The sequence below is a fragment of the Capsicum annuum genome, chromosome 8 (assembly GCF_002878395.1).
Source record: "Capsicum annuum cultivar UCD-10X-F1 chromosome 8, UCD10Xv1.1, whole genome shotgun sequence".
NCBI lineage: Eukaryota > Viridiplantae > Streptophyta > Magnoliopsida > Solanales > Solanaceae > Capsicum > Capsicum annuum.
The window spans coordinates 151,777,331-151,849,419 of NC_061118.1; the positions used below are offsets into that span (position 1 = coordinate 151,777,331).

Sequence of the window (72,089 nt, forward strand, 5' to 3'; positions counted from 1 at the left end):
GACAAAACCTCGTAAGGAAAAAAGAATACAGCGCGTATTAACTCTCCCTCATGAGATTAAACCTTTGCATTCCGATCTTGTGCACCATCTTCTTGAAAGTTGCAATTGAAGGAGACTTGGTGAATAAATCAGCCACATTATCACTTGAACGAATCTGTTGCATGTTAATATCACCATTCTTTTTGTAGCTCATGTGTATAAAAAAGTTTTGATGAGTGTGCTTCGTTCGATCTCCTTTGATGAATCCTCCATTAAGATGTGTTATGCATGATGCATTTTCTCCATATAAAATTGTGGGTAACTTTTCATATTTCACACCATATTTTTCTCGAATGAGATGTATCATAGACCACAACCATACACATTCTCGGCTTGCTTTATGAATAGTTATTATCTCAGCATGATTTGATGAAGTGACTACGATAGACTGCTTTGTATATCTCCAAGATATTGCAGTAACACCACCTATGAACATATAGCCTATTTGAGACCGAGTTTTATATAGGTCAGATAAGTACCCAAAATCAGCATGACCAATAAGATCGGGACTGCAAACTTGCTAACAAATTAACTAAAAAAAAAAGCTATATCAGGCCTTGTAGTATTTACAAGATACGTTAGTGCATCAATTGCATTAAGATATGACATTTCATAACCAAGGAGTTCCTCATTCTTTTCTTAAGGTCGGAATAGATCCTTATTCAATTTTTGCATGTTTCTCATTTAAGGAAACACTCTATTGCTTTTAAAAACTCTCCAATAATTTCAATGATACTCAAATCATCAAATTATATCTTATGGGGATAATAAAAAGTTTCCTAGAAACTTTATATGCTTTAGGCATTTTGAATCCTTTAGGGATTTTCATATGGATGTTTGTTAAGTAACAATATCCAACATGTCAAGTGTGACATCTTCAAGTGTCTAGACTGCAAATCAAATAAGTTTTACGCTTACCAAAATGTATCCTTTCAGGTCACTTGATAAATGTTTCTACGTTAACATGCTTAAATAAACGTAGAATTCGAATCCTCGTAATCTTTTACAATATTACGCCAATAATTATATCAAAGATATTATTGATGATATATCATTTTGTATCGGTTCACAATATGACATAATGTTTTGAGACCTCATCACTTCATTATTTCAGATACCTGGACCTCTCATAGGTTTCATGAAGTGTTATATCGTAGGCTCTTCAAGAGCACATTGCCTTCTTATTATGATTATTTGCTCCTTATCCCTTTCAAGAATTATTTCATTTGAAACCGATTAGTCTACCACACTTCATGCATGCGTAGATTTTGTCCTTTAGGAACACAAAAAAAGAGCACTTGCGCTTAATATGAGATGCTTTCGGCATTTGACTTGAATTATCTTTTGAATGAGGATCTAGTGATAATTCCTAACATATTTCATAGCGCTTATAATCTCCCCCTTATGTTAGAAAAACTAACATACATCCTCTACTTCTTTGTGAAATCCATCTTTGTGTATTATGGTATATTCATTAATTATATACCGCACATCAAAATTATTAGATGGAATAATTGATTCCGACCTTGAACCAATTGAAAGGGAAGAAATAATCATAATTTATTAGTCTAATGCATGCAAGTGCTATTGCAATATATCATATTTCAGACCAATACATGAAGTTTTGTTCTCATTAACAATGGTTTGGATATTTATCAAAGGCATTCAATGCTAAACCATCATCATCAAGATAAATTATCTTAATTACACAATTTGAAAGTCATGCTTAACTCAATTTTATTGAGCAAGCAACTTTATGAATGTCAAACTGCAGGTTGACAATAAATGTAAATGTGATCATCTTATTAATGCATCATTTTAACATATCACATGATAGATGAACGGGCCCTTATTCACCTTTTATAATTTCTAGATTTTAAGGGATCCAATCCCAATATTAGTTGGTCCAACCAACTTATCATGAGAACAAACGACATAAACAATTCTTGAAGAATCTTTTAGTTCTTCAATACATGCACATCTTCGAGATGTCACAATCGTTTATATCAATTTATGAACTTTTATTCTAGTAAACTCCAAGTTTACCATGACATGTACTTTTTCTTTAGTAAATTTTAGATTTACTATTACATAAATAAATTTTAGATTTACTACTTCAGAAGTAGATTTTAAAATTATTCAACCTCTTTTGGAGGTGAGTTGTGATACAATCACAATCAAGTGCACGTTTGCATTAATAAATTTCTCATTCCTCAGGAATGGAATATAATTGTTCCTTAAGCCTATCAAATTATGATAGCTTATAACCTCTTTCAAGATTTTGCTAATTCTGAAGCAAATCGAGGCATACATATGATATACAGAAATTTTTTTTCTCTAGCATATCTTATAATCATATAAGCGTGTGAAAATTTCATCACTTTTGATGATCATTATCATATTGTCCCTCCACGCGTATATTCGTGCATTCAATCACTTGTCTTCTTTCAGACATATTATGCACTGTTACCACATACACCTCAAGAATGAAGTAAGTTGTCATATTTCAGACATATCATATATTGCTACCACATGCACTTCATAGAAAGGAGTATATTCAATGGGTTGCATTTCATGACTTTTCATCAAACACCCATTATTTTGCCTTAGCCATCACAATATCATCAATATGGTGTATTGAGATTCAAACTCAATATTTGATCCATATAAAGGCGTCTTAGGCATGAATCGATGGGACTTGAACCCAACATATTATCATCCTTTTTGATAATATTGTTCTTGAGAAATAAATTTATAATATAAATGGTTCCAAATCAATTATTTTTTCTCAAATCCAATAATAATTATATTAGTAGTAGCAAAAGAACGATAACATAAAGAATTACTAATCTTGAAATCGTTCAGATTTAAAATCTCACCTTGTTTGGAAGAGTCTCGTGCTGGTATGTTATAAAATAATAAAGAACAAGAAGAAGAGTAGAGAGAATAGAGAGAGTGATTCTTATTTCTTTTTTTGAGGGATGAATTACAATGAAGCAAAACCCTTTTATTTATAGGGAAAAATTAAGGGTCTGTAACTTTTTCATAAATAGATATACACAGTATATAATAAATTAGATATTCACTATATATGATAAAATATACATTCTCTTTATATGCTATATTTATAACAAAATTTTTGAATTAGTTGGATAAATAAATTCAGGAGATCAGAGTTGAGGCTAAATCATATTTCCTTCTAGAGTGTTTGACCATGACAATTTTTATTTTTTTTCCCTAAAAATATTTCACTTTCACTTTTCTCACATAAAGTAAGAATCAATTCCAACTTTTATATTCTCAAACACAACTTTAACTCCAATTCCAAAAAGTTTTTACTTTTATGACGAAACACCTAATTGATTGGATTAATTAGTGCTCTCTAATCCCTCCGTCCATATTTAGTCGTGTATATTTAACATATTCCTTAACAAATAATAAATAAATACTAATTTTATTATGTCATTTAATTATTCCAAGTCATGTAACTATTGAAAAATGAACTGAAAATGTGAACCAGGGATATCCTCATCTACCTTTTTGACCAATCAGATATGCTACATAATGAAAAGAGAATATTCGATCTCAACTTTTATATATTTCCCCATTTCAAATTGTTTATTATATATTTTTTTATCCTTCTAAAAAAGAATGTTTTTTTTTTCCTTTCTGACAATTCTTTAATGGCTAAGTTTTCACATAAAATTAAAAGATATTTTGGTATACTTAATATATTTTTAGTTTAATATCATAAGATTAAAAAATTTTCTTTAATTTACTCATCTTAAATTCCGTACAAAATCAAAATCGCACAAACAAATTAAAATGAATGGAATATAATTTTTACCAAAATCTCTAAATTAACCTTAGAAAATTCGGATCTAGTTAGAAAGATCGACCTGAAAATTGTCAGCTGGAGATAACACAAATTAAGTAGATATGCAGGAACAAGACATCATCATATCCATGTACGATTTGACCTATTTCTTGGATGACATGCAATACTTCTGTATATCACACCAAGGGATAAACAATGTGGGATATATATATATATATATATATATATATATATATATATATATATATATATATATATATATATATGCATATATATCTAGTCCAAAATAAGGGACCACTTTGCCAATTTGATCTCAATAGTTACTATATGGTAGCTAGCTAGGTGTTGTAGAGACTGCACATTTTTGGATGATCTAGCTAGGTATCCAAAGCATTCATTCAATAGTACATGCAATCAGAGCCTTTGCTCCGGGGCTCATCTTAACTCTTTTGATGAAAAATTATACTATTTTTATATTATTTTTATATGATTAAAAATATTTTTTATACACATATAGTAGATGTTGAACTCCATTCGACTAGTTTATATATATACTTTTGAATCCCTCAATGAAAGTTCTGGCTCCGCCACTGCATGCAGTCATTGTCATAGATTTTTGTAACATATATATAGGTTAGGTTAGGTAAACCACAATCACCAATATGGAGATCTTGATTACGAACTCACTCAAATAGCAACGTTGAGCAGCTCAAGATCAATTATGAGATAGTAGAGAGTGTATTATATGGAGTTCTCTTTATTGGATTCCGGATGTTCCCTTTTTGTATTTTATTTTATAAAGGACGTAGAAATAATCTAGTCATGAAGATGATTTTGCATTATTCATTGATTTATAAAGGACCAATGAAAGAAACTCCGAAAATTGCATTATTCGATGATTTTGAAGATGAGAGATCTTGAACTTTTGACTTTTTTTTTGCCCCATGAGTAAATTAAAACTTCGGAATCAAAAGTTAAAACTTGATGTAATTAGACAATACATACGGTATAAATGGAGTCGAAAGTTCAAGATTAGACAAGGTGGGGCTTTAATTTGGAGGATTGAAAAGTCTTGTTATATATAGTAGTAACCATAATGAAAATGTGTCCGGCTACTGTTCAATTGGCACGCGAGACCAGAAATATGGGATATATGTGGCTATGTCGGTCGTACTTCATAATATGTATATATATGATCAACCACCTTTGAGATTGGACCTGTGCCTCAGCATGCATGTTGCATAAAATCCATAGCATCCCCCCCTCCCCCCCCTCCCTCCCTCCCTCTTGAGTTGGCTACACCTCCCCTTCACGAATCTATTTTTATCCCTGACATAAGACCTTTGTTAGGTCTTGTGAAATGATAGAATTGGACTTTATGAGAGAGGTGTTACGTATACTGTGAAATGATACACATAAGCGGAGTAATATCGAGTTGTGTAGTGAGATGAATGATCCTTAAGAGGTCTCGAGTTTGAGTCTAGAAAGGGAGAAACTCCTAACAAAGAGTGCTTCCCTTTCTTTATGTGTAATTACTAATTACGCAAGCAAGATGAATTTTAACTGGTTGGAATAGCGATTTTGAATTAAATGAGTCATCGAAGTTAAGCTTTATTGCTTGGCAAATTATACAGTCTTATAAATAGCTCTATTTGATGTTGTGTTTTTTTCCCCAAGAGGCTAGCTATCGAAGCATTTGCGCTCCACTGACACCAAAGAGTATATGGACCTCCTTTTCATGCTCTAAAGTCCTAGCACTAAGATACTTACGGAATCTCAGATCTCTCTACACACGAACAACTTGTCTTTTTAATATGTAATTTCAAGCGAGAATTCAAGTTCTGCTTGTTCCCGGATATTGCATCTTCCCTGCCACATTGTTTCAACCAAAGTAGAGAGAATGTCTCTCAAGTCTCTTTAATTAATTAAAAGATTACAGGTGAATCTCGTAATATTATCAAGTTAGAAAGGTAAAGCCATTCAAACAAACAATTAGAGGCAGTTGTTCGACGACTGTATTAGTTGTCAACAACTATCAGAGTTGTTCAACAACTTCACACAGTGGTCGAACAACTTTGCACTGTTATCGAACAATTTTGATAGTTGTTGGACCTTTTTTTTTTAAGATATTGAGACAATTTTTATAGTTGTTGGAACGAAAATGTTAAAATTAAAAAGTGAATTTTTTTTTTGTCACTTTTACCTCATTTTTAAAACTTAAAGGACTCCACTTAATTGATAAATTTATTTGCTACTTTTAATTCAAAATCTTTGGTTCAACAACAGCTTCTTAGCGACCTAATATATTCCAAGACCAGCAACAGCAGCGGATAATCTCATTGTGATAGTTTTCAGTAAATTTCCTAGAAAATATCATATGATATATGATCCTATCTGAAAGAACAGTTGATTTTTGTAAAGAGCTACTATTGCTATGTATAAATTTAGGTAAAATTCTCATAAATATACTTATTAGTGATATTTAAAAATAACTACAAAACATAGCTGTATTTTATATTTTTTTAATTGCAAATATACATTTATATATGTATTTCTAATTAGAGGCACAATTCTTGTTTGCACGTGCACACTGTCGTTTGAGTCTATGCTATCAGTGTATATACAATGTATCAAAGTATATGGACTGATACAACCACATTTTGAAAAAAAGAAGAAGAAGATATTGCTATTTAACTCTCACGAACAAAGAAAAAGTTCAAATAGTAAGTCAATTGAGTAACTAAGATTTTCCGGCAAAAGGGGGCTCTAATCTTGCTACTTACAAAATTTTCCCATAAAGTTACGATTATAATAAGATAGAAAGGAAAACTTATCTAAATATATCATATTTAGGAAATATTTATCATTTATAGCTATATAATTTTAATACATGCATAATTCACTTTTAATACATAGTATAAATTTTTTATCAAAACAAGCGTTATAAATATAAAACACTTGTAATACATATATATGTATAATTTACTTTTAGTATTAGTGTATACAACTATATTGCATGCATAACTCGTTTTTAATATATAATGCATTTTTTTAACCAAAACAAGCACAATAAATTTTAATATACTTCTAATACATTTATATTGCATACTTAATTCACTTAAAATATATAGTACAATTGCTATAGGTGATAAATATTTTCTAAATATGATATATCTAGGTAATCAGTAAATATTGTATACTCAAATAGGTAATATTTCTATAGGAAAATGGGCCTGCGGACCAAACTAGTTGGGCCTAAGTCATAGGTTGGACGTGGTATACGTAGTTTAGGCCCGGAAATGTGTCAAACTGTACACTACTAGAAATACGCTGTCATATTTACTATATCTCGTAATATCTCATAAGTTATAAAAAAAACTTTCATCAATTTACATTTTCCACTTAAATGACATGTCTTCTCAACTTCATTCTACTTACTTTTTATGGATTAATCCATCTATGAAATTGTTGGATATTCATTTGCATTTTCTTCTTTTTTTTCTTTAATGGAGTAGTATTTTTTTCAATGTTTTTTTCCTTTACATCTTTTTTCATGCTATGATAATCATCATTTTGATGAAGATCATATAAATATCCTTTAGAATTTCTTCTAGTATAATAATTGTACAAGTTCATCAAGATGAAGAAGAAAGTTTGATGGCGGTGTAAAATTTATCAAAGAGAGAACTGATTTAATTTGATACAAGTTTATCAAGATAAAGAAAGAAGTTTAATTGTCTTGAAAGATTCGTCAAAGAGATTATCAAATTAATTAGTTTGATATAGTATAGAAGTTTGAATTATATATATATGTGTGTGTGTGTGTGTATTTTTATTGCTTATTTTAGATTCTTTAATTAACTATTTTGTTAAATGCAAGAAATGTATCATTCGAGAACAAGACTTTATTACAAAGTTTTATACTATGTCACGGGCAACGAAAAATATCTTCAACTTATTGCTCTGTGGATAACATAGAGCTTATTGACTCGTAGTTCTTTTGGCCAATGATTCATTATTTTTGGCTCTTTTCTTTACTTTTCTAATCTTCTTTTTGTTTGATTCTCTCTAATTCAAATGTTATATCATTCAATTTTCATATTTAAGCGTCTTAATTTAATATTTTTTTTTGAAGTATCAACAATTTAAAAAAAATATCTGACATCAACAATATATATATACTATTGTCAAAATGACCGGACAAGGACTTCACAAGATGGCAAATTTATTTTTTGATCTTTAAGAAAAAAAATCATATATTTTGTATATATAGATATTCACATCAAAAATTAATCTATTAAAATCAAACTCCACATTACTAATAAAAGTAAAGAGAATAGTTTCATCAATATAAAAAATATTTTTTTAAAAATAAATTCACTAGTATATTATAATTGAAACACTTGAAAGATTCCCAATTTACACTACAATTTTTTCTTTTTCCAGTTATTCAATTGTACGTTTTAGTAGCTGTATGGCCTGAACCAAAAATGAATTTAGTTAAATTCTAATGTATAATGAAACAGCTTTTATGAATTTGATTGCAAATATATCATTGTATTTAATGCTACCAGCAACCTCTGGTGATTTGACAAGTGGTATCTACTCATCTACTATAATCAATGGCGTCTCCTACAATTTCACATTATTGTTGACTTTCTAATATCATTAGTATTCCCTCCGTGTAAAATTAATAAGGAGCTCAAATTAATTAATATGATATTATTTAATCTTTGATTAGATAACTCTTCTTCGTTAATATTCTCTCCGTCTCATTTTATTCCTCCAAAATTTTCTAATTTGATTTTTTATTTTACTTGTCATTTTTCATTAATCAAGACAAGATAATTTTTTTTTCTTTTTTAGCCTTAATATTAATTATTTTTTTCTCCAAATTAAAATGTAAACATTATTTAATAGGGGTACTATGATAAAGTAGTCATGTTATTAATTGTCTTTTTTAATTAATGTGCAATGTCAAATTAGGACGAGTAAAATGAGACGGAGGGAGTATGTATAGTTGAAAAAAGTGATTAATTATTTCTTGAATTATTAAAGATGTCTATTATATTAAGATAAAATTATTTAGCAAATATATCAAATAATTTGAGACGGAGGAAGTATGAATCGACGGTGTTCTACCCTTGTCATTAGTGAGAATATTTCTTTTCTTATGCGCGAATTCAATTAATTAGTTGATTCATAACTTAATTGCATCAAAATAGTCAAAACATTATAACTCGAAAACTAAAACAAGTAAAGATAAAATTGTTTTAGCTCCCATCTGAACGAAGGAGAAGACTTTGATGGTTGTAATTTGTAGGAAGAATTTCAATAAGTTCAGCTTGTTAAAGTCAAATCTATATCAATGTAAAAATTTGAAAATAATCACTTACCTTTTTGATTTCTTAAATTGATAAGTATTTTGTTATAAAATTTATGGATCGACCCCAACACATTCATTTTGTACCTGTAGGAACTACAAGATCAGCCCACGAATGTCTTCAGTATTCAGGGATTGGTCCATACTTTAGTTTTCATCTTGTTCTTTGTCATAATGCAAGTTTTGAGGCGAGTTGGAAGAGACATTCCTAAGTCTAACACAAATGAGAAATATATAATTAATAATTTAATTATTTTTTCTAATGTATCCTGCCAAAAAATTTTAAATCACGTCCGCTTGCATTTAATTTAGCCTTCCCAACTTATTGCATTTAATTCAGTCTTTTCAAAAATAAATGTCATGTTCACATTTTGATTTATTTTGCATTTTTCTCATTGAATAGCCCCACTCCTCCCTTTAAATAATAGGATGTGTTTTTGTTTTTTTTCCCCAACATAATTAACATATTGATTTATTTAATTCATGAGTTACGAAAACTTAAAATACTCTTATTTCTTAATTACAGAATTTGAGAGGATTATGCACAATTAAACCTCGAACTTCTTGCCATTGACAAATTCTATATCTCATGATAATTGTTAACGAATCTTCAACATTGATGTTAATATTTGTAGGAAATTTGGAATGATACCCCCATACCTGAAAAATGATGTACATGTGTAAGAACATATTAAAACATATTTTTAGTTGGGGAACTTTTGTTTAATACTCCCTCCGTCCCATTTACTTGTCCCAAATTGGGATGGCACAACAATTAAAAATAATAATAAATAACATGGTTAGTTTACCAAAGTATCCCTATTAAATGATGTTTACATTTTAATTTAAAAAAAGTTAATTAATGCAAAGGGTAAAACATAGAAAGAAAAGTTTGTCTTATCTTGATAAGTAAAATGGAACATCAACTTAGCCAATTTGGGACGGGTAAAATGGGACGGAGGAGTATTCCGTTATAATTTGATTATTGTGAAAGGTTTTTTAAAATATAAAATGATTTTGACATTTTTCCGTAGGTGTTGGAGATGAAAACTTTTTTTTCTTATAAAAAAATTCTAAGTTTATGTTTTGATTTGACTTTTTGTTTTAGTAATTTTTGAAACATCTGAGATTCGAAGAATACCTTTGACAGATCTTTTCTCTTACTATATTGGAAATAAGGCGCTTTTTAATTTTTTTTATTTTTTTCACCTAGTTATCACTAAATCAACTCACCTAATTGGAATATTAAGAAACTTTCTAATTTATTTTCGTGTGAAATATTATTATTTTTTCTCTTTTTATTGATTCAATCATGATATCCATAAAAATAGCTCCCGAATATTATTGAGTGAAAAATTTCAAAGAAGAAATATTAGTTTTTTATTTGTGCCTCATCTTGGTAGTTACTAGGTAGGGTCGGTGAGCGACAATAAATCATTCTTAAAACCGACTCAAAGATCCGATAAACTTGTTTAATACTTAGACCATTTCTCAAAGAAAATTTAAAGATTTTTTTTTTTTTTTTTTTTTAATAAAAGACAATAGTTTGAATATATTTCAATTCGAGTATTAAAAGACGGCTAGTTTCGTTTTCATAAAATAAGTAAGGGAGATATTATTGGAGGCGGAGGACGTACAGTAATAGTAGTTTTAAGGAAAGATAAAGACATTGACAAATGATTGTAAGAGCTGTATTTCCTAATATTATTTTGCTTCCTCCAAAACAGAATTTCAAGTGTCAACGTATTAACATACACACTTGCATTGCTTTTTATTAATTTGTCCAATCATTGTAGCTAGACAATATTGAAGTACTTCAACTCCAATCAGTTGAAAAAACTACTGTAGTATTTTTTTCTTCATTTCATGTGTTCTTCAGCACAATGATATTCCTTAATTTGCAATCCAAAAAAGTAACACGATTAATTACCCTAGTCCTGATTTACTTGTTCTCAAATTGTACAACATGTTATTCAAGTTGCATGAATGGCTGTGATATAGCTTTAGCTTCCTTGTTCATCTGGCCTGAAGTGTACCTCCCCGTAATATCCCAACTATTTAACAACATATCGTACAGTGATATCCTTGAATGGAATAATAACATCACGAGCACGTTTATCCCGACAGCAACCAGAGTTAACGTAGCTTTTCCTTGTGATTGTCTTAATAATGGTGAATATTTGGGTCATGTATTTACATATAATGTTCGTGCCAATGATACTTATGATCTCATCGCGACCAGGCGGTATTCCAGTTTGACGAATAAGGAGTCGTTGATGAGGGATAATAGTTATCCGGATAACAGTTTCCAGGATAATAATGTGACCTTGAAAGTGACAGTGAATTGTTCCTGCGGGAATAAAGATGTGTCCAGGGATTATGGATTGTTTATTACGTATCCGATGAGGCCAGGAGAGAATTTGGAGTCTATCGCGTTGGCGACTAATACTAGCTCGAGGCTGATAGAAATGTACAATCCGAAGGTGAATTTCAGTGCTGGCAGTGGATTGCTGTACATTCCAGGCAAAGGTGAGGTCGAATTAAAGAAACTAAATAACACTCCTAGTATATTATTGTAGTGAATTTGATGTAAGAAAATGTAATATAATTGTTTCAAGACAAATTTGATATGTTATAGAGTAGAAATTAGTGTAATAGTAGCATATTTTCAATGTTCGTTCCACATGATTTTTTTCCAGTTTCTTTTAAATGATGATTGTCTCTTTGGTACAGTGTTGTTGTTGTGATGGATCTTCTATTTGTAAATCCTGTTTTTATCCATGTATATACTTGTTTTATGCAGATAAACTCGGGAATTATCCACCTGTACCAACCAGGTACCATTTTTCAGATTTATAGTCATATATTGAGCACCTTATCTTAACACATGCTTGCATACTGTCTTAACGTATTTGGTCATCCATGTTTCCGCTGGCTTGCAGAAAAGGTGAACAATCCTTTCCTTTTCTTTCTTTCATGTTGATGGAAAGTATGGTGCCACGTAAGCATATTGATTATTCCGCGTGCGTCTCCTCAGGTTCATCAGGTAAAATTATAGCTGCAATAGCAGTAGTTGCACTAGCCGGAGTTTTGTTATTGGTAGGCATCGTTTATGTGGGAATTTATAGAAAGAAGGAACAAAAGGTTGCAGCAAACATCCCGGAATGTTCTGGTCAATCTCATCCATCTAGTCCTGGTAATAATAAATCTCACTTCTTTTTCCTTCTACTTCTTTGATCTCTCCAAATTTCAAGTTTAAATCTCTTTCTGGACAAAGCCGCCAGTTATAAGTGGCCACCTAGATTTAAAGATTAAACATTTTCACAGCAAAAATTGTTTACAGTGCCTGTTAGGATATTTATTCTGATGCTTTAACTTCATGGATGGAGCCTTGCTTTGTCTCTTGAAGTGTCTAATGTTTTCTCACATGGATTAACATACTTGCAAGCATATTCGGAGTAGTGCAATCACTGTCAAAAGGGATTTTGTTGTGGTGGTCATCAAAACGTTACATGGGAGAGTGACTGCTTGTTCCACAAGTTCATTACCAATCTTTCTCCTGAATAAAGCCTAAGGCACTGACCTTGTTGATGGTGCTTCAGCAGGCTATTCGGGCATACATGTGGATAAATCAGTGGATTTTTCTTATAGAGAACTTGCTGAAGCGACGAATGACTTCTGCGCATCCAATAAGATTGGAGAAGGTGGTTTTGGAGCGGTCTATTATGCTGAACTGAGAGGCAAGGTCTGCAGTTCAAACTTTTGTATCCCCGTGACTGCAAATTTTGTCTATCTACCATTAGAACTTAGAAATATATTACGAAATCAGCAAGGAGAACACAAATATTGCATTTAGTGTCAGTCCTTGATTATAAAAATGAATTATAGGGTACGAAGGAAATCTAGCTATAATTGCTTGAAATGACTTTCAAGATCATTGGGAAGATTGATATTCAAAACTCATCGAAACAAATTTTGATGTATTGATAAGAATTGATCCAACATGACTCTCCGATAGAGGAGGTGAAGTAGAATTGCAAGGCCTAATGCTTAGATTCTTTTAACAAGTATACCATGAGGCAATTTGCAGGGTGATTAAGAGATGTCAGAGTGGTATCAACTGAAATAGACTGAAAATGTGGTTAAAATATTACTATGAAAGGTAGCAATGTCTATGCTAATTCTACATTTGAAAATTTTGATACAGAAAGCAGCAATAAAACGAATGAATAGGGAAGGAAGAACAGAATTTCTTGCTGAACTGAAAATTTTGACGCGTGTTCATCACCTGAACCTGGTATGATCAATATCTTCTCTGTCAGTCGATGAATTTTGAGCATTGAATGTTGTTTTACGGATTTCCTCTCCCATTTCCTTCCCTTTATATTTTAATCATTCTACTCCGAATACATTAATCTTGTAAAGCTGCAGGCATATCATTTAATTGTTCTGGTGATGAAACTGAAATGTGGTATCATTTAATTCTTTTCTCTGATGCTGAATGTACACAGGTGTCCTTAATTGGGTATTGTGTTGAGAGGTCCCTCTTCCTTGTATATGAATTTATTGAGAATGGCAATCTAAGTCAACATCTTCGTGGTATGAGAACTATACAAGCTATAGCAATATGATGGAATAGTTCGTTCTTTTTGGTTTTCTTCGTACTTATATTTGTGATGTTTATACGCTTATGGATCTGTTAGTTGTTTGGTATATCTATTCCCAGGGGAACATGTATTGCCCTGGTCAACACGGGTGCAAATTGCACTGGATTCAGCCAGAGGTCTTGAGTACATACACGAGCACACCGTTCCCTTTTACATCCATCGTGATATCAAATCAGCAAATATTCTTATAACCAACAACTTTCACGGGAAGGTATCTTTAAGGCCCCAGTAAGTTGTTTTTTTCAACAATTTCTATAATCTCCTAACTTGTAAATCACTCTCAGATTGGAGATTTTGGTTTATCGAAGCTTGTTGATAGCGGAAATCCAACTAAGCATTCACGTTTCCTGGGTACATTTGGATACATGCCACCAGAGTAAGTTTTTTTCACTGTATAAAGCGCGTCTAAAAATAGGTGTAGCTGCTGATGACTGATGTCCGAACCTTTTAACTTGAATAGAGCATCTGGCCATAAGTGATCTTTCATAGGGCCTTTAACATTAGTATGCGGTAGACAAAATCTCTTTCAGGAACTGGTTCGTCAAACTGTAAGCAAGCCAATTTCTTTGAGCATCGATTAACAAGTCTATTGTATCATTGACTTGTTATATTTCCAAGATATATGACATTTCGTCCTTAATGATTTTCTGTCTCCGTTCCTACGTATAACACAGAAAGAGGACTTCTTCAGGCTAAGAGAGCATAGCTAATGTGTCGTAAAAAGTGTAACAGCGAAGTACACAATAGTGACGAATGCTAAAATGTGCAGGTATGGTCATTCACCAGTTGTCTCTCGCAAAGTAGATGTATTTGCCTTTGGCGTTGTACTTTATGAATTGATTTCAGCCAAGCAAGCTATAGTCAAAGAAGATGGTTTTGATGCACCAAAAAGCCTTGTTGCCTTGGTAACTTTTTCTTCACATTTTATCACTTAAATATATTCATTGCTATTGAGATTGACAGAGACTTTGAATTTATGTTGCTGAATCCTAGATAGGAAACTTTTCTGTTGTAATTGTTTATACTCCTCCATTTAAAAATCTGACAGAAAGTAGCTAGTGTTATATTGACTACTCAGTGATAATGTTAAAAAAATTTGAACCAGTCGACGAGCTAATAATGATTGTTCTGTGACAATCCTAGTTTGATGAAGCTCATAGTCATTCAAATCAAATTGAAGCCATTTCCAGGTTGATAGATCCTAAGCTCGACGATAACTACCTCTTTGATTCAGTCTACAAGGTACAATTGTATCACTTTAATTACTGCACTAGCTACTGACCACTTTTGCTTTCTCTGCTACCAATTCACGAAGCATCAAATCGCTTGTCTAGTGCAGATGGCGCAGCTCGCTAAAGCTTGTACAGAGAAAAGTCCTCAAATGAGACCGACAATGAAATCAGTAGTGGTCGCTCTTATGGCACTCTCATTCCCCACAGAGAATTGACAATTTGATATAACGGCTTTCACTCTATGGAAATCAAGATTAAAACGGAAGCTGTAAAGGCAGAAACAACTTGATCATGTTGCATAATGTAAAGTATTAAAAGGTGTTTAGGCACAACAGGCCTCCTCAACAGGTGTTTAGGCACTTGTTTGAATCAAGAGCTAAATTCAACTACTGGTAAAAGTACTTTTGCAATAGGGATCAGTACTATAAGAGAAGCGCGTAAACCGTCACCATCTACTTCCAAGCAGCATCTTCCTAACCTCCTTTGTTAAGCTGATTATATCGTGGAGAGTGCAGATCGACTCGGATCTACGTACATTAAACTGTACTGTATTGTGTGGAGTTTCATGATTTCAATTTGCTTTTTTGTTTGTATGCTAAGAATGAGGTACTCTTGAATCTTGATTTGGTAAATGACCAACGGGATATGCTTAGAACAAGAATTGTTCTGCACAGCCACTGAAGTGGTGCTATATATATCTCAGGCATAGAGTACCAGTCCTTGTAAATGTTCGGTACATAGATATGTCAAGGTAAGACTTTTCAATAATTAAATAAATTAAGGGTCTTTTTTCTTTTTTGAATTTTCAAACTATTAGCCCCTGTGGTCGACTTTCCTTCCATATTAAAGGGAGAAAACTACTCATCATGGAACTTGTTTTTCCTGCCTCCCTTACACACTGTTTGGATGGTGTTTTTTCGTGGTATGGTATGGTTAAAAAGGAACAATATTTGTTTTGATTGTTTTTTAAAAATGTATGATATAGTATGGTTTAATTTCATATTTTGGTAATCATTAAAATACTCACTTTATATAACCACCAATTTGAAGATATTTCATGATTTGTTTATTTTATTTTTTTCAATTATGTCCTTATTTAATATATTATATAATCATATTTTATATTTTACCTTATATTATTAAACCCCACCTCCTATCCCTCCCCCCATCCCATGAGCCACACCTCCTCCCTCCCCACCCTCCACCCCATCCAAAAAAAATTATTGTTTAAATTTTTCTTTTAACTTTTTTCTTATTCCACCCTCTATCCTGACCCTCGATCCCACCCCTTATCAAACCCCCACCCTATTTTGTTAAAAAAAAATTAATTTTTAAAAAGTTTCAAAGCTTTTTCCCCCCCCCCCCCCCCCCCCACCCCCACACTTACCAACCCCTATTCCGAATCAATTTTTTGACTTTTTAAAAAATCAAAAAATTTTCACCTCTCCACCACCTCCTACCAGCCCCCCCTACACTCATCCACAAATATATATATAGGGTCAAAATTATTTTTCCTTCCCAACTTTGCCTTAAAAATCAAACTCCCCCCTCAATTTTTGAACAATAATCATACTCCCCCTTTATCCTAATTGACTTTTTAAAATTCCTATTTTACCCTTTATCATCAATTTTTTTATTCTTTTTTTTAACTTCTTTAAAATCATCAAAACTATAATATTTATTTTAACAAGTGAAAATAATAAGTACTACTAATTTTATAAACATATTCCAATGCAGAAAACACAAATAATAAATGAAAGAGATAAGTCTCTAGTACCACCCCGAATTATGGTCAAAGTTGTTACGACACACTCCAACTTCATAGGGGTCCTATTATCCCCTGAACTCAAATTTAACGTATTTTTGTCATTTTTTGTGCTAATATGACACCTTTATTACATAAAATGGAGTCCATATCAAATGTGTCACGCCATCTAAAACGATTGACAAAAGGTATCACGTTAGCTAAAAAGATTGACAAAAATACGCTAAAATTTAGTTTAAGGGGTAATAGGACCCCCGTGAAGTTAACGTGTGTCGTAGCAAATTTGATCATAGTTAGGGGATACTAGATGTTTTTCTCGAATAAAAATAAGGTTAAATTTTAAAGATTATATTTATTTATATAACCTATAAAATATGTAATACTCCATTAATGACAATCACAACTTATTTACTGATATAAACAATAGATAATATCGTTTCTTATTACTTGGTCCTCATACTAAAAATAAATGTTTTAGTTTATCTGCTCAATTTGTGAAATCAAGAGAATTGTATTGTGTTTTTTTTTTCTACTCTTTAGTGTTAAATAACTATATAAAGTAACCGTATAGACAAATTTAAAGTTTCAAATGTATAGACAAATTTAAAGTTTCAAATTATCATTAATAAGGTTAATTTAGCAAAATAATATACCTCTAAATAAAATTTTCTTAAGGATTGTGTATCAACAAAAAGTTAAGTAATACGAAACGAATTTAGTAAGAGAGTGATAAAACACAAAAATATATGCACATGCATGTACATACATATGTATATATACACTTAGGGGTGGGTTGTTTGGAAACAAGTTATTCTGGGACTAGTTATTACAAAATAAGTTGTACTAACATGTATGTGTGATAACTTATCTCATTACCGTGGTATAAATGGTGCGACAAATAATTTTGAGACTAACTAATACATCTAATTAAACGCAGGATAAATAATTATGAACTTTATCTCTAAATTATTATAATTATACAAACGACTCTTTAATACATATAATACTAAAATAACGATCTTAAAAAATAACATTGAATTTTGTGATAAATATAAAAAGTATTAATTTCCATATAAAGTTAATAAACTTAAATAAAATGCTACAAATATCCATGTTAAAAAAATATTCATTACATATAATATAAAAAGATATTACATAAATATAAAATTAAAATTATAAGGACAAAATGGACATTGCATGAGATAAAGGGGGAGTATGATTATTGTTTAATGTTGGGGGGGGGGGGATTGATTTTTTAATCAAAGTTGGGGGGTGAAAATGATTTTTCACCCTATATATATATATATATATATATATATATATAAAATTTATTTTAAAAAAAAAATTCTTACCCCATCCCTACCCCTACCCCTACCCTCAGTCCTCCACTCCACTACCCCACCCCCAAATATTCTTTTTAACAAACCATTCATATTTTTTTCTTATCCCACCACCCTTAGCCTATTCGTTTTCATTGTGTATATATTTTTAGAAAAATATTTTTCAATTTGAGTAACGAATATAAGAAAATAAGCAAGAAATCATTTGTTTTCCTATATTTTTTTGTGTATTCCATACCGAGCACACACATAACATACACAAAAAATACACTCAGATTTTGTACTTGTCATTGGTGGTCACATTTCAAAACACTTAAGGAAAATAAAATTTGTAGCTATAAAAAATAAATTCAATTATATTTATTTTGATCTATTGTTATATTATTTTTATTAAAATTTACATGAATATACAATTTAATATATTTACATGACATAATTTGTGATAGATTAGCAGAAAAAAAGTTATTTTATTAATAATTATTAATAAATTTAACATTTATAATAATTAAGAGCATTTTAGTAAACTTACAAGTTACGATACAGTATCATACCGTCAAATCAAATAATAAAATTGTTATTAAACATTAGTAAATAATACAGTCCATCCAAACATTGTATACGATACAGTATCATACCGTCAAACTAAATAATAAAATTGTTATTAAACATTAGTAAATAATACAGTCCATCCAAACATTGTATCATACTGTACTGTATATTATGAAACCATTACAAACCACCATCCGAACAAAGTGTTAGGAATCACTTTTCACATCTTAAATGAGCTTTTTCCAAGAGAAATTTTTTAAAAAAAATTTGACCAATCAAACATAAGAGAATTGATAACATAATTCCAACAACTACTTCCATCTATACCAAACACAGCCCTAGTATTATCTAGTTTATTTGATGACCAAGTGAATATTAATAGATCATTTTTGGCCAAAGTCATCGATAGGCGCTCAAACTTGTTACCAAAATTCACTTAGATACCTAAACAAAGGTCTATTCCTATCAGGCCCCTAAACCCCCTACATTTTGTTCCAATTGAGCCTTTTTTGCCCTATCAGCAAAAAACTCAAAGTGTGTGTTGCACACACGCGATAACGTGGAAAAATGAGCTAATTGGAAGTTGACACGTGGCATTGTGGGTCCAATAATTATTAAAAGTTAATTTTAATTTTTTTTTAAAAAAGTATATACAAATGGCATTGAGGAAATTATTAAAAAATAACTCTAAAATTATTTTAAAAAAATTGATTATTTAAAAAAAAATATAAGTTTTTTTTTGAAAATGAAATAAATTATTAAAAAATTCTTTTTTAAAAAAATAATTATTAAGAAAAATTATAAATTTTTTTTAAAAATGAAAATAAAAAATGGTGAGGATATAAATTATGAAAAAATAATTATAAAATTATTTGAAAAATAAAAATAAAAAACTGATTATTTTAAAAAATATATAATTTTTTTAAAAATGAAATAAATTATTAAAAAATTATTTAAAAATAAAAAATAATTATTAATAAAATTATAAAATTTTTAAAAAATGGCATTAGGATCCAAATTATTAAAAAATAATTATAACTAAAAGCCTAATTATTAAAAAGAAATTATAAAATTTTTTTAAAAAATAAAAATAAAACTCCCCCACCTACCCCCGACCCCCAGCGTATTGTTTTATTTTAAAAAAAAAAATTGGGACTCCCTAATGCTTTTTTCCCTAATTGTAAAAAAGAAATTATAAAATTATTTAAAAAATAAAAAACTAATTATTAAAATAAAATTATAAAAATTTCTAAAAAATAAAAATAAAACTCCCCCACCTAGCCCAGCCCCCCAGGCCACAGCGTATTGTTTTATTAAAAAAATAAAATTGGGACCCCCTAATGCTTTTTGTTTTATTAAAAAGGCCCTTTAGTATTTAAAAAAAAATAATTTTTGAAGCCCTCAATGTCACTTGACATCTTTTTATTTATAAATTAGTAAAAAAAATGCTTCTCATGCGCCTCTATGATGGCACTGCAATAGGCAAAAAAGGCCCAATTGGAACAAAATGTGGGAGGTTTAGAGGGTTTGATAGGAACAGGCCTTAGTTTAGATGTCTAAGTAAAGTTTGAGTGCTATCGATGCCTTTGGCCATCATTTTTAGACAAGATGCGGTCATTTTCCATGTTTAGCAGCGATGCGTTTGAGAGCCAGTCAAACTGCCCAAACAGCCACTTATACACAACCGTATACTCAAGCAAGAGTTATATGTAAATAAAATAAAGTGAAAATTGAAATCCAATAAGAAATTTACATAGCTCATTTTATTATGAATAATATTGAGAGTTGCAATGCAACTTATAACTACTTTTCTTTAAAACTTCCTCCTATTAAGTCCGTAGAGTGACCAGTAACAAATCCCCTAGGCTGGTACTACGTGTCAAGTGTGTGACGACGACTCGTAGGGTAAGTCCTAGCCTAATAATAGTATTTTCCCCCATAAATGGTACTTGTTTGTGGAAGATCAAATTAAAGCAAGAATGTATATTAGTGGTATTATCCAAAGGATGAGGATAATCGTATCTGTGATCATGTACTACTACTTATTTCCAGCTGATTCAAGCTGCACATATGGCTGTCCCTTAGCTTTAGCTTCATATTCATACAGTTATTATGGTACTATTAATTATGATGAGCTGAAAGAAGTGGCCAGATTAGCCGCCCAGCATTTCTCTAACATATCTGCTTCTGAAATCCTTAGTTACCCTACTTCCATAGAGCATGGGTGGGACGGTCTTGACACGACGATTTATAACATACCCTTCAGCTGTGACTGCCTTAATGGCGAGTACTTGGGACACGTCTTCCCATACACTGTTTCCTCTGGGGATTCTTATGGTTACATAGCGGAGCACAGATATTCCCATTTGATAACTGCTGAGTGGTTGATGTGGTTTAACAATAACCGGGCAGTAACATTGATGGTCATAGTGAATTGCTCCTGCGGGAATGAACATGTGTCCAAGGATTATGGTTTGTTTATTACGTATCCAATGAAGCCAGGAGAAAATTTGAAGTCTATCGCGTTGAATACAAATACAAGCTCCGAGTTGATCCAAATGTACAATCCAGGGTTGAATTTCAGCGCTGGCACGGGTCTGCTCTACATTCCAGGCAGAGGTGTGGCTTCAAACACAACCCATCCACTACTCTTAATTCTATAATTTGAATATGATCATATTTGTTCCCAATATTTTATATACTAGTATTCCATTTTTACTTCGAATCAAGGGTTGTGGAAGGCTAATTTAATTTGATTCGCTAAAGCTTATCACTACGTCGTAGGAAGGAAAATGTTTTCCTGAAAATAATTGATTCTTCTTACTTTTCTGGTGTTTGGTAAGTTGACTATATGAACTTTGAAGAACATATATGTGTAACTTAGTTAGCTTCCCCCTTTCTATGATTTGAACCTTTCATGAGAGATAGATCCATTTTCTGATCTCCTGAAATGATTTAGTATTTTAAGGTAGATTGTCGAATTTTACGTTGTGGATTTTGAACTGGACAAGGCTTAAATTTTGTACCTGAAATTTGGGGTTTGGTAAAATGTTTGCTTCTGTTGACATCCTTCTTTCAAATGGTGGATAATATTCCAACCATGGTTTGGTTTTATGCAGATAAATTTGGGAACTATCCACCTATGCCAACCAGGTATCTTTTTCAGACTTGAGGTGGCTATAAATTGAACAAGTTATCTTGGCTCATACTTGCGTATTATTAACAAATATTTGCTCATCGATGTTTCCCTGACTTTGCAGCAAAGGTGACTGCTCTCTTCTTTCTTCCGAATCTAGTTAGTCATGGAATTATTCATGCTACCCAAGCTTATTGATAATCTGTACGAGGAGTGTATGATCAGGTTCATCAGGTAAATCTATTACTGGAAAGGCAGTAGCGCCACTAGCTGCAGTAGCTGGAGTTACGTTACTCATATGGATCATGTACGTGGGATTTTATAGAAAGAAGGAACAAAAGGTTGTGCCACACATCTCAGCATCTGCTGTTCAATCGCATGCATCTGGTCAGGGTAATTCTCTAGATTAGCGAAAGCATTTTCACTAAATAAATTCTTCCAGAGTTTTTTTTCATTCTTTATCAAGCTTTGAATTGATAGCTGGTGCCCTGGCAGGCCTTTTTGGCGTAGCCATTGACAAATCTGTGGAGTTCTCATACAAAGAACTTGCTAGGTCGACTAATGGCTTTAGCGTTTCTAATAAGATTGGAGAAGGTGGCTTTGGAGCTGTTTATTATGCTGAGCTGAGAGGCAAGGTCTGCAGTTCAAATTTTTTTTCTTCAAATAACTGTAAAAATATGTCTGCATGTCTTGTCTGGATTATAGAATAGCTTTGGAAGAATAATGAAAAGTGTGATGAAACTAGAGAATCATGATTCATAAAAGCTACAATTATTATGAAGAATTACTAGTTATAGCTTATAGAGTAAAATTTGGTGATGTTAATGACAGTTATTTTTCCTACACTATACTACAACTGGGTATGTGTTGAGGGGATCTCTTACTTACGAATGGACCTGTGCTTAGAACTATAACTTGTAAGGGGGGAACTCACCATTCGATGGGACATTTCTACATTAGGCTTTCTTTTCACATGTGAGTCTCTGCTGACATTTACTGAAAACTATGATACAGGCAACAGCAATAAAGCAAATGAATAGGCAAGCAAAAACTGAATTTCTTGCTGAACTGAAAATTTTGACGCGTGTTCATCACCTGAACCTGGTAATCATCAATATCTTCTCTGTCGATTAAGATTGCCTTTAGAAGCAGTTTCATTCCTTTTGATGAGCAGATATATGATTAAGATTGCCTTTAGAAGCAGTTTCATTCCTTTTGATGAGCAGATATATCGCTAATCGGGTTAAATACAAAATGTTGCAAGTCATTGAGTCTAGCCTCACATGCATTTTCTCATATTTCACAATTGATACAGCATCTTGACTTCATTGCATTCATGTTTGATGCTGTATTATGCTCTATTAGCTTGTTTGATTGATTTTTTGCAGTCACTGAATGCATGCAGGTGTGCTTGATAGGATATTGTGTGGAGAGGTATCTCTTCCTTGTATATGAGTACATTGACAACGGTAATCTAAGCCAACATCTACGCGGTATGAGAATTGAACTTAAAAGTAGTACAGTGATGTGATGGAATGGTTATTTCTTTGTATTTTTCTTCTTATTTGCGTTGGAGATGTTTATATGCTTAAGCATTTGTTAATCACTTGATAAATCTATTTCCAGGGAAGGACACACTGCCATGGTCAACGAGGGTGCAAATTGCACTAGATTCTGCCAGGGGTCTTGAATATATACATGAACACACCGTTCCTTTCTATATCCATCGTGATATTAAATCAGCAAATATCCTGATAGACAAAAACTTCCATGCAAAGGTCTTTAAGGCCCCTGATCTTTGTTTCCTGACAAATGTCTATAAGTGCTCTCCTAATTGGTAAATTAATTACTTACAGATTGGAGATTTTGGCTTAACGAAACTGGTTGAAAATGGAAATTCAATTATATCTACACGTTTTATGGGTACATTTGGATACATGCCACCAGAGTAAGTTTTATATTTGCACAAAATGTGTGTGAACATAGGAAATAGTTGCAGCTTAATATGCAGGTATGCCCCTACTGATGTGTATAGAAACTTATGCGAACCCCCTCAGACCATGTTGGTTATGCCCCTACTGATGTATTACAGCTAGATGGTACCAATAATCATTGCTAAAATATGCAGGTATGGTCATTCAGGAATTGTCTCAACTAAAATAGATGTCTATGCTTTTGGCGTCGTCCTTTATGAAATAATTTCATCCAAGGAAGCGATAGTCAAGGAAGATGATGTAGATGAAGCAAGAAGCCTTGTTGCTTTGGTAATCTGCTTCTACATATATCTCTACAGAATATTATCATTTGGCACTTACATGACCTACTAAGAAAATTGCACCAGTTGATGAGCTAATGGCGATTGTTCCGTGATAATCATAGTTTGGAGAAGCTCATGATCATCCAAATTCAATTGAAGGCATTTCCAGATTGATAGACCCGAAACTCAAAGATAACTACCCGTTTGATTCAGTCCACAAGGTACAAAATCACACCTCTTTGCTGCAATATGTACCACTTCTATTTTCTTTGCTTCTTTGAAGCATTAAAACGCTTGTCTATTACAGATGGCACAGCTTGCTAAAGCATGTACAGAGAAAGATCATGAGATGCGGCCGACTATGAGATCAGTAGTGGTTGCACTTATGGCGCTCTCATCATCCACAGAGAACGGATAATTTAAAGTACGATTGCGGGAGTTACGATATTGTATATTGTATGATGATAATTTTTCGCGGTACTTTTGAATATTGAAGTTACAGAACTTACCAACAACATCCAGGTATTGATTAAAACAAGTGAAATTGAACAGTTAAGTGACAGAAGTCCTGGTAACCAAAACCTGGTAGACATTTTTCAATAAAAAAAATTTTCACCTAAAAGACGATTGTCACGAGTCTTATAAGAAGATCCATTATATCTGAAGTTCGTTATACTTGGATCTACGTTTGAGCTGTGTCTAAGCTTATTTTCTTTTGTTTTTTAGTGACACTAAGGTAATTATTTGCAAATTAAAAGAAAAATTAAAAGTTCTGAAAAACCCAAGTAATCAACTAGATGTGACAGAACCTCATCTGATAATAGATGCATGTCCATAAGGGCTCCATCACAACATCAAATCTATTTGAATTCTGTTATATTTATAATAACGTCCTCCCTTGTAGACAGGCAAAAAGAAGAAACAGATTCCCAAGTTACATTATTGCACTCATTTTAAAGCACGGAGATTAGCTCACATGTCATCTTTCTATCACTGATAGTTCCTGCAAAGGCCTTCTAGTCTATTAGCCCCCCTCTGCAATTAGTACCTTTTCTCCTTTTTAATCATTAAAAAAAAAACGAACCTTTGTAGTCTAAAAAAAGGAAAAAGGCTACTGGAACGTTTAACAAATGCCACCAAGATGTGATGTGAAAGACCTGATTCTGCAGAAGTCAGCGGCAAGCAACCTTGTTATCCTTGTACCAAAAGCCCAACGCAACTCTCGATTCGCACAGAATCAATTTGCTAAGACTAGCAACTTTGAAACACAGTGGACACACATACAACATTCCAACAAAAATAGGGAAACTGGTGGAACGGAAAGGGAAGGCAAAGAAGATAACTCGGTAGTATTTCTGGCATAGAGATGGACTGTTATATGTCATACCCTTTGCAATTTAACCAATCAAACCACTAAGAATATCATACATTACAAGAAGAATTTGGAAATGGGATGCAATATACAGGTGAACGCAGCGGCATTAACTAAAACGGAGGATAAGTACACTATCACACAATTACCCAGCAGTATTGCGAAACTACCAAATGATACGATGCCTACAGATTGACGAGGAGAAGTGTCAACATACTTTTTCGGACGAGAATAAGCAACTTCAGAACCCATTCAACAACAAGCGACTAATTCCCTATCATTCAGCAACATGTTTATACATCGTCAACTTTGCCCAAATAACCCTGATACAAATAAACATCAAACGACAAAGTCTAGCGTTCCAATCAAACACGGTCAAAGAAACCAAAAACAGCTGTACAATAAATGGTGATTTTCTCTTTTTGATTTTTTTATTTTCTTTTCTTCTTTTTTTTTATAAAAAAAAAAAAAAAGAACATAGTTTTACACAGCATAGACAAAGACATGTCCACACCAATCATTTGCATCATGAATTTTACTATACAACATATACAGGCGAATCGGACAGGAGAAACCAGGCATCTTCACTCCGGCAAAACGAAAGGACAAAGTCATATTTCACATATCAGTCAGTAGATTTCTTCTGAAATGTTCAGCTCTATTCAATGGTATATATGCTATGTTCCACTGAATTGGCCAATTCCTACTACCAGCATTACTAAATGTTATTGAAATAAGATAGGCTGGTATGAAGGGGGAATCAGAGTCGGGCATCAACCTGCAAGAACCAAAGGTAACTGTATTACATACAAAATAAGAAATTATGATCCGTGCAAATAAAGATCAGATGATGTTCAACACTGTCGAGGAAATAAAGAAGGCCCCTGGTAGGGGATTACCTAAGGAACACTGTCGAGGAAATAAAGAAGGCCCCTGGTAGGGGAATACCTAAGGTCTATCTGTTCTAACTGTAGTCAGTCATTTTGTTTTTAAGTTCCATCTGTTCTATGGTAACAGATTAAATCTATTAACCAATTGTTTTAAAAGGCATTCCAAGAAACAAATCCACAGGTTCATGAAAGGAAATGTTAAGGTATTAAAAAAAAAGGATGCAGGAATGCAGAAATAAGCAACTCTAGAAGACAAAACCTATTTAATCACTCACCTTCTTCGGAGAAGTCAAACACACCTCCCAGCATATCATCACTTTCCCCATCATCATCAGGTTTCTCTTTGTTGCAAGGACCACTACTCCTATCCATATCAGCAACCAACTCAGTTACCTCATTTAATTCATTGTTAGTTGAAGCCTTACAGTAGCCTTCTTGAAAAAATTGCCCAAAATCTACAGGGTCGCATATATCTTCATGAACAGTCTGTTCGTCAATTATGTTCATACTCATGTCGGAACGATTGGAACTAGAGTTTGAACCTTCACTGGTAATGACACTGTTTGAAGACTGAACCTCTCTTGCACTTGTTCCTCCAGTGGAGAGGGATCCACTTTTGGGAGGAGATGGACTATTTACAACATAGCTTTCCTCAATGGAGCACAAGATATTTGGGGATGATTCTAGAGCAGCCTGCACTTTCTCACTCACTTGTGGGGCTACCGTATAACTAGAGTCTCTCAACTCATCACTTTCTTCCATAGAAAGTTCAATAGATGGATATGAAATTGGCCCCATGCCAGCTTCATGTAAACCAGGAACTTGTGAAGATCCTGAAAGCATATATATTAGATAAAGCAGAGAAAGATTCAACCACAAAACAACTATTAAGACTTAAAAAGGCAAACAGTCTAACCAGACGGAAAGCTTTTCGCAGAGAGCGAGTCTGCCCTGGAAATACCACTACTGGTGTCTCCCAACTTCTCTTTACCAATGGAAGAGCTGAGGAATGGAAGAAAAAACCAATATTATTCTGACTGCACAACACTAGTATTAACCGCATTAAGATGCAGTACAACTAGTTAGAGCAATACTTGATAGAATACTGATCTTTAGGTCCTTAAAAATAATAGAAGCAGCAATAATGATCTAGAGACTATAAGTCAACAGATCCTAAGCAAATCCTGTAGCATTTGTTTATCAGAATCTAAATGCGTCCAAAACTTACTTAACATTAAAAAAACATGACATGATCAGATTGAACAAAAGGGACAGATTCAAACAGCCAGGACAAACGAGTGAAACAGAGTTGTCAAATGCAGGGATGCGCAAAAAGACACCAAGAACGAGCAGATTAAGAAAAATACAGGTCACCAAGAGAGAGAGAGACAGGGAAAAGAAATTAACCATAAAAATAAAGCACAATTATATGATTAAATGAATTGAAAACCTGAAGATTAAGCGAAATACATGAAGTAAAACCAAGTCAATCAAGTTCCTCAATCACAATTTCTGATTCATATACGGAAGATGTAATATTTCAAGTGTAGTTCAAGAGTAATTTTTCAGTAATTCAAACTTCTTATTCTCAATGAACAACACAATCAGCGATAATGATTTCCACCACAATTAATATATCTACTATGCTTATCGATTAGTAATGTGTCTAGGAAACAGATTCCGTAGATGTCAGATCACATTCCTTAATACAATTGTGCCTTGCACAGACATTGTTTAAAGGCAAAGCGAAACCAATCACAACCATGTAGTCTCAGGTTTTACAAAAATCACAAACTATTGTTCAGGAACACTGAAGTAGAGACCCATATTACCGATCTCATCAATCTACATTGATAACACTGTCATTTAGACTTCAATTTTGTTTAAATTTCTGGAGAGTGTTTTTGAGATAAGAATGGAAAAAAGAGGTTAAGGTCTATTCAGGACATGTACGACGGATCGAATACTCGTGTGAGGACAAAAGGAGGAGATTCGGAGCACTTTCCTGTTTTGACAAGATTGCATCAGGGACCGACTCTTAGTCCGTTTTTATTCGTCTTGGTGATGAATGTATTGACACAACATATTCAAGGGGAGGTGTCTTGGTGTATGTTATTTGTTGATGATGTAGTGCTTATTGACTAGACCCAAGGAGAAGTAAATGATAAGTTGGAGCTTTGGAAACAGACCCTAGGGTTTAAAGGGTTTAGGTTGAGCAGGACCAAGACGGAGTACTTGGAGTGTAAGTATAGTGATTTGACGCATAAGGCTGACATGGTAGAGAAGCTGGATTCTTGGGCCATTCGGAAGAGAGATAGTCTCGAGTATCTTGGGTCTGTGCTTCAAGGGAATAGAGAGATTGACGAGGAAGTCATGCACCGTATTGGTGCAGGGTGGTTGAAATGAAGGTTCATTACAGGAGTCTTGTGTGATAAAAAGGTGTCTCCCAAGCTTAAAAGTAAGTTCTACAGAGTGGCAGTCCGACCGACTAGGTTGAATGGAGATGAGTGCTGGTCAGTTAAGAACTTCCACATCCAAAAGATGAAGGTGGCAGAGATGAGGAAGTTGAGATGGATGTGTGGACATACTAGGAGGGTTAGGGTTAGAAATGAGATTATTTGAGAGAAGGTGGGAGTTGCTTCGCTGGAAGAAAAAATGTAGGAAGTGAGGTTAAAATGGTTTGGGCATGCGATGAAGAGGTGCACTGATGCCCAGTACACGGCTGTGAGAGGCTGGCTATGGATAGTTTCAAACGGGGTAGAGGCAGGCCGAATAAATATTGAAGGGAAGTGATTAGGCATGACATGCAACAGTTACACCGTACGGAGGATGAAGGCGAGGAGGACGCATATTAGGATAGAAGGTTAGTGGGTATGAGTGTGTCCTTACTAGTAAGGAGGAGCGCTTTGTTTGTAGATGTACCTGTAGTCATATTGTTATGCATGTGTCTAGTAGTTTTTTGTTGGTGGTGTTTTGGTAATGTTTGTGATTTTCGGACAAAACAGTCATAGTATTACTATGTTGGTGTCTTGTTTCTTTTATTATCTAGTGGAGTGTTACACCATTTTGTTGTTTGTTTTTATAAATTTTTGCTTGTTATACTTTTATTTGTCCTGAGCCTGAGGTCTATCGGAAACAAACTCTCTACATCTGACGTAATGGTATGGACTGCGTACACTTAAAACGTCCACAAACCCCACCTTGAGGGAATACATTGGAGATGTTTTTTGTTGTTGCTGTTGTTGTAACGGTTTTTCAAGAACACAGAAAGAGTGGTTGTAACTTCCATTTCCTTAAAATATGTGGTAGCATTACACAAGCGTGAGAAAGTATTAAACTACCCCACAAAGCTTCCATAATTTAACTAATCAAGAAAGAAACCAAAGGAAACCAGAAGTCCTAAGTTTGGTGTGAACTGAGGACTAAAAACAACAGAAAGTTGTACAATGCAAGATACATGGCGACTTATCTCTGTACAATCGGCGATTTCCCTAGATTAACTTAAGAAGGTGTTTGGATTGGCTTTTAAAAAGTAGCTTATAAGCTAAAAGCTAAAAGCCGTAAGTAGGAGATACCCTACTTTTGTCTTTTGGCTTACTTTTACACTTTCTTTGCCTAAATGTGAGTGCTTAAAAGCATTTTTTAGTTTTTCCAAACACCACCAAAACTAAAAAAACGGTGCTTAAAAGCAAAAATCATTTTTAAAAAAGCAAATCCAAACACGCCATAAATCATTTTAGTGACGAATCAGAGGATGAACAGAATTTAAGCTCACATCATCGCATGCCTGCTGATACACTAGGATTCTTCAAAAGCACAACAACAACAACAACAACAACAACACAACAACAAACCTAGTGAAATCCCACAAGTGAGGTTTGGGGAGGGTAGATTGAACGCAGACCTTACCACTACCTCGTGGAGTTAGAGAGGCTGTTTCCAAAAGACCCTAGGCTCAAGTGCAGCAAATCCAGGTATAAGGAGGAAGGAAATAGTGAAGAAAATAGTGCAACTAACGGGCAACAGGGAAACTCTACAAGAAAGAAACAAGAGCAAAAACAAAATTCTTCAAAAGCACATATGCTTCAAAAGAGTCACCCGCTTATTCCCCCTGTAATAACTTCTAGGGTCCACTAATTCATGGCCACACTATAAATTCTCACGGATCATCCAGCAATCAAGTTATAAGCAAAACCAATCAGAAATAGATATGATGAGGACACATTCATAAGCACAGTTAAGTACAAGGACCACGTGACCACCAATAAGTCAGAAGGGTAAAGGACAATAAAAAGATTGATCTCAAACACATTTCTAGACAGAACTCTTTAAGTTACAATTCCACGTAATAATTCTACTATGTGAGGGTAGAACAAATACATTATGCCACCTAACTGCTGAACTTATCCAGTAAATCACTTTTTTTGCTTCGGTTTTGTTGGGTCTTAGTTCATCATATACTAAAACATAATTTTCCATATCATGAAAGTCTACTAGCCAAAGAACCAAGACTTGAAGGCAGCAGAATGGCTAGGAAAAAGATCAACATTTAAACTAGTTATTCCAGCTTGTATATCTTCGACTGTTTGGAAAGAGAGAAATGCAAGATGTTTTGAAGAGAACGCTAACTCTATCCAGAAAATTAAGATGAACAGTATATAGTCTGTGTTTTGTTCTAAAAGGAAAATACATAGAGGATACTGACTCATTACAAGAGTTTCTAAAAGCCTTAACAGTAACTAACTTTATACAGAAAATTAAGATGAACTGTATAGTCTTTGTGTTTTTGTTGTGAAAGGAAAATACATACTGAATCATTACAAGACTTTCTAAAAGCCTTGTAGTAACCTTGTAAGATGAATAAAACTTTTTCCGTTTTATCTGTACAGTAAAATTGTGCCAAGAATTTCCTTAACTACTGATTAATATACCATTAAAGTAATAAAATTATCAAAAGAACCAATGTGGCTTAGTGGGGCCAAACCTTGGAGACTAGGGTTCAAATCCCAACAAGGACAAGAGCACTAGATGATTTCTACCCATATGTCTAAGATTTGGAGGGGAGTTACCCGACACCCCAGCTGGTAGGAGAATAGCCAAGATGCGTAGAAGCAAACCCAGCACCATCGTAACACAACACAAACTGTTCTATACCTGATTTACAATGTTAGGAACTATCTCAAAGAGGATAAATTACAGTTGCAAAGAGCTCATACAATGCCATAGAAAACTGAAAACAGTATTTAGTCAATCCTAAAACGGTAGGCCTCAACTCTCCATAAAGCAGAATGCGAGGTAAAACCCAATTTTCAGACACCTATCTCATTTGGTCAGGATCAGAAAAAACCTTGACAAATATAAAAGTGCAAGGGATACAAAAATGAACAAAGGCCCAAAAATAGCTATTGCATTACCTATCATCTGACCACTTTGACAGAATCCTGTGGAAATGGTCAAACACAGGCAGCAGATCTTTACGCCTTATTTCGACCTCATTGATGGGAATCTTCTCAAACTCAATCTCCCCAGCAGCAAAACTTCTAATATCCTGCTCCTCATATCCAGAAAGACTCATGGTACAGAAGTATATCTAGAACAGATATAAATGACATCAATACATATTCAGAAGTATAGAGGAAACAGATATAATCTCAGCAAGAGATGATAACAACCTTGGACTTTTGCCATATAGGTATCCTCCCAGACTTCAACTGGACCTCAGCATTGGAAAGGTACCAACGAGACCGATCACATAGTTTAGCCGAATCTTTCTCTCCTGTATCATCTTCAGAAATAGAATCTCCCATGAGTATGTCAGTAGTTTCACGGCCACCTAGCGTAATGCCATGAATACATTCCTCTCTTTCAGGCCAATCAGCTCTTCGACAAACATCCCACCATTGAATGGGGTCAACTTTCACACCGGTGTCATCCTCTTGCATTTGAACTACTGAAGCAGACCCAGTTCTCAGATAAGAATCACCCTGCTCTCCACCAAAAGAAGGCATCAACTCATATTGAATTAAGTGACCAGATGGAGTATAAGCCAAAAGATGCTCCAAAGCATTGAAGTTTCGCGGAGCAGGCTGTTCCCGACGTACGGAACTGTGAAAAACAGCAGCAAGAACACCAGAAGGCACAGAAACCTTTCCTGCAGCAGAAGATGCGGCATTGCTCACTGTATTTAGCCAACCCGAATTCCCATTCTTTATCCTGTTGACCACAGAGAGCGTGATAGGTGCTGGTGGTGGCGCAAAAGACTGCTGATTAACCAGGAAAGATGATGTAGACCACCATGGTCCAGTCAGAATAGGTAGAAGGATGGGTCCATCAACATAAGAATTTTGCAGATGAAGACCAGTCTCACCACCAAAAGGGGATAGGACAAAAAGATGGCAAGTTCCCCTGGATGAAATAATAGCTACCCACTGACTGTAGTGACTAAAACAAATGTCTTGTATCACCTATCAAATTCAGGGTTTTAAGAAAAAAAGTTTAATCAGAATAATTATGTGACTAAAACCTCAATGATGAACAAGAGAACAAAGAACGCAACAAACAGATACGCACAGCTGGAGTCACACCCCGATGAAGCTTGTAGAGGTGGACATGTGAAGCTTTCCAGTCGCTGTTTTGGTTTCCAGCACCATTTGAGCAAGAAGGTACAATACGAAATATGTTTATATTATTCCCACGAGTAGATGCAGTAACAAGAAGAGTGCCACTAGGGTCAAAACACAGAGCAGATATAGGACTGGTATGCGCCCTGAAATGTGATATAACTTCCCGAGAAACAAAATCTTTAATAACAACCTGCAGCAGTAAAGTTTCCAGGAAAATTCAGCTCTCATCACCACCATACTGTAAACAAAGCTGATGCAGTTACTCTCTTAGTCAATAGCACATTGAACAATCATCAATTGAAGAGTTAACGTAGAGAGAGAAAAATAGGAGAGCATTTGAATGAATTGAACAAGATTTAGTAATCATATAGTTTTTTGTTTTTAGTTCCATTTTGGAATGTCTATGAGGTCCCCATTTATACGGAAGATTGGGTATATTTTTATTGAGAGCTGTGAGAAGTATGAGAAGAATATTATTGAATTGTTATAACTACATTATTACATTGAAGCCCTGTTTATAGACACTACATTCCAATCCTTTTCCTAATAGGATACTACGTTACAATCCTTTTCCTAATAGGATTTTATATGTTATTCCTATTCCTACTCATATTCTAACACTCCCCCTCAAGCTGGTGCGTAGAAGACATATGCACCAAGTTTGTTATGGATGTAACTAATATGAGAATCGGTGAGGGACTTGGTGAAGATATCTGCAAGAAAACTGATAAGGACTGATTTGGACGTCTGGGAGACCTCAATTAAAACAGAACAAACTGAAAAAATGATCCGAAAAGTAGTAAATATTGTCGTAAAGTCGATGTGTCGCTGGAAAATTGTCGAAAAATGGTATAAAATATACGGGTCATCTCGAAATCAAGAGACGAGTAGATCTTGAACATGAAAGTCACCGGAAACTTAGCCGAAACATGCTCACACGCCGGATTATTAGATTTGATGGCTGAAAAGTGACTACAATCTGAGAGAAAAAAAAAAGTATATGGGTAGGGTCGGAATGATGACACAACCCTACTGAAAAAGAGAAATGTGTAGGGTCGGACTGATGGCACGACCCTATTGAGAAATAGAAATTATATGAGTAGGGTCCGAATATCGGCACGATCCTAATGGAAAAGAGAAATTATATGGGCAGGGTCGGAATGATGACACGACCCTACTGAAAAAGATCTGAGGAGTCACCGGAAAAACGTACGAAACTATGTAAATTAAATCTGAGAGTCACTAGAAAGATGCATGGTGCTATGCAACTCAGATATGAGACAGTAGTCCGGAAAGATGCACGGTGCTACGCAAATCAGATATGAGAAAATAGTCACCGAAAAGAAGTACGGTGCTAAGAAAAATAGATATGAAAAAGTAGTCACCGGACAGATGCATGGTGCTACACAAAGATATGAGAAAATAGTCACTAGAAAGATACACAGTGAGTCAGTGACCCAACTTTTGGAAACATAGCCGTCCGCCGGCAGCATATATGGATTATAGCCGCCCGCCGGCAGCAGAAACTCTTTGATTCTTTACCAACACCATGGAAGCTTTGATACCATGTGAGAAGTATGAGAAGAATATTATTGAATTGTTGTAACTACATTATAACATTGAGGCCCTATTTATAGACACTACATTCAAATCCTTTTCCTAATAGGATACTACGTTACAATACTTTTCCTAATAGGATACTACGTTACAATCCTTTTCCTAATAGGATTCTATATGATATTCCTATTCTTACTCATATTCTAACAAGAACAATACTTTTTTTGGATCAAGTAAAAGATTTCAACTAAGAGAACAATACTTAGTTGAAGATTCTCTTCTTTTATTTTGGGCATACGCCTTGTATACAGGGTTTTCCCCAACTGCTAACAATATTCACCTTACTAAAAAATCAAATTTAGGTACTAAAAACAGTTTCTTGGTGCTTAGTAGGCGAACATCTGGAGAACAAACTACTCTCATTTAGAGAGAGAGGGTCTGGCTCTTATCCGACAACAGGTAGTAAACGCTTCTTAGGATAATAGAGCTTAATTTTGAATAGTCGAAAAGCTAAAATCAAGGTTCAACTTGGGAAGGACAAAGAAGAAATGTATTTTTATAAACGAGAAGTCTACTGCTTACAGCTATGGAACTCGTATATGATGGACTTGCCCTTGTACCCTTCTCCACTTACGGCCTTTGGTCTGGCTCGTATCCGACAACAGGTAGTAAACGCTTCTTAGGATAATAGAGCTTAATTTTGAATAGTCGAAAAGCTAAAATCAAGGTTCAACTTGGGAAGGACAAAGAATAAATGTTATTTTTATAAGCGAGAAGTCTACTGCTTACAGCTATGGAACTCTTATATGATGGACTTGCCCTTCTACCCTTCTCCACTTACGGCCTTTATTCATCAGTTAGGAATCGAACTCGTGAAGTGAACTAACCACATATATCTTGTACAACTTTTAGATTGAACCAGAGAAAAGGGGTTAGGAGAGGACGAAGTATGAATAATTGTGCACTTAATATTCTTCTTTCAATTCATTGACTATACAGAGAGGATCCCTCAGGTTCAAGAAATTAAGCAATAAACCACTGAATATTTATGTCTCTGGCATCATACTGAACTTGAAACATCTGATGCCCGAGCAAAAAATGAAATCATAAAGTATGAAACAAACTAAAAAAATAAAAGTTTAATCTTCATAAGCATCTTGATAATACAAACAAGCTCTAAATAGAATACCATGCCCGCAGCATCTGTTTCAGTTGAATGTGCCGGAAGCCTCCCAACTTTCCAGCTAGGACTCGTTGACAAAGGTGAATTACCTCCGTCGGGAAGAAGTTCGTGACAGTATTTTGACAAAGTTTTGTAGCCCATGTCTCCAAGATTGATCAACCCAGCAGCTAAATGTTTGCTTGACTCCATAGCATACCTAGCTACCAGATTTCCATTACCAGGTGATGTAGAAGGGCTAACACCTGGAGAAGGACTAAGACTTTGGGGACTCAAGCGCCCGGTATTTGACAACAGCGGATTATTTGAAGCATATGCTAACCATCTCGGTCCTACAGTCATTGGACCATAGCCAATGTTAACACCAGTCACACCTTGGCCACCCAACTGAGGCACGGGGTATGTAAGCACACTAAACTTGTTCTCTAAGGTAAGCGCATCAAAACAGTAGATCTGATAACACATCAAACACACAAAGGGAGCATAATATTTTCAGCATAACTTCTCAGATTTATGGACAAAGGCATAATCCATCAGCATAAAAATTACAAGATGTTTACCTGTGCTGCAAGACCAACAGCCACTACCTTTGGACTGCACCTAACCATATAAATAGTAGAGCGGAATCGCAAAACATGAACATAGTTGTGAGACCTTAAGGAGTAAAAACGCACAGCCGTAGGTGAGTGTATGATGCTTCCTCCCTGAGGCTCAACGAAGCCATCCCTCCCAGTCTGAGATGGAGCAGAATCTTTGGTGTCATCACATGCCACAACCAAGAGCAGTGGGTGTGATTTCTTATATCCTTCACGGCCATCAGATTTAGCAGGGATGGGCTGCATCTGAAGAAAAGTTACTGGATCATCACGCCTCGAAACTAGTTCACAAACATTTGACGCATCTTCAACATCAAGGACTTGAAATCCATCTGAGTAACCAATTAGGAGCACTTGTTTGAATGAAGACAAGCCAAGCTCTAGCCTGTCAAAGCAAGCCCATAAAACCTGTTTGGCCAAAAGGAACAAATAACACAGCTAGTTACATCTAGTCAGATCATGTACAGCTTGTATAGATAAAGTATAAAAGTTGTGATGCTGTGAAGCAGAAAAGATTAAAATATTCCATATCAGAACACTGTTAGAGTATCTTACTTCATTTGAGTATCTAAAAGTTGTCCTGAACCAAAGCACTTTGCCAACAAACATACAACAAACATTATCCAAATTCCTGCTGCGTAAGCTTCATCAAATCTTTTTCACTTTTTTTTTCTGTTGAGCAGATATTTAAGAGGGTGGAGGAAAGGTCACCCAGAGGAGAGACGAAGAAAAAATTAATTCGATAGATATTTCTCAAGCAAGAAAATAAGCAAAGAAAAATGGTACACACTGATACTTATCAAGCTATCATATACAGCGCCAAATTCCTTGGCTGATGAGAACTGAAGATAAATAGAAATGGTAACAGTTCCTCTTTCAGGGAACAAATTTCTCTCCTGTATGTGGGATTCCTATGGCGGTCTTCCTAGCAAAGACGACACGGAAGCTAAGCCGAAGAGCTTCATGATGGTTAAAAGAAGGAAATCTTGTTTGATCCCACAAAAAATGCCAGATTTAAATACTCAGAAGGAAAAGACTGAACAGCTTCAACTAACAAAGCCCAAAGCCAGACACAAATGTTTATATAGAACCTAAATGCATATGGATTAATGAGCCATCTGCTACAAAGTTCCATAATCAACAAAATTAGAGCACTAACATAGTGATTACATGGATATTTACACGAAAAGTTACTACAGGAGAACTAAACCTTTGTCGCTCATCCTATAAAACTTCACCACACTCCCCTCCAACAAAAAACCAACAGTGAAGAGATTCCTAACGTAATAAAATATGTTACCTTCCTATCCTTTTTTTAAAATCATTACTTTTTAATCATTCTTTTTTAAAAAAGTGAAATGCCATTTGCCACCTTTTAATTGAGTAAATATTTAGCACTCAATAAATATGCAAAGGTTTTCTTTTGATGGCTTATAAATACCATTTGTAGTGTGAAACTTGAGCCCAAAATTGTACTTGCATTCCACAGTTACAGACTGCAATAGCTTGACCGCACAAGGTCCTTAGGAAATCTTATGAGGGGGAACTTGTGATGGTCACATATCGTTTACCCTAATGAGAAAGTAGTAATCACATTGGCATCCATTACATCAAGAATCTGAATAACATTTTGTTAGATGATGATAACATTTCCAGGCAACGAATTATAAGTTTACAACTCAGAATCACGCCTACAGACATGGCATTTTCATTTCTAAAAGGGATTTAGTAGGATCTAAAAAGTGTGAGGATGATTCTCAAAGCACACCAGAACTACTGATCGTTTAAAAAACTCCAGGATTTGCATGCCCCATAAACATTGAGCATGTGAGGATGTAAGGAAGAAACTTAAATTGAAACACAAGGTATAGACTAGATCTTCTAATTAGTCAAAACTCAAAAGTATAGGGCACTGTCCTGTCTACTTCCAAAACGAAAATTAAAATAGCAATCACGATTTAATCCCAGGAACAACTGAAATGTATAAACTCATTGGGTTGAATTATCTCGGTGCCAACTTAGCATAGCTTATGTCAAGTCCAAATGAAGAATGTGAAGTACAAAAATGAACATCTAATCATGTTGCACATTTTACATTCACTCACAACCACTAAATCTCACATCCCCCAGTAATGTACTCACTCTTCGAGCAAACAAAATCAGAAGAGTAGAACGCCAATATATGCAGTACCACAGACGATTCAAGCTTCCATCCTACAGTAATACATCACCTTGGGGGTAGAGTTGAAGTGAAGCATCCATCTTTCTCCTTTCGTAAAAATATATATTTCTAGCTACATAATATCGTTCAGATTATCCAGTTGAGCTCTGAGAGTAAATTAACTCAATTATAAATCACAAATGTAGTTCTTAAGCCAGCTCCATTTCAAACAATGCTATAATTACTTTGTTTATCGAAATCTATTGATTAGGAATTTGAATCCTAATCCTAACTAGCTCAATAAAAAAAAACAAGTTCAACCACCTAGAAAATCCCATTTTACTCAATACACCAAGCAAATCTTAACTACCAAAAACAAATCCAATTTGCGCCATGCTAAAATCAACTAACAACTGTAAACTATAAGAATGACACGATCAACACTCCAAATCATAAAAATATAACAAGAACAAAAAACAGACCTGGTCTTTGCGGTGATCATCGGAGGAAGCACCAGCAACGGAGGCACCAGCGGAGCGAACATTAGACGACACCGTTTTGATGCAAGATGAGATAAACTTTAGTGAATTAGGTAGAAATCCATTCGTATTAGTCCCATTCTTCACCTTACTTTTGCTGCTATTACCGCTGCTGTTGTTCTGGCTTTTCTTCATAATAAATATACCAAGTTTCTAGAATCTCAGCGGTAACACAGCAAGTAAACACCGGTACAAAAAACAATCAACAACTCCGTTCAGTCGTCCACCGCTTACTCCGCCGCCGCCACCGCCACCGCCACTCTCCGCCGCCGAGCGCTGACGTAATTTGACGATCAGATGAAGCATGAATATCGGAAACACATCGCCGGAAAACGTGAGGGAGATAACACCGGCGAGATTTTTTTGGTATTTGATGTTTGGTGTATTTGGGTTTGACTCTCAGACGGTTCCTTTTCCTTTCCTTTCTCTTTCTGTCTCTCTCTCTTCTCTCTTCTCTCTTTCTACTACTGCTATTTCTCTCCTAACTCTCTCTTCATTGTTAACTGCGGTGTAAGCCAATCCAATTTTTTCTAATTTTTGCAAATGACCAACTACTTTTAGAAATATGTTACTTCCATCCCACTAACTTTGGTTACAAAAAGAACTAAGAACAAATATCCTGTTTTGAAATTGAAATGATGGGGAGGGGTAATTGGTTTTGTTACAAACTTTTTTAAAAAAAAATTTATAAAAAAGTAAAAGATCTGAAAATGATTTCTACAAGTTCGAATGAAAATAAAAATGGATGTATACTCTTAGTAAATTTTGAAAGTTTTTAAATTTGTATCAATCTCAATTGTAGTAGAATTCTAATCAATGGGTAAACATATGAAGCAATGTGAAAAGTAAACACATGTTTGTGGAGTAAAATGTATACTTTAAAAGGAATTTTTTTGACTACAATGTCCTCTTATTATTGAGAAAAGCAAATAACAAAGATTTTTATATACGTATTATAAAAGTATAATATGTATAGTTATTCCGCGACCAGCGTAGATATATTTGAATATTTACTTTTATCAATACACAACAATAATAAACACAGTATATTCTCAAATAGTGGGGTTTGGAGAGGTTAGAATATGTGGAGTCCATACCACTGGCTCTAAAGAAGTAAAGAGGCTTTATTTTTATCAATATAAATTTTAAAAGTATTACAACAACAACAATCCGATGTATCCCCACAAAGTGAGGTCTGAGGAGGGTAAAATGTACGTAGTCCATACCGCTACCTTCAAAGAAGTAGAGAGGTTGCTTTGGATAAACTTCCGGCTCAAGATATAGAATAGTAAACAAGAGTGTAGTGAAACATGCAGCATGATGAATGGCATAACACAAAAAGGAATAAGACATACTAAAATAAAATAGAAATCGGAATAATACGAAATAAGATAAATAGGCGTCATATAAAATAAGAGATAAGAAATAGGGCATCCGAAAACGACACTCATTTAGTCGTAACATACACAAATTTTAAAAATATTAATTTAAATAAAATTAATTATGTTAATCTATGTCATATTAATATATAATGATAATTGAAACCACAACTTTTTACTAAAGAGAAAAAAATCAAATGGGTAAAAGTAACGCTTATAGGCTGTCAAATTTTACGGTGAAATAATATGTTTGAATAATCATTGATTACACATATTGAAGTTGAGAAAATACTAAAAAGGGGAAGAAAATCATATATGACAGTTTGGATATTAATAAATTCTAACTTGTCAATATATCTAGTGATGGGAGGTGAATGAATTAAAACTCACTTGTATTTATATCTGTATATATACTATTATTGCACACGTAATAGGGAAAAATGTTATGAATAAATACTTAATATTTAATCCTCTAGAAAAACATTTTAATAATCGTACTAAATATAATTAATTGTAACTTATGATATTCAAACAATTTCAAGTTGGTTAAAGTATGCTTTTTCATCAAAATTTATCATTCTCTATTTGGATATTCAAACATAAAAAATACTCAATTAGTCAATTACCAATGGTTGCTCTTTCTTTCAATAGGTGCACGAATTTCAAGAAGTTGATGTGGGTGGATATAGCATTAGCAAGGAGAACGGGGAGGTCTATTGCATGGAATCAAAGTATTAGCCGACAAAATGAAAGAGTGATAAAATAAGTTTACGTTACGACACTCGGATGAGAATATCTTAAATGAGACGCGGAGGCAAACATGGGATTTACGGCGACTTTTTAGTTTATGCTCTTCTATCATTATAATAAATGTTTGAAATTAAATATATATAGTTATTTTATATAAGTAATGTTCCTAAATTTTAGGATTATTCAAGTAAATAATGAAATTAATTATTTTATCTAAAAAAAAAATTGAACATTTTATAAATATCTCATATTGTTATATTTAATAACAGGATTTTAAATATATGCTCGTCTTTTTTCACTATTTTTCTCTATCTCGGTAAGTGCAATTTAGTGTATCAAAAAAAAATCGTTAATTGATTTCTCGTAATTTCTCCTTTTTCTCCATCTCGTTTTATAATTCAGTGTATCAAAAATCTAATTTTCTTCATAACCTAATGTTAATTGATTTCTCGTAATTTTTCAAGCAGCAACGCAACGATGTCTGCAAAATGTCAATTTTGTTCACTTTTTGGTGACAATGAATATGACGGATGTTATTTGATAGAAATTTATAAAACCACATACATTGTCTTGAGGAATGCGTTGTTGTTGTGACTAATTGATTTTGCGGTCGATTCGCGTATTTCACCGATACCTTTGTTGAAGTGCTGGGAGGACCGATCAGATTGGTTAAGATCGAGATTCAACGTTGCAAGTTATTTGTTGGATGACAAGAAGTACCATATATTTGAAGATCATCATGACGTTATTCGGTAAGTTACACATTTTTTCAAATGTATTATAACCTACTTCTTGTACTGCTATTTGTACTAGTCTATACGCATTTTTGATATATTATTATCGGTCCTAAGTCGTTGGACTATCGAAAACAGCCTCCCCAGACCCACATGACCTCCTAGACCCATTATGTGGGAATACATATAAAAATAATAACAATCTAAAATTTTCTTTTTTATTATTACACACTATTTGTCTTTTGTGTAGTATACAAAAGATACAAAACCTTAAACTTTATATAGTAATATTATTATTTGTAAAATAAGATCAACTCATTAATAAGTCATTTGTCTTTAATACAGTCCTCGGATGTTGTTGTAAAAAAAGTATTTATTAGTATGATGATTTAAGTTGTTTAATTTGAAGTTCTAAATTTTTTAAACAAAAAGTAAATAGCTTTTCTGTTTTTTTTTTAATATGAATTTTTTGATTTTTTTCACAGTCATCAATATCATTTTAAGTGAAACTAAAATATAAACTTCACTATTGGAATTTTTTGGAGCTTTAAAATTTTAGAGGCGTAAAGCAAATGCTTATTAGCTTCAGAGTTAAGCTGCCTCTGCACGTATCGAACAACCTCTTATGATTGGAATTAAAGTCATAATGTCTTAATTTTAAAAGCTCCAAAGCAGGAATATTGATTAAGCCCAACTGAACTTCCTAGAAACCGAACAATCAGTTCAGCAAGTCGCAAATATCATATAACAATTGTAGAAAAATGAGAAAATCGTGAAGAGTAAAAAAAAGTTACTTGAAAGATCATTGTAATTATCATTTATTTAATTCCAACTTATCTGTTATTTGTATTAATTCAATAAATACATCCCATAGTCGAATAATAAAACTAAATACATCAAATGTATTTGTATATTATATTATTCTCATTTAACTATTTTGTTAACTGATGTTTATTTTTTTCATGAATTGTAGATTTACTTATAATAAATTAATATGATTCCGTGAATGAAAGGTAATTTCATTCGTCAAAACATACTTACTTTGGAAATCAATTATCTAGTAACTTAATGGATTATATCAGTGTGAATACAAATAATCCATACGTATTAATATTTATTTTTTTGATCGAAACGGTAAAATTTTACTCAACCAAAGTGATTTAATTTGCAACTGCTAGTTCATGTGTATACTAGAATTAAAATATGTACTATTAATATTACTCCTACTAAAGTAAAGGAAAGAGAATGAAAAACAAATACTTTCAGTCACTAAATTTTATATTAGTATTTGATTTGTGTTGATATATTTTTTAAATTTTAATTAGAATTATCTTTTATTATTATTATTTATGTATTTTTTAATATAAATTAAATAATAAAACTTTCATTTACTAAAGTAAAATGAATAAAAAAAATATTTTTATTTTTAATGATAAGAATGAAGTAAAATGAATTGGACTTAGTCGTTGGCAATTTGTCAAACACAAAACTTCCTGAATTGCGATGAGAAATATAGCATACGTAGTAAATGCTAATTGAACCGAGTCCACTTCCCCATTTTTTGAAGACACGACTCAACCAACATCTTTCTATGTTCTTAAGTTTTTTTATACATTATATTTTCAATTTTTTCTTAAAAACTTTAGTAAATCAAACAAATCAGACAATAAGTAGGTATTTAGATATGCGATATATATATATACAAAGGGTGTAATTTGAAATTATGAGATGAAATCGGTGTTTGTTTAAAAAGTGAGATTTAAAATTTCATGTCATGATTTGAGATTTTTTAAATACAAAAATTGACCCACAACTTTATATTTTATAAAAAACACCCCACTATTTATATCTAACAACCATTTATTTCATATGTAAATAAAATTTATAGTTTCTATTATTACTGTGCAAACCATTTATATCTCGTATAGCTATTAGTCTCACCAACATAAGATTTACTATTACTTCAAATCAAATCTCACTTTACTTGTGTGGGAGTATTATATTAAAACGTAATACGTTGCAATTCATGTTCAATTTTACTTTTTTATTGAACTAAAGTTCAATCAATAAATCTTGTTTTTTTATGATGGTTTTGTCATAGTGCTTTTACTTTGTTATAAATTTTTGCTTACTTGGTAAGATTGTATAGTAAATTTGGACAATTTTGATAGTTTCACAATTTATTAGTTTCTTATGTTCATAGTTTCACAATTTATTAGTTTCTTATGTTCATCATGAGTAAATATACAATGTAAAAAAGGTCCAAAATGTATATCCAAACAAAACTTCCACTTCGGCTCATAATTCCAAATCATGATTTCATTTCGTATGATCAAACGGATCCTAATTATGAGATTTTCTTTCAAGGAATCCAAAATATGATATTGTACATATCAGATTAAATTAATACTCCATCCGTTCTAAATTGAGATGGTATAACTATTAAGAAAACAATGATTGATAGTGTAACTTTACCATTTTATCTCTATTAGTTGTGTCATATTATTTGTTTCAGTATTGATGGAGTTATTATATGGCTGATATCAAAACACTTTTGCATGGATGATAAGAATTATAGAATTACCAAAGTCTTTACAATATTTTTCAAGATTTGATAATTTAATGCTAGTAACTAGTAACAAGGAATAAAAAATTACAAAACTATAATACTATTATTATTAAAAGAAAGAAGTTTTGTTTTCTGATTGTTTGTTGGGGGGCTTGTTCCTGTACTTGACTGCTTTTTTTTTTGTTAAATGGTAATCATTTTAAGGTTGTTACCCAAAAAAAGAAAGAATAGAGCCCCTAAATTTTGGGGCCCAAGACACCGACCTTTTCTCTAACTCAACAGAGAGCCGCCCATGTTAAAACACACATAAATTTCAAGTAATATGCTGCGTCCAACCATAGAAAAATGAATGCTAGCGTTAATATCTTAATAAAAATCACATTTTAATTTCGACTAGACTACTTATATAAAATAAATATGTAAAAATAGAACAAGAAGAAGAAAGAAAATAAACCACATACCATATATAAGTACATGTGACGTGTAGAAAGCATAGTCAGTTTTGTGGACAAGCTTGGTAATGAAATCTATTAACACTGACAGCTTGTGGCCTATATTTGAATGGGTATGTCCTGTAAATTATTGGCCCCATACAATCCAAACCAGATATTTTTTTTTTGGCACGTACTCCTTCAGATAGGATTTGAATACATGAAAAGTAATAGGAGTAAAGAGAATTTTTTAGAAGAATTGGATGTTTGGTCAGACATACGAAGTATATGGTTCTATAAAAGTTTATACATAACAATGACTGAGTTTATAACAGAAGATTTATATATATCTAGCTCATTTCTTACTTAATTATGTATACAAGGTATGTGTAAAAGTTATATAATTTTTGTAAATTTATCATAGAATTTCAATTCAGGTTTAGATTTGCGAAATGCATATATTTTTATCTGTCCTTGTTTAATTTATAATATGAGGGGACTCAATAGTTTTACACTCAATGGGTAAAAGATGTTCATTCTTTAGAAGAAGACATTAAATAATAGCTTTTGACAGGAAGAAACAACATATATATTCATCACACATAAAACAAAAAAGAAGGCATGTGAATAGTCTAGTAGAGTCTAGATCATACTATCTATTAGAATTAGTACTACGAATATTAAAATGTCAGGTTGGTAGAGCGTGTATTGGTCTAAAGGTTTTCCTTCTTCAGCATGCCAAGGAATATATAAGCTACAAAATTTTCTTTTTAATCTGTCCCGGAAAAAAACGTTTATTTTTCATAATTAAAAATAATTACTTTAAGATAAATTTTTATAATTATGAATTTATTTATAGCCAAATAAATAATTAATGAGCGGCTTAGGTAATTTTTTTTTTAAAAATATTTATTTCTTTTTTAAATTTTATGTCAAGTCAAACCCTTATCACATAATTATTTAGAACGAAAAGAGTCAAAAACTATATGCTACGTAATGAATTTCAAACCTAACTTTAGGTTTCAAAGCCTTGTTCAAGTACGTAACGTCTGAACTTAATAGGGATTTTAGGATTATAGGATTTCATTTGACCCAATCCTATTTCCGTGAACAAATTTAACTTAAAGTCTTGGTCCACGTAGTTTATTTTAAATCCATATATTTATTAGCTAAATATATCCATAGAAATGACATTACGAGTTATATAAGCATGCAGATGTACAAATTATCATGAACTTGGCCCTATTAATAATCTTAAAAATAATACATATTTGATTTGATTAATGAGCAACTTCTCTTTTGCTAATATTTTATGTTTTACAAATACATGTGTGTAAAGAGATATAGGAAATTCTAGCATCGATATAATAGCACTTGATACCCGAGAAGTATATATAAAGATTAAAGACCAATATCAGTTAAAATAAAAGATATATATTAAATATAATAATTTGTTTTATCTTTTATTAGAACGAACGAAAATATTATAACTATTTTTTTCAAAGACTTAAGTAGATGAAGTTTATTGGAATGAGCAATTTCCTGCATGATTTGTACATGAAACTTGTAGTAATTCTTTTGCTTTGTTATTGCATGAATAAGAAAAATCATCGTTGATGGGAAAAAAAAATTAAATAATAATGCAGCCAATAATACAAAATTAATGTTGCGGAACTGTTAAGTAACAAATTCCCAATTAGTCTTTCTATAGCTAAATTAAATTTGCTTGGTATAACTTGATTGATGGGATAATGTTCTAATAGTAACATATACAAAAAGAAAAATAATTCCAAGTAAATAAAACAAAGAATTGTTTGACCAATATCAAGATCGAAATGAGAATGTAGCTATCTCCAATTTGGGAAATTTCTTTGCTTATTAGGTACGGCTAAGACTGTATACATATGTTATTGTTATTGTTCTTTCCGCTGGTTTCAATCAATGTTGTCTTTTTTTTTTTTTTTTTTTTTCATATGTTCTTTGTTTTTATTATTTTACTTACTTCGAATTTTGAGTGTCATAAAATTTAAGAAATTTTTTTTTCATGGTCTACAATCTACGACAATGGTAGATAATTGTGTGATTATATATCATCCCATTATGGGGTAACTAATGAGAAGCTTTAAACTTAAATTATTTTAAATATAAAAAATATCATTTTTTAACAAACTAAAAGAAAAGAAGTACATAATACAATTTGAGACAGAAATATTATTTTCTTGTTTGTAACATTCTTCTTCTTCTTCTTTTTTTTTTTTTTTTATAATGTATATGCTTTGTCTTTTGTTTTGCCATTTTATGTAAGTGTTTTCATCCTCCTTTTAGGGGCTGAATTTCTTATAAGATACCCTCCGTCTCATTTTATCCGTCTCAAATTGGGATAACACAATTATTAAGAAAATAATGATTGATAATGTAATATTTTGCCCTCTAAATTGTGTTTTGTTGTTAGTTTCAATATTGATGGATGACTAATACTAAACCACCATTTATATTCTTAATGGTGTACTCTTAATGGTACTCCTCTTTGCAGTATTTTTCAAGAATGCTAATAATAACGAGTAATCAATTACATTAAGGGTATAATAGGAAAAAAAAATTGTCCTGGCTTGATAAGTAAGAAATGACAAGTAAAATGGGACAACAAATTAGGAAATTTGGGACGAGTAAAATGAAACGGAGGAGTATCATGTTTAGTTCATCGTCTTTTTCGATAAACAATCTTCCAAACGGCACCAAACAGCTTTTTCCTGCTGGTAATATATTAGGATAATCACAATCAGCATATTAAATTAACTCAAGAAATATATAAATATATATTTTTAATATATTAAAAAAGATAAAAATGGAACAGTCCAAAGCAGGTGAATATGTGCTAAACTAAGATGTTTTGCTTTCTGATCTATGGTCCTATGGAGATTTTGGTTTCTATCATTTTCATTTTTCACCACGGAGATGCGTGCAAAAATACTCCCTCCAATCTAAAATAAAATAAAAAAAAATTCCTCATGCTTTTTCTACGGTCTAAATGAATTCTTCAAATTTCAAAGATGTATTCATTATTATTTTTTTCAAAATAAACCCTTCTCTTTTATGAAGTTTTTTCAATTGTCTCTAGTTTAAGAAAAGCTTAGAAGAAACAAAAGGATAATACTGATAAATACTTTCTCCGTCCAACAATAATTATTTATGTTATTAAAAATAGATATCTAATAGTAATATTTATTCAGTTTGAAAAATCAATGAATAATTTATCAATTTCAATTATTCTTAGTATTAACTATATTCATTACCCCTATTATTTGTATTATATATGAACAAATATTATTGAACGAAGTAAGTAATATATTTTAACTAGTGTCATTAACTAACTCTTTTAAAGGGATACGTGACTCATAAAAATTCATTTAATTTGAAAGGAAGGAAGTATCATTAATTAAAAGACGTCGTCCTTGAAAGTGACAAAGCATGGCAATCAATTAATGCACCCATGAAACAAAATGAAAAAACACCAATGTGTAGGTGTCACTGTTCAACTAATTTTGCATACTTGTTTGGCATAAATTCTTGGAAATTTCACATCATTAATGGTCATGTAGAAAAGTTTCGACAGCAGTTCTTCTTGGGCCTAAGATATTGGTCTTAAATTTGTATAGCCCACCTTACAACAGCCCTGTAAACAGGGCAAATTCTTACAAATAGCCACTCTTTAGGCCATGTATTTGAAAAACTAGCCATCTTTGGTTCCTCTCCCTAATTTCTGTCCTAAACACAAACAAGAAAGCTAGAAAACGAAGAAATCGAGAGACAAGGTATATAACAAAGAGTTAAGCTCTTTCAAGTTCTATAATCTAGTCGGAGGTAGAAGGTACCCACCGAGATAGTCCTCATTGCGCACAAGTTGACCCAGAAAATACCGTTGTTTAAAGAAGAAAAAAACACTTTGAAACATTTGAGTTATAAGTATAGTTTCCAAATGTCTAATATATACATACATGGACGCGATTAGCTAAGGAGAGTTTACTCCACTTCACTATGTTTCCCGTGGCATCTGAATAAACAATGGCCTTCTCTACCTCTTTCTCAAAATTCCATGCAAAACAGAGATTAAAAACACTTACATAGGAGGGTTAAAAAGCACTCAAAGAACCTTGATCTTCTTCCTTTAAGCTGTGACTAAATTGTGTAATGAGCTGTATTACAAAGTCTTGCTAAGCTGCTGAGGCCTTTATGTTGACATCTGAAACTGAGCTTCTTAGATTAATCTGTTTAAGATCATTCAGGCATTTGGTCGAGTTGTACTCCGCTGCATCCATGAGTTCTTCGGAATATGTCCTCCTCCGCTGGAATTTCTGCTTGTAGCATTCGTCTTCCGTCTTCATTAGGACGATAGCCTGCAATAAGAAAAAGGTTCATTCCTTTAATCTTCACATAGAACCTGAAGCTGCTGAACTGAGCAAGTTTCCTCTTGGTTAATGCAATGACAATTCATCGCGCAAAAGTACTAGCTGCTCCAAGTAATTCAGCATTGTGTTATTCGAGGCACTCTATGATACAAAAATGACGTGAATAGACAAACTATAGGAAATCAGGGTGATAGAAAGAAGATAACTACTTGCCTGATTCATTCGAGGCCGCAGAAGTGGATTCTGTTCTACACATAAGCCGGCAGTTAGAATAACACGCTCCATCTCTTTTGGATTGTACTTATCACCAAGAACAGGATCAATTAGTTCTTTCACGTTGTCCTTTTCGAGCAGAGGCTTTGCCTACAGTTGAATACGTGTATGCTCGTATAGTAAGGATGAGATCGTGAATTAGATAATTAAGGAATATATGATGGAAGACTTGAGACACAAGAAAGTACCCAAATCACAAGGCTCTGCTGTGAATCATCTAATGCTTGCCTTCCGGTTATTATCTCCAATAGCAGCACACCAAAAGAAAATACATCGGTTTTCTCATCCACAGTTCCGTGCATAAAATACTCCGGAGCAAAATAACTGACAATATCAACACAAAATGCATTAGATCTCCTTGCAAAGTAGATGAAGCTATTAGAGACATTTTCAAAGAGTTTGATTTCAGATTTCAGGACTGACAGACCCAAATGTGCCTTCAAACTTGCCCACATTATGATGTGTCCACTCTTTCGGAAGCCACTTTGCAAGGCCAAAGTCACAAATCTGCATCCACAATACGCATGCTCAGAATAGGCACTAATCAAGGGTAGTTGCAGCAAACGCACAAATCATCGCGTCTACATCGTCGTCATGTCATATAGTCATGTACAGCATCTTTCCAGGAATAGATATCATATAGTAATACAACTGTCATCAGATATCTCGGAATCCCAAATGATATGATACAACTATGAATATTATATCCTAACAATAATGAAGAGGCTTGTTCTTAGATAAATGGACAAACGCTAGGTTCACAAACGATGTCACATCCTATAAAACACCAGTCCACTGATAGCAGTTCGAAAAACAATCACTACAAAAATTCCACACTTAGAAATGCCAAGCCAGAAAAAGGGATTGTATCATGGAGGATAAACAACTAACCAAACTAAAGAAGATGGTTTCAGAAGGTCTATTAACTACAACTATAAATTAATTAATGGATGTCTATAATCATCATTCGTTCAATAAAATATATATTCATGCATTAAAATTCTTATGTCGAATAAAAAATCCTCTAAACTAACTCAAGATGGTAAGCTACTACATCAGTTAGGAAAAATCACCATAAACTTAATATAAGTAATTCAAATCACTAAACATTAGACTACACTGAATTTCGAAGATCTTTCACACGCGTGCATCTGCGAAGGCAGGTTCCTGATAGAATACAAGGATATTTTCATGTCCATTATTAGTCAAATGAATGATCTTAATCGATGAACAGTCAGAAAGTACTGATTTACAGATAACAATCCTCACCATGCTTTGTTTTTGACTTTCTTTATTAGAAATATTTCTACAAAGACGACCTATTATACACGGAGACACACATCGATTTCTAGAGGCTATCATAGTGGCAAGGAGTTCAACAAGTGTGAATACTGAACTCAGAGAATGGTAACAACCTAATTTCACACACTCTTTGTCATCATAACAGCTTAAGCCCTGAAATTAAGTGCAGAGGAATAGGCATTTCACATGCAAGTACCCAGGTCCTTACGCATGCGCTTGAACACCCTAAGTTCGTTCTATCTTGACAAGTACAGCACTAAACAAAATATAGCTGGCAAACCATTATAATAGCAGTTAAAACGACATTATGAATTATATAGTGGCGATCAAGAAGAAAAAAATTGAAACTTAATATATTTAAACTAGTCATTGAAGTTGATTTATAAACTCAAAAACTGTATTGATGGATCCAAAGACATTTAAACTGATTTTTGGACTTGGTTGACACAATTTTTACTGTCTTTACAGATGTTTTTTCTTACATTACGTAAATACTTTTTTTTCCATCGTAGTTCATATTCTCCTTACTTCAGTAGTTCAATAAAGCTTGTCTTACAATTGAACTCTCTACTTTGGCGCATTTCTATACGCCTCTGTTTTGACATCACTGCAACGACTACCATATTTCGCTTTAAATAAGCCTCATTAACGAGACATTTCTTTGTCCTCTATTTTCCTTTTTTTTCTTTGTCACCCTCTCATTTCCATTAGAGGAATATCATTCATGGAAGCTTGTTTTACATTCAAAAAGACGCTTTTAAGCATTATACCCAATGTATCTTACATGAATTTGTATCCATCCTTTTTCTAACTCTTGCTATCATGTCTTCTCTATTTCCCTTCTTCTCTACTGTCTTACACTAATACACTATCTCTGTCCATTAATAATATACAAAGGCAAGCCTATGTAGAAGAAAGGGGGATCACCGGAGCCAGTAATCTCGGACAAAATCTAGTATATATATGTGTGGAGTGTGGATATACCTTGAGCTAGAACATATATTTGATTAAGCACCCGAAAACCCACAGGCTGGTTAGGGGCATTGGTCAAGTCGGTTGCTTAGGTTCGAGTTGTGTTAGGGGGCCCGTTTTCGATTCCTAAATCTAACAATACTTTAATCGAAATACTTTAATATTTTTGTGGGCCCTGACTGCCTTCAAATCCTGGGTCCGCCTCTGCTAATGTACTGCTAATCTCTGTTAAAGGAATCACTTTTATGAAAGCTAGTTTTCATCCAAAAGGATGCTTTCAAAGCACGGGATTTGAACATTATACATAATGTATACCACATTAATTTGTACTCATCTATTTCTAATTATTGTTATCATCGTTCTTCTCTATTTCCCTTTACTGACGAAAGCACTGCCTCTCTTTGTCGCGTCTCACATGTTTTGAACATTATAATCCCCCCAACCTCGCTAATGTTTTGTGCACTGTGCTGCCCTTTTTTGTTGTATTCTCCACTTCCCTTTTCCTATTGAGATGCTACCTTTATGTATTTCGTTCGCATTAAGATTAAGACATCTGAATGATTAAAATATCTCTAGATCTGAACATTGAATGGTTAAGACTAATTATTTTTCAACATTTGAATATGCATGATTTATTTATTTTTAAACATTAAAAAATACAATATTTTCGATTACACTAGGTATGTGCTGTTGTAAATATACAATTCAAATTTTAAAAGTATTTAAATATTAGAAAAATATATAAATTTAATAAAAAAATAAAACATTTATGTTCACTAGTGGTAATAGAGATGGTTTGTAGTGGTAACGATGGTGGTGGTGGTTGGTGTTGTAGTGATGGCGCAATAGTGGTAGGGTAGTGGAGATAGTTTATGTTAGTGTTTGTTGAGGTGGTGGTTGGCGATGGTATTGGTGTTAGTTGGGGAGATATTAGTTGTGATGGTGGAGGTGGTTGGCAGTAAGGATGGACACTAGTGGTGGTAATGGCTGATAGTGGCCGTGGAAGAGGCAGATGAGGTGACAGTAGTAGTGTTAGCAATGGATATAATTATATTGATGGAGGTGTTAGGTGTGAAAACGAATGACAGTAGTGATTGACAACGGTAGTCGTTGTTACTGGTGGTTCTGATGGCAGAGGTGATTGGTGGTAGTGGCTGGTTGTTATGGACGGAGTGATGGTGAAAACTACCCATGCAAAAATAAGTGTTTAAATTTTAATGTAAACAAATGCAGTTAATAGTTTAATGTCTGAGCCATTCACACTCTGACCTCCATTAAGTGCAGACAAGCTAATCTTCACCGAAGTAATCTCTTTTGAGAAAGTTTGTCCTCTATTCAAAATAATGCTCTTGAAATGTGTGTTATGAACGTTATACATGTGAGATATCACATGAATTTGCCTTCTTTAAATGGAAATAATTGTTTTCGTAAACGACACAAAAGTAGTCCACAGATTTTCTATACAAGTGAGTGAAACAACGTGCTTTGAACGCTATACATGTGAACTATCACATTTTTTCTTGAACGGAAATAATATATCCGTAGACGACAAAGAAGTTGCTGTCGAATTTCATGTTCAAGTCGAAAAAAGACAAAAGAGTAGTCCTCTTCTCATCTTTGTGGAACTGTATAAATTCGAATGAGTTCCTGACTTATGTTCATACTCCTTACATGAAAAGTGAAATAACAAGATACAGCTTCAATCCTCTTGACTGAATTTTTCTTGTCTTCAAAATATCTTGAGTTCCTTTCTCTTCAAATCACCCATCATATATGAGGAGGAATTGTACGCCGCCAACTATTTCTTACTTTGTTCCAACTCTTGCCTATGCCATTAATTCTTTCGATCTTTGTTCTTTTCAATTTCCTTATTTCCATACCTCTTTTTGTTGCCTCTCTTGCTAGTCTCCATCAAAAACATGTTTCAAGTAGTAAATAGGTAGCACAACACCATCCAATTCGTATCCATCCATGTTTTTAACACTTGTTATCTTTGTTCTTCAAAAGGATGTTGAAACATGTGACCAAATGTTATCAACGATGTATCTCAGATGATATACACCCGTCAGTATTATCTCTTCTTATCTTTGTTTTTCTCTATTTCCTTTTTACCAGTGTTACACAACCTCTCTCACTGCTGCATCTCCTGCTAGTCTCCGTTAGAAAACATGTCTTCAGAATACATAGTATATCACACATAAATATGGACTCATCCATTTTCTACCTCAATCTCTATTTGCTCCTCTTTATATTCGGTCACTCACTTCTACACCACTTATCACGACTATAAACATGCTCGTCATTAAATTTCATTTTGTTTTGCCGTCTTTGCACCTCTCAATATTCCTTTTCCTATCGTGATACTAGACTTCTCAAGAAAAAATTATCATCAAAGCCGATCACCAATAACCATTGATAAAATCTACCACAAACCACCGATCACATTCAATCCTTGTGAGTCCTAACCGACAAAGTTAAGAAAGTTATTGTGCATCACTTAATTGTCAATCTTAAAGATAGGCGCTTTTCCATGTACAAGCAGAGAATATATTCTTCCAAGAGGTGTTATTGAAGCGTGCATAAGAAACTAGGTAATGTCTCTAATTCTCCTAAACCTAACCCTCGGATTCTCAAATCTGCTAGTCGAATTCACGGATTCCCTCACTGGCATGAGTTCTTCAAAATGTTGAAGAGAGTTCCAGCAAGAGACTGACTTCATTTCCACCCATAGCTTTCCCAAGAATAGCAGCAAGGAAAAGCAGAAGTGTAAGGGAAAATGTAGCAACGCGTTTCTATCCATTCGGATCAGCCTAGAAGAAATTCACCCTATTTGACCTGAAGAATGGTACCAGTAATTTTAGCTAAGGTACGTGATCTGTTCTAACGTTTCTCTTCACTACATTCAGGCTTTTATGGTAAACATATATATGCAGAGCAACTATGACAATTATGTACACGCGTATATGTTATATATATCTTAAATTCAAGTGCTTTTAACCTTGTGCGTAAGGAACAGGCTTAGACAACTATAGATACTGTTGTAGCGCCTATCCAACAGAAGTACGGATATTGACACAAAAGTACACTTAGAGGAGACCAGATTGTTTTACCAAAATTGTGTAGTTTATGGAAGATTTAACAACGCCAGCTAGTACAGTACCTGAGGCACAAAATCCTCCGTAAGAAGAATATTATCAGCTTTAATATCTCTGTGTATAATCCGCCTTTGGCAATTCTCATGAAGGTATAGTAGGCCATTTGCTATTCCAAATATTATTTTGTATCTGGCGGCCCAGTCTAGCTTATCCCTTGAGCCTGAAATAATAGAAACAGTAAAGTACATTGTGTCAAAACAGAAAAAGGCGATTCATCAATTACAAGAACAGAAAATTTGTCTTGTAATGAGAAATTTTGAGACATACCACGAAGAAATGACCCTAAGCTCCCTAGAGAAGATAACTGAAGTATAAGGTATGTCCCTCCTTCCACTCCATAACCAACCATCCTTGCAGTATTAGGATGGTCTACATGTGCTATTGTACCTATTTCACATAGGAAGTTTTGTTCCTGCTCCTCTGGTGTACCTTTATTGAGGCGCTTAACCGCGATAAGCTGACCATCAGGCAAACAACCCTTGTAAACTTCAGCATACCCTCCTTTGCCAATCAAGTTTTCTGTCAAAGAAGAAGATTAACTCTAGAAATAGACATTTATGCACTAAAACTTCTAAAATATAAAATAAAATCAGGAATAGTAGATGTAGAAACGCATTAGCCTGAATGCAAGAAAGAGAGATGTCGAACCAGATTACATACCTTTGCTAAAATTGTTGGTAGCATTTTTCAGTTCAGACAGGCTGAAGTTCTTCCAGGATGATTTGAAGTGATAGAAACCTGCTGCTACATTCTCCCTGGCACTTCTGCTTTTCCTTGTTGATATCCTTGGCACAGCTAAGGGTGGAAATGAAGGTAGTCTTTTGACAGAACTTTTCTTCCACATTTTGAAGAACTTGTGCCAGCGCGAGGATGTCCGTGGATGTGACGAGCAGATTTCAGAACCTGAGGGTTCTGCTTTAGGAAAATTGGAGCCACCCTCCTGGTTTCTGATGCTCGCCTCAATAACTCCTCTAGGAGAAGAATCGTCGTATTTCTCCCTATCCATCTCAAACAATCTCAGGTCTACAACAAGTATTTTCAAGAAAATCCATCAGACGCAAAACAGACGAAAGAAACAAGCCATACACAATCTCTTGGTAGTACAGGTGATGTAAATGTTACCTTGAGCAGAAGCCGAGCACGAGATATTCTTCGGTCCAGCATTAACAGCTTTGTTTTCTGAGGTACGTACTCCATCCATACTGATTCTCTTACTAGATTTACTGTAACATATCAACCAATAGTTCTAAATCATATTAAATCACAAAGTAACAAACTAACTCTTTAATTTCCTCTTACGCTTTCCTTGATCTTGCATCAAGGAAAGTAGAACTAATCCCAAAACCAAGAATTCGAAATGATCGCAGGCAGGAGGCAAATGATCGAAGCAGGACACAAGATGTCTGTATTTAAAGCATACATTCAAGGAAGGCAACAAGGTAGCAGATGGACTAGCAAATCATGGAAGTAATTTCGGAAGTTTTTGAAAGCTTAATGTTCTATAATGTACCCCGGTTTTTGTTTTACCATCTTATGGAAAGGATCAGATGCTATGTAATGTTTACATAAACTTTATAGCAGTAATGACAATATTAGTTTCTTTTTGGAAAAATCGAATTTCTAATATCACAGAAAGAAGCACAATTAAGATGAGAATTTTGTATAAGCAAGCAATGCTGCATACATACTAATGAAACTTACATATTAAAAGCACCGCAAAAGATGTGCTTTACAACCATCCCCTATGAAAAAAATCCAGTCAGCGAATGCTCCAAAAAAAATATATATATATATATACAAAGACCAAAAACTAACCCCCTACCAAATCACACCTTGTAAAAGAACAAAAAAATTTTAAAAAAACGAATTACAGGCTTGGAACAAAATGACCATATATTAAAAAGAAAAAAAAAAAGAAGGTGATTTCAGAGTTTTCATGGTGGACGAGTTACCGCACCTGTTATTAGCAGGTACCCGATAGAATAGTGAGGTCGCATGCAAGTTGGTCTAGCCACCACCTTTATCAGAAAAAACTTAATACTCTCCCTCTCTGCATCATAAACAAGAAAAAATTATATATATAAGAAAACTTTGATCATCTAATGAAAAACAAAAAAATAACAAAAATGAATAGAAGAAGAAATTAGGAACTCACAAAATATAGTAAGTGTTGAAAACAGAGTCCAATAGCAATAGATGACTAATGTGGATTGATACTGCATGCAAGAAAATCACAAAAAAAAAAAAAAAAAAGAGTTTGTCTTTGTTAAATGTCATCCATGTTCATCCAAAATTCAAGGAAATATTGTACTAATAAAGACCCATTTATCCAAATCATAAAATCTATCTTATCATTCATCAAACTCTTTTTTTTTCCACAACACCATTACCCACCCCCCACTAGAAGAGGTGTAGGTGTTGTATAATTTTTGACAAGTGGAGGGAATTGAGAAACAAATGAAAGTGCTAATATTAAGGTCCTAGTATTAATCACAGCCTTAATTTTTCCATTTTGCCTATATTATACAAACTCAAGGCAGTGGTGGGGGATGATTGGAGGGAGGGGGCCTGTTTCTCACCCAAAAATACTTTTATGATGGAAAAATATTTACATTAAACTAAAGAATTTAAAATATAAAATTTTCATACATAGTTTAATTATAATGAAGTCGAATGTACTTCCGTTTTAATTTAATGTATTATTGAAATTTCATTATCTTATTTGATATACGCAATTCATACATGTGACTTTTTTTTTTTTTTTTTTTGTCATTTTCGGGTGTCGCTTTGCGAACCCGACTAGCTGCACCCACTGAGTCCCGCTGTTTCAAGGCGGGTCCACCACGGTTAGTTCCACGGGGTTCTGGAGACGCAACCGGTTTGTAATGCCACCAGTGGCCCTGCTGGGGCTCGAACTGGCGATCTGTTTTAGGGTTTTTGCCCTAATTTTCTTACTTTATTTAAGTTTTATTTTTTCTTAGAAAGAAAATAAAAGTTATCATAATTACTTTTATTTTTCGTGAACGAAAAAATATAATTCTTTCCATATTTGGTTAATCTCTTTCTTGGAGGAAAGGTTTTGAATATCTAATAAATAGAAGACTCACCTTCTCATGCCATAATACAGTAGCATCCACAATGTAGTCTTTAAAAGAGTCTTGTTTAGGGGAGACTTCATTTTTATGTTTTTTAATAATATTAGTTTTTAATATATAGGCCAATTGGCCAAACTATATTCAATAATATTTCTTTAGTATATTTTTCTTTGTCGTCTAAATTATCACTACGATAATTTGCAACTTTAAGCTTCCGCACAACGCTCTCTCGATTTCGAACCCAACAATCTGAAAGACTTTGTCCTCAGGCCTTTACCAGCCGAACTACCCCTCAAGGTTGTTCATACATATGACTTGTTTTTAGAAACGTGAATAAGTAGACAAATTATACAAGTGACTTCTAAAATGTATATATTTTTATTTACTTACGCAAACATAGAAATAATAAGAAAATTACTTATCTTTTACAAAGTAGATAAAAATAATAGTATCATTCTTTGATCCTAAACAAAAAAAACAATGGCAGAACAATGATTTAGTTGATACTTGATGGTTAACGTCAGTAGATTGGTAACAGTGTTTCAAACTAGAGTCCGTGTACAAAATCCACAAAGTACTACACTAAAAAGTAGTACTACTATAATCTTTCAGTTATAAAGCTTTAATTCAAGAGTTAATGACAGTTGGACTACCATAGTCCACATATAGGTTGTTTTGTCCTTTCAAATGACAGTCAAATGTTAAAAGTTAAAAAGATGAATTTCATTAAATCACTTAAAAATGTGGCAAATTTTAGTACCCCACCCCCACACCCTTTAAATATTTTTTTATTTGTATCATTAATTAACTACATGAAATATTAATTCAATTTTAGTACCCCTCTCTAAATATCTTGAGAAGCAACGAGAATAAATTAGAGATCTCTCAATTTTATATTCTTTGATTCAACAATAATTTTCTAAAAACACTAAGTTGTCCGAGTTTAATTCAATGTGCAAAATACCTTAAAATTTTGAAATTACATCACATTTATAGTTACTCTAAATTTAGCGGAAGTCAAAAATTCATCGAAAGGATAAAACATACAAATAACAAAAAAAACATGAAGAAAAGGTAAGAATTGTCTCATACTGATAGAGTTATGGTAATAAATACGTACAAAAGAGTACATATTGGTTAACCCCACTTGCTATTTTATAACCAATGACTTGTGTTTATTCTTCATCAGATTAATGGAAATTGTCAATCCTGATATTCAGTAACAAATTGTCATTACTTAATTATAAAATATCAGATTGGCTAGTAAGTGAGATTTTGTGGACATATTGACTAACTTTTTCTAATTAATGCAATAAACAAGGAACCCTTGTTTTATGGACAATGTTCCTTGGTCTTTCTTTATCAAATGAGCTTAATATGTCGATTTATTTGTTTAATTGCCACTAGTACCATTTGAAGATCTGAATTACATCACTCAACTGTGATAATATTAGTCTCACCAGAACGATTAAGAAACTGAGTCAAATTAAATATTGTATTCAATCGTACAATTTTATTTTTTTTTTTAAATATTTTTTGATAAAATGATATGACAATGATGATTCATACAGACGCGTGATCTTAACTTACATTGAATTAATAAATAAATAATTAATCATTATATTTTTATTAACAAGCCCGTGACCTAAAACGTTAGAAAAGTGGGAGAATTCAAACATATATATGAAGCGGAGTTACTTTCATCTCAATTAAATCATCTAAAATAATTGTAAATAATCATCTCCTACAATGGAGGATAATTATAAAAATAGCAAAAATTTGTCGGTGAAGAAGCATCCAAACAAGTGTAAATGAAGTTTGATATGAAAGGAGATATATAGTTATTAGACAATAAATTTTAGTAGCTCAATTATGCTGGTTAGCTATCCGTAGTTTCATTTTCATTTTATTAGTGATGGTTCGACTCTTCCTCTCTTACTTTGCTCCGAATATAATTTTTTTTTTTTAAATATGGATATTAGATAAATCATGTTAGGTGTTATTTATTTTCATGTATAGTCTTGTTAATGTCAGACTGAGATATACATTGTATATAAACTATATATATATATATATAAATATGGGGTCCTTTCTTTGCCGGTTGCTACCCATGCATGTTATTCATTCTTACTTACTCCTTTTACTGTTTGATATCTATGAAAAAATCGATGGGGAGGCCAAGTTTAGCCCATAGTTAACCAACTGGACTAAATTTTGGCCCATAGAAACATTGGTTATTTCTTGTCACTACTTCCCTCTTTCTTAAAAACGTTTTCGTCTCAAAACTATTTGGAATTCATACCAAAATTTACTGACACAACTAATATGAATTTATTCAGTATAAAATTCCTTAAAAAGAATGCTTTGGAAAGACTTGGAGTTGTCAATAATAACCAAAAAATCTTGATTTGAATACGTCTGCAAATCAAAATTACTTAATTAAATGAGATTTTGATTTAGTTATTTTTTAATTAGCAGCTAACAGAATAAAGTATTGTAAATAAGGACAAATCATACAATCAAGAAAAGAGGCTAACTAAGATTAAAGGGAATAAATAATGTATCATAAAAAACATTAATTGACATTCACACAAATTACTGGAAATTTAAGAGAATGTTATTTGTTTTACATGACCACTTATGCATTTATTAAACCCAAATGCACAACAAATCGTCAAGATTAAAACTAAAACAGCAAAAGGTACGAAACAAAGCCTAATTTAATTACCTTTCACATTACAATCTCTAATCACTTCATCTTGTCCATTCTGAACATTTTCTTTACCTACACATATAAACACAATAATTTAATGTTATATTCGTGAGATAAATAAATGTAGCATTTATCTATTAAATATAACAACATTAATATATTTTATCCAAATGGAGATCAGCTAATACTCGAGCAATTATAACTTCATCGTCCAGATGGAGATCAACTAATATTCAAGCAATTATAACTTCATCGGACTCTTCACCTTTAGAAAAATATAATATATTAGTCATTTCATCAACAAAAAAGGTATATAAAATTCTCAGCAATAATGTAAATTTTTTAATTTCTTTCAACTATTTTTATATATTTTTCTCTTTTAACTTCTTGTATATTTTACTGACTAACACCAATATATGTATCATGAGTATACTTCAAATGCACATGATTTACTAATATGATAACAATTGAGTAATGACTTAAATTGAACTATAATTGTATTTCATTTCACCGGATATATAAGAGGTATTGCAATTGTATCTAAAAATCTTTATTACATGTCTAATAAATTTGTTGAATTATAATCATATGTAAAATGTACAATCTAGAAATGTATTCATATTATAAATTGATTATTAAAGTGTATTTATCTATTTTGTCATCTTCTACACCAACCATACAATCATCAACAAATATTATCAAAACTCTAACAATTATATGATTCAAACATAACAATTATCAATAAGCTAGTAAAATAAAATCACAATAGTATTAATATTTCTTAAATCTTGATCTGCTACTAGGGATGGAGCAAATTCAATTGAGTCACAAACTTCAAGTTGAGATAGAGATGCGTATTAAAAATTTCTTCAAATTTTAAATTGACTAAATATAGCTTGCTATTTAAAATTTGTCGGATAAAAAAATAGTACCTTCTTGAAATTCAGTCCCACTAGAAAGCATATCATCAAAATCGTTAATTTCAAACTCACTTATTTTGTGGACATTGGAACCACCGCCATCTCTTTTCTTAGTTGATGGTTCTCCAGGCGCATAAATAGTAGACAAGTTACCGTTCATATTTTCTTTGCATACAACAACTTGATATCCTTGATAAATTTGGAGTTTGAATCAATGATGTTTTTCTTTAGATCTGCGAATTGTTCTTCAATTTTTTTCGCTAATGCTTTCTGACTTTTGTTTGCCTATAATAAGTAGTAAGGGGTTAGAAAAAAGATCATTTCATCAAGTTCAATTGAAAAAGTTTAAAATAAAAGCGTAAAATACCTTTACAAGCTCCATTCTCAATTTTTCTAATCTTTTAATCAATTTATCTCGAGATATAACAACTTCTGATTTTGGAATAAATCCATCATCCACAAGATTATCATCGTCGTCAATAACTTTTTTTTCCTCTTTTATTACCAACTAATTTTCTTCTTTTAGCTTTTTGAACAAATTCCAACTTAACAACATTCTCACTTTTTTTCAACACTCGTTTACCTTTTCTTTTTTCATGAGCATTTTCACCGGCATTGGTTAGCTTATCATGTCCATGAACTTCAAGAACAGAAGAAGTCTTAATGTCAGTGATCGTCACATTCAATCTAGGACTTCTTCTTCAGAAGGTTTTTTCATGAGTTTGCACATCTCTATGCACAACATTGGCTGATGGAATCGAAGAGGATTCATGAGTTTGCACATCTCCATGCACAACATTGGCTGATGGAATCGAAGAGGAACCAACCATAAAAGTCAAATTTTGAATTCTACGATTTTTCCTAAGCAACATTTTTTCATCCATTTTAAGAGAGATAAAAAAAAAAGAGGAAAAAGAATCGAGTCACTGGTGAATAGAAAATGAGAAAGCTGATAAAAGAAAAAAGAAGAAACTGACAACGATATAAAAAAGAATATGAAAATGAACGGAAGGAGGCGGGGTGGGGCTGGGAGGTGGGGAGGTGGGGGGAGAAAAAGACACTAAAAAAAAGTTTGAGAAGACGACAAACGGCGATTATAACGAGAAAGAACTTTAAATTATGAAACTTTGACTCTACAAAAAATGAACTCGATTAAATTAAACTATTAATTCATTAATAAAATGGAGAAACACGGTTTTTTTAAAAAAAGAAATCTATTAATGAAAAACTATTGTTATTTATTAGGAAAAATGCTTTATTACCACCTTGAACTATACGCGAAAAGGCTGAGACACACTCGAACTTTAGGAGGGTCCTATTACCCCCTTGGACTAATTAAAATCATATTTTTAACAACCATAGTGCCTACGTGCAACATACGTGGCAAACACGTGTGTCTACGTGGACCTTTCAGTGTGTTGTGCCACGTATGTGTCACATAGACACTAAGGTTGTCAAAAATATGATTTTAATTAATCCAGGGGGTAATAGCACCCTCCTGAAGTTCGAGCGTGTCTCAACCTTTTCGCGTAAAGTTCAAGATGGTAATAAAGTATTTTTTCTATTTATTACAATAAATAAAAGGTATCATAATAAAAAAGTAATAACGGATATATAATAGTTTATCTATGTAAAAATTCTTAATTAGAACTCTTCTACTAGAGATTTTTTTCAATATATCCAAAATTTATTTCTTTTTTTCCCCAGCTATTTTCTTCAATATTTTAGATTTAATTTGTCAACAATGAACAGTATGAATTATATCTTGACAATCAAAATGAGAAAAATTGAAATTTAGTATAAGAAAACTAGTTACTAAATTTGAATTATAAACTTAAAAACTATACCTTCGCATTAAAGAAACTTAAAATGACTTTTGAACTTAATTGACAAGATTTTACTTTTTATATTTTACCCGATTGCAGTCTCTACAACTCATTTTCTTATATAATTATTTCTTTGTTACATTACACAAATATATATATTTTTTTAAAAAATATTTTTTCATATTTACCTTACTCCGTCGGTGAACTATAATTTTAAAACATGTATTTTGCACGTTATAGATGATGTATTTCACATGAACTTGAATTCGTTCATTTTTAACTTTTGTTCTTTTTAGTTTTTTTTTTTTTTTTAATTAATACATTACCTCTTTCCGTTGGCTCTCATGATAACCTCCAATTAAAGAAATATCTTTAATTAAATTTTGTTTATCATTTAAATAATACTTCAGAAGCACGTGTTTTGTACATTAACAAAGTATTTCATTCCTCACATGAATTTATATCTATTTATTTTTAACTTTGTTATTTTTCTGAGTAATAATTTCTCATCCATTTAAGAGGAATAAAAAAAATTAAAAATTAGATCAACAGTGAAAAGAAAATAAGAGAATGACTGTTAAAGGAAAAAGAAGAAGAAGGCAATAATATAGAAAAAGAGAATACGAAAATGAGTGGTGGAGAGAGAAAACGACATTAAAAATAAAGTTTAAGAAGATGACAAATGACAATTATAATGAGAAAGAACAACAACGTATGAAACTTTGACCCTACAAATAAGTAAACTCAATTAAATTAAAATATTAATTCATTAATAAAATGAAAAACACGATTTTTTTTTTAAAATCTATTAATGTAAAAACTGTTGCTATTTATTACAATAAACAAAAGGTATCATAATAAGAAGGTAATCATTGATATATAATAGTTTCCTCATGTAAAAATTGTTAGATAGAATTATTTTACTAGTGTTTCCTCAATATATCTCAAATTTCTTTCTCTTTAGCTATTTTTCTCAATATTTTAGATTTAATTTGTCAACAATGAGCATTATGGATTATATCTAGACAATCAAAATGAGAAAAACTGAAACTTAGTATAAAAAGTTAGTTACTAAATTTGAATTATAAACTTAAAAACTATACCTTTTCATTAAAGAAACTCAAAATAATTTTTGAACTTGATTGACATGATTTTACATCTTAAATTTATTCGATCGCAGTCTGCACAACTCACTTATATAATTATTTCTTTGTTACATTATGCAAATACTTCATTTTAAGATATTATTTCTTCATATTCACCTTACTTCGTCGGTGAACTAATATTTTAAAATATGTATTTTGCACGTTATAGACGATGTATTTCACATGAATTTGTATCCGTTCATTTTTAACTTTTGTTATTTTAAATCTTTTTCTTTGAATTAATACATTACCTCTTTTCGTTGCCTCTCATGATAACCTCCAATTAAAAAAAATATCTTTTATTAAATTTTATTTTTCAGTTAAATGATACTTTTGAAGCACGCGTTTTGCACGTTAACAATGCATCTCATTCCTCACATGAATTTGTATCTATTCATTTTTAGCTTTGTTATTTTTCTGAGTAATAACATTTCATCCATCTAAGAGGAATAAAAAAAAAAGAAAATTTTAAAAACCAAATCAACAGTGAATAGAAAGTTGGAGAAGCCGACAGAAGACGATCGTAACGAGAAAAAACGTCAAAGTATGAAACTTTGACGCTACAAAAAATAAACTCGATCAAATTAAGATATTAATCCATTAATAAAATGGAGAAACACAATTTTTTTATAAAGAAACTATTAATGAAAAAATTGTTACTATTTATTACAATAAATAAAAGATATTATAATAAAAAGGTAATGATTGATATATAATAGTTTACCTATGTAAAAACTGTTAAATAAAATTTTTCTACTAGAGTGTTTTTTTCAGTATATCTCAAACTTGTTTCTTTTCTTCAGCTATTTTTCTCAATATTTTAGATTTAGTTTGTCAATAATGAACATTATGGATTATATCTAGACAATCAAAATGAGAAAAATTGAAACTTAGTATAAGAAAACTAGTTACTAAATTTGAATTATAAACTTGTAAGCTATATGTTTTGATTAAAGAAACTCAAAATGCTTTTTAGACTTGACTGACGTGATTTTACTTGATTTTAGTCTCTACAACTCATTTTCTTATATAATTATTTCTTTGTCACATTACGTAAAAACTTTTTTTGAAAAAAAATATTTCTTCATATTCACCTTACTCTGTCTTTGAAATATAATTTTAAATTACGTATTTGACATGTCATAAATGATGTATTTCACATGAATTTGTATTTGTTCATTTTTAACTTTTGTTATTTCTTTTTTGAATTAATACATTACCTCTTTACGTTGCCTCTCATGATAATCTGCAATTAAAAAATATCTTTTATTAAATTTATTTTTCATTTAAATGATACTATTAAAGCGCGTGTTTTGCATGGTAACAATGTATCTCATTCCTCACATGAAATTGCATCTATTCATTTTTATCTTTGTTGTTTTTTTGAGTAATAACTTTTCATCCATTTAGGAGAAATAAAAAAGAGAAAATTTTAAAAATCAGAACAACAGTGAATTAAAAAATGAAAGAATGATTGTTAAAGAAAAAAAAAGAAAAAGAAGGCGATGATATAAAAAAAGAGAATACGAAAATGAAAGATGGGGCGAGAAAACGGCAGTAAAAAGAAAGCTGGAGAAGACGATAGATGATGATTATAATGAGAAAGAACTTCAAAGTATGAAATTCTGACCCTACAAAAAAAATGAACTAGGTTAAATTAAAATATTAATCCATTAATAAAATGAAGAAACACAGATATTAATGAAAAAAATGTTACGATTTATTACAATAATGTCACGACCTAAAAGGTCATGAGCGGCACCCACACTAATCTTCCTGTGGGAGAACCATCTAAATCGAACCATTGCCCAATCACTTAATCAATATTAAGATGATATTATTATAAATCAACATAATAACAATAATTCAGGACTAATCATTATTAATGCGGAAGTCAAATAAACTACTTACTAAAATTTCCAAGACCCGAAAGTCATCGTACAAGAACTACTAACAAAAGTCATGTCTAAAGAGATATCCAAAAATAAAGTATATAATAATTTTTCATTGCCCGAAAGATGGACAAGAATAAATAAGATTACCCATGACAGCCTGGAGACGGAGTGTTCATCCTTGGATCAAGATCTGCTATCAAATTCTAGAAGTGAGGTCATGTCCGATCCTCTAGAATACTTTCTGTACTCAACAAAAGAAGAGTACAGGATAGTATCAGTACAAATCACTATGTACTGGTAGGTATCATAGGTCAACTCAATTTAATAGCACGTACACAACATAAATTAAATAACAAGTAGATAGACGTCATCACATAATAAATATTCAATGAATAACAATACAGTAACAACAGGTCAAACAGTGCTCATAAACAAGCCACATAACCATCAAGAGTATCAACCATACTGTAAACATCCACAGAATCTACATAAATATGTACACACATGCTATGGGACTTATTTTTGTCCAAATAGTCATGACCTGCAGGAAACAATCTATGTTCATATACCGTACCGGCGTGGTACCCGATCCAACATATATATATTCGTACCGGCGTGATACCCGTTCCAACATATACATATTCGTACCGGCGTTGTACCCGATCCAACATATACATATCTGTACTGGCGAGGTACCCGATCCAACATATACATATCTGTATCGGTGTGGTACCCGATCCAACATATACATATCCGTATCGGCGTGGTACTCGATCCAACATATACATATCCGTACCGGCATGGTACCCGATCCAACATATACATATCCGTATTGGCGTGGTACCCGATCCAATATATACATATCCGTATCGGCGTGGTACCCGATCCAACATATACATATTCGTACTGGCGTCATACCCGATCCACCATAAACAAGTATTATCAATATCAAATTAACACATTCTCACAGCATACAACACAATATACCAAGTTTAAAAGTACATTAAAGTCATGAAATAATTTCATCAAGTAAATTTTTAATAATCAGTTATACACGCATTAACAATCCAAACATCAACAATTTCAAGCATGTCCGAATGCCAATCAACAAGTATCCAATTTAGGAGTATACACACAATTAAATAGAGTCTAAACTCCAATTAAACCATAACCTACCTCAACCGAAGAATTCAAATGCAAGCTAATTTGCAAACGCTTTGCCCTTACTCAAAGTTTTGGAACGTTCAAAATCTGTTCTAATATATGTAATTCCCATAAGAGTACAAATCTAATGACACCTTTTTTATAAATTCTTGTTTCTATATACTCTAAGCCTAAAGACCAATTACAAAATCGTAGCTCCCGAATTATCCTATATTAGGCCGTGGCTAGTTATTGATCACAAGTTTTTATAATTGTATAATAATAATAATAATAATAATAATAATAATAATAATAATAATAATAATAATAATAATAATAATAAATAAATAAATAAATAAATAAATAAATAAATCCAAGGCAACCCATGTCAAAAATCAACCATTAACTTATTATATATATTTTATAATACTACTATAAAAGAAAAATGTAAGAAATAATAAAATATTCTTCAACTCCATTGTATAATCACGCCACTGATAGCACTAGTATTTCTTATAATTACGCACACACATATTAACGTGGACAATTGACAAAGAAAGTATTTTATGCTAACCTGAAGATGCAGATACTCCACAAACTGCGGAAGGAAAAAGGGAAAAAGTAACTTGGGAAAATTGAAGAATAGGTGTCTTTTAAGTCTTGAATGAAGGATTGGTGACATTGACCAACAGATAGGTTCAAACATTATTAGGAAACTTGATCAAGTTAATTGTTGACTTGATTAATATTTTCAAAACTTTCTAATCTTTTCAAAAATACAAATCAACCCAACCCACACCCTCTTCAATCCAAATCAACCACTCTCTCTCGACAGCTTCCCTCAACTCTCTTCCAACCAACAGTTCTGCAAAATTTCTTCCTTTAACCTCTGACGACAAATAGTTGGGCTTCGAGTTCCCCTCTTCAATTCAATCAACCTATCTCTCATCCCTCTCTCGACAGCTTCTCTCAACTCTCTCCCAACCAACTGTTCTGTAAATTTCTCATTTCAATCCTCGGCGACTTCAACATACGACTACAAATAATTGGACTTTGAGTTTCTATTCGACTTCAATCGACGTGACAACCTTTCTCTCCGACCACAACAGCTTCGAATTCTTCATCGGTCCTTTTCTTCTTTCACAGGTAAAAATTTATGGCCTTTTTAGTTTGGAAGAGAAAGAGGAACTTGAGCCAACTTATCTTATAGTATTGGTTAACAATTTCAATATTTGTTGCACTAATTTAAAATGCGGTCTGAATAAAACCCTAATTTCTGGTATTTTTTCTCTTCTCTTTTCGAAGTGAATTATGATATTTTATTATTTGTTGCATTTTTTTGAAGTTTGATTTTTATTATTTGTGTTTATGAAAATAAAAGGACAATTTGGTTTGATTTGTTCTGTTCTTGTTCTTGGTAAAAATGGTGAAATTGCTATTTTTGTTTAAAAAAATCGTGCTACTGTTTCCTCCGATAAATTACCCATTTGGTGCAACATATTAACCATCTGATGCAATAGATTTATCATATGATGCAACAGATCAACCATCTGATGCACTAGAGGAACCATCAGATTACAATTCTGATGCAACATATTAATAATCTGATGAATAGTTTTACCATATGTTGCAACAGATTAAGCTTCGAATAAAAAATTTGATGCAACTAATTAACCATCTGGTGCAATGGAAGAACAATCAGATTAATGATCTAATGCAATAGATGGACCTCCTGTTGGATAAAATCCTACCAACTCTTCCTACAGGAAAAGTCCAAGACTTGATTTTTCCAACTGATCATTCATCTGTCGTGATAGACGACCCTATGTTTGAAGAAATATAAACAATATTGACCGTTGATAACTGTTTCAACAAATCACTCATGTGTTACAACAGATTTGTGACCTGTTGCACAGACCATTCATCTTTCTCAACAGATGAGTAATATGTTTTGTATTGTCGCAACAGATTACTCAGCCGTTGCTACGAATTATTTAACTATTCCAATAGCTCACTCATATGTTGCAACAGATGATGTCACAACAATTGTGTGATCTGTTGAACAGACCATTCATCTGTCTTAAAAAATGAGTGGTATGTTTTGTATTGTTGCAACAGATTGCTCATCTGCTACAACAGTTTGGTTATATACTGCAACAGATATACTACCTGGTGCAACAGATCGATGATCTGTTGCAACTGTTATTTTACTGTTTTGCTTGTTTGATTTACTGTTATCCTTTTTTAACGATACATTAATCAACAATAATATATTATTTTATGTTCCTATTAATTTTAGATAATATGATTCCCAAAAGAACAGAAACCGAATCAAGTCCAAGTAAAGGAACAAGTGAAGCAGCTGCTAGGCTATATCCACCACTCTATGAGCTTGTTTTACAATCGTTATCTTAATCGGGAGCAGAATATGATGAACACGGGGAGGAGGAATATTTTAAAAGAGATGATGCAAATGCTAATAGCCCTTCCACCGAAGAGCTGGTCAAAGCCTTCAACATTGATCGTTATCCTGTGAGAATGCAATGCGATGGTGCTGCAGATTTAATGGGTGATTTGGTGGTTAAGTCATCCATGGGAAAATTTTTCGATGCCTTTAGAAAAATACTTCGAGAACAAAAATTGGATGCTTATTTCAGAGTTAGCTGCTTTAGGAAATATCTTGTTTTGCCGGAGGACAACAATGCTCGTTTTCAAATGAAAATGGTATATGAACTTCTCAAGCGTAAATTTATGTATGAAAACAAAGATAAGATGGATGAGGTGTGGTAAATTACTATGGCATGCCTGCTTGTTTTGGTTGGAAGGAGTTTACCATAGTTACTGGACTAAAATGTTATCCTCCTTCTCAAGTTATACCTATTCTAAACAAAGAAAAAAACACCCTGCACACCCAAAAAAGGCAAAGGCAAGTCGTGTGATCGTGATGACCTGGTGTCCATTGTTGGTAAAGGACTTTCAAAGAAGCACAAACAGTCATTGTTCTTGGTTTGGTTTGTACATAATATTCTTTGAGCGAGAGACGTTAACAACAACATAAGCCTCGGTTTAATAAATTTCTCCGAGGATCTTAAGGTGTTTAACAGCTATTCATGGGGGTATGAAAGCTTCAAAATGACTGTCAAATATTTGTTGACTCCGTCAAAGACAGTCAAATTATATGGCTTCCCATGGGCTTTCATGGTAAATATTTCTTTCTTCTATTATGATATCATTTATTTTTTTCGTTCAATAATGGTTTTGATTTATTGGCGTTATTTTATAAGCTTGAACGTTGAAGTCATTTCTTATTTGAGACAATAAGTGAACTATCAGGAAGGAGTTTTCTGTCCAAGAATCTTGAAATGATTGTCGCCAAATTGATAAAAATGCAAAATTTCTTGATCTCTTCAACCCCCCGAAGGATGCAGTAAGTATAATTATAATTAATTTTTTATTTTTATTAATGTTTTATTTTTTGAATGATCTAATCATCATTCTAATATATGTAATAATTTATGTTAGAATGTGCATCCATCGCTAGTTCCGACCAATCGAGAGTGGAAGATACCATTTTTTATTATTTTATGGTATATGCAAACTTTATCGGACCCTAAGGTCATCGACAGAATAAAAATGGAATTGTTTGGAGCAACAACCATTACAAGAAAAATAATTTTGGAGGGTGGGCTTGTTGTTGTTGATGGAGCCGTTGGCGGTGGTAGTGGTGCTGTTGTTGGTGCTAATGATACCCCTCTTACAGTATTTAAAGCAAACCATTATGAGTATGATCATACTGGTTATATAGATTTTGCCTCTCCCAGTGAATATTTTGCATGCAAATGTCAAGACTGCAGGGCGAAACATAATGTAGTGATTAATGCTATTAATGCATTAACTGCTTCTGTAAAGGAATTGACATCTAAGAGGAATCTCATTCCATCACAGAGGATTTTATTTCCATCCGCTCCATCAGAGATTGGGGCTAAGAGGAGAAGGAGAGTGATTTCTAGAACATTATCAGGCATCCAAAAAAGTAAAATTGTAACTCTTCTGTCTGCGTGTTGAATTGAGCAACATACAATGTCCAAAGGAGAGTAGCACGAGCTGAAGAAGGTGAATATATTATATGTCTTCCAACTGACAAAACAAACAGACACATATCTATTTCAACAGATGACACATCTGCTGAAAATTATCAAACAGATATATACATCTATTGCAATAGTTGACTAACCTGTTGCACCAGATACTTTATCT

General features: G+C 32.8%; 4 protein-coding genes across 10 annotated transcripts; 2 read left to right on the forward strand and 2 right to left on the reverse strand.

The window, feature by feature from the left end:
• The first annotated feature begins 11,009 nt into the window (after positions 1–11,009).
• LOC107839519 (lysM domain receptor-like kinase 3) lies at positions 11,010–15,960 on the forward strand. Of its 2 annotated transcripts, none has more exons than XM_016683037.2 (12): positions 11,010–11,789; positions 12,064–12,097; positions 12,203–12,207; positions 12,298–12,456; positions 12,863–13,005; positions 13,468–13,557; positions 13,772–13,859; positions 13,987–14,138; positions 14,212–14,303; positions 14,697–14,832; positions 15,071–15,169; positions 15,262–15,960. In XM_016683037.2, exons 1-12 carry the CDS (start codon positions 11,144–11,146, stop codon positions 15,310–15,312), a joined length of 1,695 nt encoding a protein of 564 aa, XP_016538523.2. In that variant the 5' UTR covers positions 11,010–11,143; the 3' UTR covers positions 15,313–15,960. The 2 variants fall into 2 exon arrangements, with proteins under 2 accessions (XP_016538523.2, XP_016538522.2); XM_016683036.2 differs by having other exon boundaries at positions 15,267–15,960.
• Positions 15,961–20,566: 4,606 nt separating this feature from the next.
• On the forward strand, positions 20,567–24,828 carry LOC107839520 (lysM domain receptor-like kinase 3). 4 transcript variants are annotated; one of them, XR_007043601.1, is made up of 12 exons: positions 20,567–21,432; positions 21,933–21,966; positions 22,074–22,078; positions 22,175–22,342; positions 22,445–22,584; positions 22,964–23,053; positions 23,355–23,442; positions 23,576–23,727; positions 23,806–23,897; positions 24,078–24,213; positions 24,291–24,427; positions 24,514–24,564. XR_007043601.1 is itself a non-coding variant. In XM_047394634.1 (12 exons), the coding sequence occupies exons 1-12, from the start codon at positions 20,793–20,795 to the stop codon at positions 24,622–24,624; spliced, it is 1,749 nt and encodes a 582-aa protein (XP_047250590.1). In that variant the 5' UTR covers positions 20,569–20,792; the 3' UTR covers positions 24,625–24,828. The 4 variants fall into 4 exon arrangements, 2 of the variants coding, with proteins under 2 accessions (XP_047250590.1, XP_016538526.2); XM_047394634.1 differs by having other exon boundaries at positions 20,569–21,432; positions 22,175–22,336; positions 24,329–24,427; positions 24,514–24,828; XM_016683040.2 differs by having other exon boundaries at positions 20,570–21,432; positions 24,329–24,427; positions 24,514–24,828.
• A 1,001-nt stretch (positions 24,829–25,829) lies between these two features.
• On the reverse strand, positions 25,830–39,827 carry LOC107839521 (autophagy-related protein 18h). Its single transcript, XM_016683042.2, has 9 exons — positions 39,068–39,827; positions 36,389–36,832; positions 35,838–36,281; positions 33,039–33,281; positions 32,141–32,932; positions 31,883–32,058; positions 27,385–27,470; positions 26,744–27,301; positions 25,830–26,356 (listed from the first exon to the last, which is right to left on the reverse strand). The coding sequence occupies exons 1-9, from the start codon at positions 39,257–39,259 to the stop codon at positions 26,352–26,354; spliced, it is 2,940 nt and encodes a 979-aa protein (XP_016538528.1). The 5' UTR covers positions 39,260–39,827; the 3' UTR covers positions 25,830–26,351.
• Positions 39,828–47,459: 7,632 nt separating this feature from the next.
• Positions 47,460–57,546, reverse strand: LOC107839522 (receptor-like cytosolic serine/threonine-protein kinase RBK2). 3 transcript variants are annotated; one of them, XR_001665098.2, is made up of 12 exons: positions 57,251–57,546; positions 57,053–57,145; positions 56,797–56,837; positions 56,218–56,318; positions 55,756–56,118; positions 55,363–55,614; positions 55,101–55,255; positions 50,094–50,173; positions 49,855–49,990; positions 49,607–49,756; positions 49,109–49,381; positions 47,460–47,740 (listed from the first exon to the last, which is right to left on the reverse strand). XR_001665098.2 is itself a non-coding variant. In XM_016683043.2 (11 exons), the coding sequence occupies exons 3-11, from the start codon at positions 56,832–56,834 to the stop codon at positions 49,199–49,201; spliced, it is 1,458 nt and encodes a 485-aa protein (XP_016538529.1). In that variant the 5' UTR covers positions 56,835–56,837; positions 57,053–57,145; positions 57,251–57,546; the 3' UTR covers positions 48,930–49,198. The 3 variants fall into 3 exon arrangements, 2 of the variants coding, with proteins under 2 accessions (XP_016538529.1, XP_016538530.1); XM_016683043.2 differs by lacking the exon at positions 47,460–47,740 and having other exon boundaries at positions 48,930–49,381; XM_016683044.2 differs by lacking the exons at positions 47,460–47,740; positions 56,797–56,837 and having other exon boundaries at positions 48,930–49,381.
• Positions 57,547–72,089: the final 14,543 nt, after the last annotated feature.

What these genes read in the sequence shown, in the direction of transcription:
- LOC107839520 (XM_016683040.2), top strand. Translation starts at nt 20,793, where the DNA reads ATGTATATTAGTGGTATTATCCAAAGGATGAGGATAATCGTATCTGTG. An exon ending in GTGTTCATCACCTGAACCTG is followed by an intron (nt 23,054 to 23,354) that starts GTAATCATCAAT and finishes GAATGCATGCAG; the next exon opens with GTGTGCTTGATAGGATATTG. An exon ending in CAAGAAGCCTTGTTGCTTTG is followed by an intron (nt 24,214 to 24,328) that starts GTAATCTGCTTC and finishes TGATAATCATAG; the next exon opens with TTTGGAGAAGCTCATGATCA.
- LOC107839519 (XM_016683036.2), top strand. Translation starts at nt 11,144, where the DNA reads ATGATATTCCTTAATTTGCAATCCAAAAAAGTAACACGATTAATTACC. An exon ending in GCTGTACATTCCAGGCAAAG is followed by an intron (nt 11,790 to 12,063) that starts GTGAGGTCGAAT and finishes TGTTTTATGCAG; the next exon opens with ATAAACTCGGGAATTATCCA. An exon ending in TTTGGATACATGCCACCAGA is followed by an intron (nt 14,304 to 14,696) that starts GTAAGTTTTTTT and finishes TAAAATGTGCAG; the next exon opens with GTATGGTCATTCACCAGTTG.
- LOC107839522 (XM_016683043.2), bottom strand. Translation starts at nt 56,834, where the DNA reads ATGGTTGTAAAGCACATCTTTTGCGGTGCTTTTAATAT. An exon ending in GTGCTCGGCTTCTGCTCAAG is followed by an intron (nt 56,119 to 56,217) that starts GTAACATTTACA and finishes TACTTGTTGTAG; the next exon opens with ACCTGAGATTGTTTGAGATG. An exon ending in AAGTTTGAAGGCACATTTGG is followed by an intron (nt 49,991 to 50,093) that starts GTCTGTCAGTCC and finishes TGATATTGTCAG; the next exon opens with TTATTTTGCTCCGGAGTATT.
- LOC107839521 (XM_016683042.2), bottom strand. Translation starts at nt 39,259, where the DNA reads ATGAAGAAAAGCCAGAACAACAGCAGCGGTAATAGCAGCAAAAGTAAG. An exon ending in ATGATCACCGCAAAGACCAG is followed by an intron (nt 36,833 to 39,067) that starts GTCTGTTTTTTG and finishes TTGGCCAAACAG; the next exon opens with GTTTTATGGGCTTGCTTTGA. An exon ending in TCAAAGTGGTCAGATGATAG is followed by an intron (nt 27,471 to 31,882) that starts GTAATGCAATAG and finishes TCCATTCCTCAG; the next exon opens with CTCTTCCATTGGTAAAGAGA.